This window comes from Rosa chinensis, chromosome 5 (genome assembly GCF_002994745.2).
Source record: "Rosa chinensis cultivar Old Blush chromosome 5, RchiOBHm-V2, whole genome shotgun sequence".
Lineage (NCBI taxonomy): Eukaryota > Viridiplantae > Streptophyta > Magnoliopsida > Rosales > Rosaceae > Rosa > Rosa chinensis.
In genome coordinates, this window is record NC_037092.1 from 29,413,327 (window position 1) to 29,484,507 (window position 71,181).

Here is a 71,181-nt window from a genome sequence, read left to right on the forward strand (position 1 = left end):
CGTGCTTCATAGATGGTCAAGTACTCGAAAAGAAGCTATTTACCTGGTCTGATTTATGACTTGTTTCTACAGGCATTGGACTTGTCTCCATATCCTTTGGAGGTTGTTCCTATTAGAAGCAATATATCACATATCACAGAGTAGTAGCTCGCTTGTTTAGTAAAAGCGTAAAATTGAAATATAATTATACAAATGAAATTATAGAGAAACATATGATTGCTACGAAGGTCAAGTAGTCGTAAAGAAGCTACTTACCTGGTCTGTTTTCAGACTTGTATCTACAGGTGTAAGGTGTTGGACCTGTTTCAATGTCCCTTAGAGATTGTTCCTATTAGAAGCAATGATGTCACATATCAAACTCGAGTACAGAGTGGTAGCTCACTTGTTTCATAAAAACTTAGAATCAAGTATAACTAGAAATCATAGAAACGTATGAATGTAATAAAGGTTGAGTCCCACAAAAAAAAAAAAAAAAAAAACCAATTTACCTGGTTCGTTTTCTGATTTGTTTCTATAGGCATTGAACTTGTTTCCATTACCAAGGAGATTGTTCCTATTTGAAGCAATGATAGAACATGTCACAACTCTATCACAGACTAGTAGCTGCTTGATTAGTAAAAGCTTAAATTTGAAATATAAGTGAAAATTATAGAAACATATGGTTGGAATGAAGGTCAAGTAGTCGAAAAGACGCTATTTACCTGGTCTGGTTTCAGAGTTGTATCTACACGCGTTGGACCTGTTTCAATGTCCCATGGAGATTGTTCCTATTAGAAGCAATGATGTCACATATCAAACTCAAGTACAGAGTAGTAGCTCACCTGCTTGGTGAAAACTTGAAATCAAAGTATAACTGGAAATCATAGAAACTTATGACTGTAATAAAGGTTGAATAATAAAAACCAAAAAAAAAAGACCATTTTTTTTTTCTATTTACCTGGTTTGTTTTCTGATTTGTTTCTATAGGCATTCGATTTGTTACCACATCCATTGGAGATTGTTCCTATTTGAAGCAATGATATTACATGTCACGACTCTAGTACAGAATAGTAGCTCGCTTGTTTAATAAAAGCTTAAATTGAAATATAAATGAAAATTATAGAAACCTTTGATTGCAATGAAGGTCAAGTAGTCGATAAGAAGCTGTTTACCTGGTCTGCTTTCAGACTTGTATATACATGCAGGTGTTGGACCTGTTTCAATGTCCCTTGGAGATTGTTCCTATTAGAAGCAATGTCGTCACATATCAAACTCAACTACAGAGAAGTAGCGCACTAGTTTGATAAAAGCTTAGAATCAAATTATAACTTGAAATTGTAAAAACATATAATTGTAATTAAGTCCTTAAATAAAGCTATCTACCTTGTCTGTTTTAGACTTGTTTCTATAGGTGTTGGAGTAATTAACTGAAGGTTGTTGCTTTTGAACTAAGGATCAATAAAGTTAATTAACTGAATGGCCAAAATGATTGTTCACCCTCAAAAATGAATTTAACAATTGGCTTAAAAAGAGATATAACTAAGGACTTATTTAGAATCCAGAAAAATGAATACTGACAACAATTATGAAAAGTAAAAGCAACTGCATCACCAACAAATATGGTTGAGAACATTGAAAATCAAACAACTCCCAATGTATGATATCAATACCTCTTCTCAGAAAAAAAAAAGAAAAAGAAAAAAAAAAGGAAGCATATGACAACAAAACGAAGTGATCATGATCATCTTTATTGTGCTTGTAAAAGTTAAAAGTTTATGTTCTGTACCGCTGAAACTCACCTCTGCATATTTCTTCGGTATCACAAGAAATCCTGTACTGTGATTAGCATCACTTACGGTTGATGACTTCTCAAACAGAGGTATAAGATCAGAGTTTAAGCTTAGATTGGTCAAGGAAACCTCAAAGTATATAGTATATAGAACCAACTTTTGCATTGCAGTAAGCGGAGCTTATTACTGAAACTGAAATGAACTTGGAAAAAAGAATAGGCAAAATAACTTCTAAGATATAACTAATGTTAGAACATGATGACTTACTTCTTCGAACATCTAAAACCTATGACACAAGATTAATGGATACTTTCCAGAGACTTTTTGGAGTTGCTCAGCCCTTGTCATCTTCGGCAGATTGTCAGGGAGTAAATGGTTTCCTATGGAGGCATCCACTTGAGGTGTTTCACTGCCTACTTTGAATTCACAAGCTGTATCTCCTTTAGATACATCCGTATTGGATTCTTCTCCAATCTGAGGTGCTGGAGCTTGTAAAGATTCAGGAAAAAGAGACTCGACAACTTTCTTAGTAGGATCAGATGAAACTTGAAAATACCAAATGGAACGATATTGCGATACAACTCAAAGAACAATTTTACTACAAATGTATTTTAACAATAGGGACACAGAATTTGCTAACGCAGTGTAAACCTCTCCACTGAGGAAACTTCACTGCGTGGCTTTTAATGTAGCCAACACGAAAGATCAATCCAATATGAATCAAAAGAGTTTACAGTACACAAGTTGTGTTGTTCATAACATACACAATCACTTAGCAACAGATGCTAACTTGATTTACAACTGATCTAACATTTACTTGATCTTCAATCTATCAACTCTAATCAAATCACTGATCTTTCTTGTTTTCAATGTCTCACTGATCTTTGAGAAAGATTTATGAAAGTGCCAGACAACACAAGATAAAGCATGAAACAAATAAAGAGAGTTTTCAGAAAAATGGTTTTGACGAAAAAAACATAGTTCAAGAATGAACAAAACGTTTTTATGCTGCAGATGAAAACCCTTAACAAAATGCATTAGTTTCGAAGCCTTTTATACAAGAGGCAAGACTCCCCCTCAAACAAATCTTTTTCTTTAAACACCAAATAAGATAGATATAGAAAGATATCAAAACTTATTTGTTTTGCATGCAAGAAGTCTTTAATGCAAAAATACACCAAATCAATTTAATAGATATGTAAATCAATTAAACATGTGCAGCATGATTTGGAGAATTAAACTCAAGATCAGTGAGTCAATTCTGCTTGACCACATCTTCCTCTTCGTTTCCTTGAAGCTCCGGTTTCCTTGTGACAATGGGAAATCATGTATTGAATGGTAATTGCCCAAAATACTTACAATCTCCCCCTTTGGGCATTCCCATTCAACACATGATTTTTCATCTTTTTGTCCTGCATGTTAGTTTTTCACAGAGAAACACTAATCACTAACAAGGATGGCTACTTGGATTAAGGAATCAGTTTCCATCCTTTTCCAAATCCAAGTAACTAAAACAATTATCACATAATAATAATATTCATCCAAAAATAAGCATCCCAAGTAGTTTGTGCTTATGCACTTACAAATTCAAACCAAAAAATAAATATTGTTCATGAAAAATTTAAAAACAGAAACAGAAAAGAAGAAGATGAAAAGATCGAAATTAATTCTCCCCCTTTGAATGGGAAGGCACGTCAAACTCTTCCAGCATTTTGGTCACAGTGTCCTGAAAGTCCTCGGTGTCCATGGAACCTTTGCTGTCTGCTTGATCATCGGCCTCTGGCACAGGCATGGACGGACCAGGAGGGTCAAACCCGAGAGGGTGGCGCTGCATGTTTCGGATTTCCTGAAGAACTTCCCTGAGAGCATGGTTGGTGCGAACGAGGAGAGAGTGCATGTCATCCATGTCGGTGGTGAGATTTGCAACCCGCCAGTCAGTGACCAGAATGAGGTCGCGAAGACTCTCAAGAGAAACAGCAGAAGGTGCACTAGAAGGAGATGGACGAAGAGGAGGACTTCTGCTTCGTTCACGGGGCATGCCTGGATGAAGAATACCGGCTCTGGCTGCGGCCTGGCGCCCCTCCTCTGGAGGAGGAAGGCGCCGATAGCCTCCGTGGTGAGGAGTAATCTTAGTGGGAACCATGGTGAGAGAAAAAGAAGTGAGAGAGTCTGCACACTAAGACAAGGCAGAGTGAAATCCGAAAGAGATATAGATATATATCGAACCAGTAGGTTAGGGAAAATCAAGAGACGCATCGGTCAGTGATAGCGTCCAAAGGAAGGAAAATTTATTGCAAGGTATAATTCTGAGAAACACGCATGCAAGTAAAATCTCCCCCTCACGTTATGCTGAACCAGTAAGGAAAGGGAATACAAACAGATGGCAATCCAGAATAGATATCGAGAGAACCATGGATTCCCACAATCTTCAATTATAGCACACAATATATCCGTCGGTATAGTATCCAAGTAATTAATGCAATTGTCATAATGAGAGGAGAAAATATAGCATAGTTGAAGCACAGAGAGCACAAATCATGCAGTGAAGAGAACATAGGTTAGAACAGCAGGCATGATGTATTCTATCAACAAAATGAATGGGTACTCATAGTTAGACCTTAGGAAGAAAACTTGTGATTAAAGTGAGTGTAACCAGTATATGGGGCTTCGAAACAAGTTTAGTGAAGAAGAGAAGTAGTGAAGTAAGAGAACTAAACATATGAACTACGCTAAAAAAAAAAAAAAAAAATTTCTTAAAAGGAGTGGAAAACATTGTTCCCAAGCACGTATTGGAGTCATAGACCCTTTTTATTTTTTGACACTTAGAACTCATGTAACAAGACTTTTCTCAGCAACTCCCAGAATAGATATTCTTAGGGTACTAAACATAACAAGGATGCTCCATGGAGAAAGTCTTGAGTAGTTGTCTGCTTTATTGATTTTTCGTGCACAGATCACTCACCAACTCGTTTCTTGCAAACCTTAGAAAGTTCACCACAACAAAGGCCTGATTACTAGGAGAGATGGGATAGAATAATCCATTCTCGTTTCTTACAAATCCTAGAAAGTTCACCACAACTAGGACCTGATTACTTTGAGAAGATGGAATGAGTTATTTGAGCAGTTTTAATTAGTTCGCCTAGTTCACTGAAACTCTTAGACAATAAACAAGGAGCATGCCACCACATAGGCTATAAGTGAAAGTGCATAACTGACTAAGATACGAACCATGAGTACACCATATTTGTCCAGAATAAGGCATGACAATAGTGTCCAGAGAAAAATGTACAAGTCACTAACAACAGTGGTCAAAGCACACTAAGATCATAATGTTCTCTCTCAACAGTGGACACACATTAGATTGTCTTAATACTTGGAGCATATTGCCAAAGCATTTCTTAACATTTCAAACCTAGCAGTGTCAAGAGGCTTAGTGAACAAATCAGCAAGTTGACTCTCAGTGGGCACAAAGCTTAACTCAAGCATATTTTGCTCAACCAAATCTCGAATAAAATGATAGCGCAGATCAATGTGTTTTGTTCGAGAGTGTTGAACAGGATTTTGGTAATATTGATAGTACTGGTATTATCACAAAAAATAGACAACTTACCTTGAGTGATGTCGTAATCATGAAGCATTTGCTTCATCCAAAGCATTTGTGTGCAGCAACTTCCAGCTGCGACATATTCAGCTTCAGCAGTAGACAGAGAAATACAATTTTGTTTCTTGTTGTGCCAAGCAACAAGATTATTCCCAATGAAGAAACAACCTCCAGAAGTGCTTTTTCTATCTTTTAGGTTTCCACCCCAATCAGCATCAGAATAGCCTGCAATTTCTACGTTAGTGTCAAAAGTATAGAAAATGCCGCAGTTAATTGTACCTGAGATATATCGGATGATCCTTTTGACCGCTTCCAAATGTGATTCTTTGGGATTTGCTTGAAATCGAGCACACACTCCCACACTGTATGAAATATCAGGTCGACTAGCAGTTAGATACAGTAAGCTGCCAATCATGCTTCTATAGAGAGTGGAGTCGATTGATTTTCCATTCAGATCCTCGCTCAGTTTTGTAGTGGTGCTCATGGGATTTGTAACCACTTTCTTGGATTCAAGTCCAAACTTCTTGACTAGATTCTCAGCATATTTGGTTTGAGTGAGAAAGATACCTACATCAAGTTGCTTCACTTGCAGTCCAAGGAAAAAGGTTAGCTCACCACACATGCTCATTTCAAATTCACTTTCCATGACCGATTGAAATTCACTGACAAGGTATTTAGATGTAGAACCAAAGATAATGTCATCAACATACACCTGAGCTATGATAAGATCATTTTTCACATGTTTTATAAAGAATGTTTTATCAATTGATCCTCTCGTGTACCCTTTTTCCACCAGATGGGTGGAGAGTCTTTCATACCAAGCTCGTGGTGCCTGCTTTAAACCATAAAGAGCTTTCTTGAGTCTATAAACATGATTTAGATTATGTGGATCTTGGAAACCTTGAGGTTGTTCCACATAGACTTCTTCCTGCAACACACCATTCAGAAAGGCAGTTTTGACATCCATTTGGAACAGTTTGATTCTTAGGTGACACGCAACAGACAAAACCAATCTCACTGATTCTAATCTTGCAACAGGGGCAAAAGTTTCATCAAAGTCGAGACCTTCAATCTGCGAATAACCTTGTGCTACTAGTCTAGCTTTGTTTCTGATTACATTGCCTTTCTCATCACTTTTGTTTTTGAAAATCCACTTAGTGCCTATTACATTACAGTCTCTAGGTCTTGGTACCAAGTACCACACATCATTCCTAGTGAATTGATTTAATTCTTCCTGCATGGCACTAATCCAATCATTATCTAGTAGGGCTTCCTTGATATTCTTTGGTTCAATTAGGGAAACAAACCCACACAGAGATATGACATTCATAGCTATTTGATTTTCTATAATGAAACAAAGTAAAGCATTACCTCGACTTACCTCATCTACACTTACCTGTGGAGCAATTTGGCTTCTGGTTTTGAGACCATCTGAGATTTATCCAAGAATGTCTTGATGTGAATGATCCTTTTGGACTTGCTTGAACCCTCTTTTTGCTTGAGGAACTGGCTCGAAGATGTTGTCAGCATTCTCTCTCTGTTCATTAGTAGTTGATGTGTCTTTTGGTTCTGGTTTGCATGTGGGTGATGTTTCTGCAAAGGTTTCCTCCTGTCTAATGTAGGAATCATCAATAGACACATTGATAGATTCCATGACAATCCTAGTTCTTTTGTTATAGACTCTATAAGCCCGACTATTTGTAGAATATCCGAGGAAGATACCATCATCGCTTCGAGCATCAAATTTTCCGAGTTGTTCTCGATCTCTTAATATGTAGCAGGGACTTCCAAACACACGAAGGTGGTGTATGTTTGGTTTCTTACCTTTCCACAACTCATAAGCTGTTTGGTCAGTTCCAGGTCTGAAGAAAACTCTATTGATGGTGTAGCATGCAGTACTAATAGCCTTAGCCCAAAAGTTCGAGCTTAGATCAGCAGAATGCAGCATTACCCTTGCCATGTCTAACAGCACTCTATTTTTTCGCTCGACTATTCCATTTTGTTGTGGAGTGATCGGGGCTGAAAACTCATGGGAAACACCTAACTCATGAAAGTAGTTAGCAAAAGCAGTATTTTTAAACTCAGTTCCATTATCTGACCTTACTCTTACTAAGCACATGTTCGTGGACTGTTTTTCAATTTTTATTCTTTGGTTTAATCCCCTGAATGATTCAAAGGTTTCAGCCTTGTCTCTTAGGAAATTAACCCAAGTGTACCTGGAGAAGTCATCAACGATCACAAGTATGTACTTCTTACCTCCAATGCTTTCTGTTTGAGCTGGTCCTATGAGATCCATATGCAACAGTTCCAAAACTCTTGTGGTAGTGGCAGCGTTTATTGTTTTATGAGGGGACCTGGTTTGCTTACCGATTTTGCATTCTCCACATATCTTGTCGATCCTACCACTTAGTGCTGGTAGACCTCTGACACACTGCTTAGTGGATAATTTGAGTAGATCCTGATAGTTTACATGCCCCAGTCTTCTGTGCCATATTTCAAATGTTTCTTCGGCAGATCTCACAGTCAAGCAATCCTGTAAATTTAGAGATTCATTAGATTGAATGTGATAACAGTTATCTGAAGATCTCTTACCTCTCATAATATTTTCTCCCTTGTTATCAAGAATTACACATCTTTGCTTATTGAACCACACATCCTCATAATCATCAGCCAAGTGACTGACACTTATTAGATTGGCAGTTAAACCCTCTACATACAAGACATTTTTTAGATTAGGAATTCCAGGAGTATTGACTGTTCCCCGAGCAAGTATTTTTGCTTTTCTCCCATCACCAAAAGTAACTGAACCCGTAGTGCTTTCATCTTCGAATGAGATAAACCAAGCTTTATCTCCAGTCATGTGTCTGGAGCAACCACTGTCCACATACCAAAAATCTTTTCGCTTATCTGCCAAGGCCGTGAGTGCTACCAGGCAAGTTGCTTCAGTGTATGCTGAAGAATTATCTGTACTTACACTTGTCATGAGGCAGACATCATTAATAGAGTCAGTAGAATCAGAGTGATTAGAATGAAGTTTATTTAAGTTCTTTCTAATCCAGACAGGTTTACTTCTATTTTGCATGTTTGCTTTAGTAATCAGACTAGCCAGTGTGTTGATAAGCTCTTTCTGCTCTTTAAGCTCACAATGTAAAGATTTTACAGATAGCTTTTCCTCACCAGATGGAATTGACTTAAGTCTCTCATTTCATCTTGGTCTAATGTGTCCTAACTTGCCACAATAATGACATGTAGGAATAAAGGACTTAAAATTCGCATACCTGTTATGACTAGTAGAAGGCATCTGATTCAACCTTACCTGAGTGACATTCTGAGAAGATTTTGGTTCTTTGTCAGCCCTTGTAATAGAGTCTTTGATGACTTGAGTGATGGGATCATCTTTCTCCAATTTCGAATTTGACTCTCTCACAAAGTGTGTGCCTTTGGAGCTTTCTCCAGAATATCCAAGTCCGAATGTATCATGGTGAGTTTTTCCGGAGTTGAATAACTTAGATGCTGTTGCAGAGCTTATCTCAAACTTTGTGAACTTCTCTTGAGTGGACTTCAACTCTTTCTGCAATGATTCATTTTCAGTTAGTAGGTTTGAGTTTAGAGCATGTTGTCCTTTTACCTCAAGTTCAAGCATCTTGATTGTGTTTTTCAATTCAGTGCATTGTATCTTCCAGGTCTGAGAACTCTCGTCGCTTTGTGAGTTCTGTAGCTCTTCTATGAGTTTGTTTCTTTCTTGTTCCCACGTGTTCTGAGAGGTCCTCCATGCAAGTTCCAACTTCTCATATTTAGCTTTTAGCCGCACAATTTCATCCTCCAAACCTGCATTTTTGATTAATGTGGCTTTTGACGCTTTATAGAGTTGTTTGCAGCGGACATTAGTCTCATCATCTGAGAATTCTTCATCACTTTCAGATTCAAGTGAAAGAGATGACACGAAAGCAACATTTTCGATCTCCTGAGGTTCATCATCACTCCATGTCGAGAGGAGGGATTTATTGTTGCTATTTCCATGCTTCCTGTTACCACAATCAGTAGAAATATGGCCATAGCCACCACATTCATAGCATTTTACTTTTCCAGATTTGTTTGCTCTAAAATTCCCTCTAACGTTGTTATCATTGTTAACAAAATTTTTCTTGGGAACATTTAAGCTTTGAGAGGAGGATTTATTTCTAAGAAACTTTTTGAACTCTTTGGTCAGAAGAGCAAGATCAAGTGATTCATCTTCCTCTTCTTTCCCTTTCACAGCCTTGAAAGCTACACCTTTGGATTTCTTTTCAGGTTTTAGTCTTAGTTCATAAGTCTTTAGATTTCCAATGAGTTCATCCAAAGGGTATTCATCAATGTCAAATGAGTCCTCAATACTAGTGACTTTAGAGTGAAACTTTTCTGGTAAGGCTCTAAGTATTTTCTTGACTACCTTGTCTTCATCAAAAGGGGCACCTAGACTACGACATTGACCAGTAATCTTTAGAATTCTACCATGAAAGTCATCCACGGTTTCCTCCTCTCCCATGATCATAGTTTCAAATTCATATATCAGACCTTGCAGTTTTTGAGCACGTACCTTTTTGTTTCCTTCATATGTAGTCTGCAGCAGATCCCAAGCTTGTTTTGCAGTGTTGCAGTGACTAATTCTCAGTTTTTCACGTTCTGAGAGAGCGGTGGAGATGCTATTTTTTGCTTTGAAATCGGCTTGAAGATCACGTACTTCTACATCAGTCCAATCCTTCCGTGGCTTGGGAATAGAGATTGATGAGCCCTCGCCTTTAGCTGGAATTATTGGTGTCTTCCAACCATTTTCCACAATGTTCCATACATGTTCATCTTGCGCATACAAGTATGACTTCATGTATATCTTCCATTGAGTGTACTTTTCACATCCTCCATCAAACCATGGAGGACTATTAACAGATCCACCAGCAGCCCTATCTCGATGTTGTTCCATCGTCCCTGCGATCTACTAGGATAATCTAGAACCCGCTCTGATGCCAAGTTAAATAGCGACAAGCGTGGCCCGTGGCCCACCATTGTACCGATATTGTCCCAACTTAACCACCCGATAGGTGTTGGGTTTTAATCATAAAATGCCTCGGTACAATTGGGTGAGATCCACCCACTTATAAGTTATATTTCATTTGTCACTTTTCCAATGTGGGATCTTTCCTCTCCAACACGCCCCCTCACGTGCAACCTAACTCTAGGTCTGCACGTGAAATTAATTAATCCAATTTCCACATTAGAAAATTGGGACACAAGTCTCATATCGGAGACTTAGTCGATACAATCCAAGGCCCACATTGGACACTTGGTAATTTCAATGGCAATACAGGGAACCCCAATTTGGGTTCATGATACGTGCCTACGTGGAGACGCAATTGGAGAAGGACCCGCTCTGATACCAAATGAAAATACCAAATGGAACGATATTGCGATACAACTCAAAGAACAATTTTACTACAAAAGTATTTTAACAATAGGGACACAGAATTTGCTAACGCAGTGTAAACCTCTCCACTGAGGAAACTTCACTGCGTGGCTTTTAACGTAGCCAACACGAAAGATCAATCCAATATGAATCAAAAGAGTTTACAGTACACAAGTTGTGTTGTTCATAACATACACAATCACTTAGCAACAGATGCTAACTTGATTTACAACTGATCTAACATTTACTTGATCTTCAATCTATCAACTCTAATCAAATCACTGATCTTTCTTGTTTTCAATGTCTCACTGATCTTTGAGAAAGATTTATGAAAGTGCCAGACAACACAAGATAAAGCATGAAACAAATAAAAAGAGTTTTCAGAAAAATGGTTTTGACGAAAAACACATAGTTCAAGAATGAACAAAACGTTTTTATGCTGCAGATGAAAACCCTTAACAAAATGCATTAGTTTCGAAGCCTTTTATACAAGAGGCAAGACTCCCCCTCAAACAAATCTTTTTCTTTAAACACCAAATAAGATAGATATAGAAAAATATCAAAACTTATTTGTTTTGCATGCAAGAAGTCTTTAATGCAAAAATACACCAAATCAATTTAATAGATATGTAAATCAATTAAAAATGTGCAGCATGATTTGGAGAATTAAACTCAAGATCAGTGAGTCAATTCTGCTTGAACACATCTTCCTCTTCGTTTCCTTGAAGCTCCGGTTTCCTTGTGACAATGGGAAATCATGTATTGAATGGTAATTGCCCAAAATACTTACAAAACTGTTGGGTCCGTCTTGTACTAGTAGAAAAGAATACTTTGATTTTAGGGTTTTCAATAATAATACTATTCATCCCACAAAGGGGTATATATACAAGGACAAGAGGAGTAGTCTAACCCTAATAGGAAACAATCATTCCTATAATTACATGATAACCTAAATAAATAAGAATCATAATTACATAAGATTTACAGCTATTCTACACTCCCCCTCAAGTTGGTGCATAGATGTCTATCATGCCCAACTTGTCAACTGAGCTGTCAAATATCTTCCTGGACACTCCTTTAGTAAGAACATCAGCTAACTGCTCTTCTGAGTTTACAAATGGAAAACGAATAACCTTTCTGTCAAGATTTTCTTTAATAAAATGACGGTCAACCTCCACATGCTTTGTCCTATCATGCTGAACTGGATTATGTGCAATCTCAATTGCAGCTTTATTATCACAATGCAAATCCATAGGTTGTCTAAGCTTGTAACCTAGATCTTTCAGGACATTACGAATCCATAACATTTCACAGACTCCATGTGCCATACCTCGAAATTCAGCTTCTGCACTTGATCTGGCCACAACTTTCTGTTTCTTGCTACGCCAAGTGACAAGGTTCCCTCCTACAAAAGTGAAGTACCCAGATGTAGAACGCCTGTCAGTTTTATCACCAGCCCAATCTGCATCTGTGTATCCCCCAACTTCCAATTCATCCTTATTCTCAAACAGTAATCCTTTACCTGGCGCCATCTTCAAATACCTCAAAATCTGAAAAACTGCATCCATATGATCTTCACTAGGACAATGCATAAACTGACTGACAACTCTCACAACATAAGCAATATCAGGTCTAGTATGTGAAAGATAAATCAACCTTCCTACAAGACGTTGATACCTTCCTTTATCAGTTGGAATTTGATCAGGATAAATGGCAAGTCTGTGATTCATCTCAATGGGTGTCTCAATTGGACTGCAGTCCAGCATCCCCGTTTCAGTAAGTAAGTCAAGAACATACTTCCTCTGTGACAGTGAAATTCCCTTCTTAGACCTCGCAACTTCAATACCCAGAAAATACTTCAGTTGCCCCAGATCCTTCATTTCAAACTCCTTTGACAGATACTTTTGTAACTCATTCATCTCTTTCGGATCATCCCCTGTAACAATCATGTCATCAACATACACAATAAGAGCTGTAATCTTACCATTCTTGCGCTTGATAAACAAGGTATGGTCAGCATTGCTCTGTCTGTACCCAAAGGCTCTCATGGACTTTGAAAATCTCCCAAACCAGGCTCTTGGAGATTGCTTCAGGCCATACAAAGACTTCTTCAATTTACACACCTTGCCAACTTCACTTGGGTAATTCTTAACACCTGGGGGCACATCCATGTACACTTCTTCTTCCAAATTCCCATTAAGAAACGCATTCTTCACATCAAACTGGTGTAAGGGCCAATCTTTGTTTGCTGCAAGTGAGATTAGAATCCGAACAGTATTGATCTTTGACACAGGTGCAAAAGTCTCCTCATAATCAATCCCATAACGTTGTGTGTATCCTTTGGCAACCAACCTCGCCTTGTATCTATTAATAGTTCCATCTGCATTAAGCTTCACAGTAAATACCCAACGACACCCTACAGTCTTCTTTCCAGCCGGCATAGGTACTAGTTCCCATGTTGCATTCTTTTGAAGAGCTTCCAATTCTTCATTCATCGCCTTTGTCCATTTTGGATCCGTCAATGCATCCTGCACGTTACTAGGAATAGATACAGTAGATAATTGATCAATAACAAGTGCATGTGACCCAGAAATCCTATGGTTAGACATAAAATTAGCTATAGGGTATTTAGCTTTGGCTTTGATATCTGGTTCATATTGTTTCTTAGGAATTCCCTTAGTAACCCTTTGTGATTTCCTAGGTTCGACACTTTCTAACCCAGAAGATTCATTAAAGTTTAGGGGTACCTGAGGAGGATCATTCTGATCGGGATCTTCAGTTGGTGATGTAGAAGGGGGAATATCTTGTGTGTGAGCTTCAAATACGTCTTGATTTTGATTCAAACTATCCAGAAAAGTCGTCTCTTCTGTCTCGGAATTCACAACACTCTGTTCGGCAGTTACATTTTCTGTTTCGGAATTCACAACACTCTGTTCGGCAGTCGCATTTTCTGTTTCGGAATTCGCAACACTTCGTTCGGCAGCGCATTGTCTATTTCGGAATTCACAATGCTCTGTTCGGCAACTGCATTTTCTGTTTCCAAATTTTTTTTACCCTCAAATGTATCCTCCAAATTTTCCAAGTCTTCAAAGACATCAAAATCAATAATAGAACTCCCTTCACAACCTCTCTCCCCCTGAAGGGAAGACTGAGAAGCTCCCCCTGAGTAATAAGGCTCGGATTCACGAAAAGCAACATCAAGAGAGACATGTAAAGTGCCAGTAAGGGGATCATAACATCGATAACCCTTCTGGAAGTCAGCATAACCAACAAAGATACACTTACGGGCACGGGGATCAAGCTTGTTGCGTTGAGGCTTGGGAATATGAACATAGGCTGTGCACCCAAACACCCGGGGCTCCAAATTAGGCATAGAAGGGATGGTCAAAAATGTATGAAGCTTCTGATGAGGATTCTGAAACTCAATCACCCGTGAAGGAGTACGGTTGATAAGATATGCTGCAGATTTTACGGCTTCTCCCCAATAGGACCGAGGTACATTCATGCCAAATAAGGAAGCACGAACAACTTCCATCAACTGCCTGTTCTTCCATTCTGCTAACCCATTCTGTTGAGGAGTATAAGAATTGGAGGTTTGATGACGAATTCCATGTGACCGGCAAAACTCAATCATAGGGCCATTCACAAACTCTCCACCATTGTCAGACTGAAACACTCTGATGGATTGTTGATACTGAGTTGCCACCATTTTGTGAAATTCGATAAACATTCCAAATACATCACTCTTATTCTTCAGTAATGACACCCATGTCATGCGAGTGCAATCATCAATAAACGTTACAAAATACAGAGCTCCAGAAAGAGAAGGAATCTTTGCAGGACCCCAGACATCAGAGTGAATTTTCATAAAAGGAACAGGACTTTTATTAAGACTTGGTGAATATGAAATACGGTGGCTCTTGGCCAGTTCACAAATGTCACAATGGAAATCCAAATCACTGACAACCGAAAACAAATGAGGTTGCAGCTTCTTAAGATAACTAAAAGATAGATGACCTAAACGGCGATGCCATAACCATACTGCTTCCTTTGCATTCTCTACCCGATTAATCTGATTAGCTTGCCCCAAAAGATGCTTCTGGTTTTCTCCAGTCTCTGTCAGATCCAGGTAGTATAATTTTCCCCTTCTAACACCATAACCAAGAATCCGCCGAGTCAGAATGTCCTGAAACACACAGAAAGATGGATAGAAGGTCACAATACATGCAAGTGCTAAAATAATCTGACCAACAGATAGGAGATTATAAGCTAGTGAGGGAACAACTAGGACAGATTCAAGGGTTAAGGTATCAGATACAACAATAGAACCTTCTCCGGTGACCGGAGTTGGAGTACCATCAGCAGTAGAGACAATATTTTGAGAGGAACGTCTAAGGTTTTTCACAAGACTAGGGTCATTGGTCATATGATCAGATGCACCTGTATCAATTATCCATGTATTATTCAAAGTAGCCTTACCCTTCATACCTGACTGCGCTACATTAGCGGAGGCATTGTCGAGATGCTCTTCCTCTGTAGTAGCAATAGCCGCCTTGCCCGGATTCTTTCGCGGTTTCCTGGTGAAGTCCCACCAATCAGGGTAGCCAATCACTTCATAGCACCGCTCCTTGGTATGACCTACTTCCCCACAGACAACACATTTTTTGTTTGCGTATGGGTTTGGTTTGTCATGAGGACGACGTGGAGAAGGACCTGGTCGGCGTTGAACGGCCATAACAGAAGATTCGGTAGGTACCGAACGCCCCATAGCTTGTTTCTCTGATTGCACCTTGCGAATGTAAGCATAGCTCTGCTCCAAGGAGAATTTAGGCTCCTTGCGTAGGATTTCTCCACGCACCTGATCATACTCTGGGTCAAGTCCACTCAAAAATAAGTGAACACGCATCCGGGACATTGCTGAAGTTTCTTGAACGACAGCTGCAACATTATCATGTTGAGAGGCCACCCTTTGATCAATCTCCTGGAACATTGCCACTAACTCATTGTAGTAGGTCGGAATGGGCCTTCCATTCTGCTTTGCTTCAAAACACTTTTTATTCAACTCAAAGATTCGGGTTTCATCAGAATCATCATAAAAGGTTTTCTCTACAGCTTCCTAAATATCTTTCGCAGTAGGGAGACGAATATACCGGTTCATGAGAGAGGATTCCATGGAGTCAATTAGCCAACTTTTCACCTTTTCATTGTCCGTGGCCCAAGCTTCATACTCTGCAGAATTCATGGCGGGTTCAGCCTTTACTTCGGTCAGATAACCAACCTTCCCTCGTGCTCTAATGCGCATTCTCATAAGAGGAGCCCATATGGTGTAGTTGGATTCATTCAAGACAACACTTGTGGGGAAAGCAGAGTTGTCTTGTTGGGTGGTGTAGTGGTGATGGATGATTGGTGAGGATGACACCATTGTCTTCTCGGGATTTGACTGTTCGCCTTCAATTGCAGGTCCGGCCATTGAGGAATTTGGGGTTTGTTTGTTTTTTTTCAGGTTTGGTTTTTCTAGGGTTTCAAAAATTCAGGGATGGCTTGATTTTAATGGTGGTGGTACGCAGCGGTTTGTGGTGTGCTTTGGGATTCAGGATTCAGGATTCATGATTCAGGATTTAGGATTCAAAGGATGCAGGCAAGTTCAAAGGATTGAACCTGCTCTGATACCAAGTAGAAAAGAATACTTTGATTTTAGGGTTTTCAATAATAATACTATTCATCTCACAAAGGGGTATATATACAAGGACAAGAGGAGTAGTCTAACCCTAATAGGAAACAATCATTCCTATAATTACATGATAACCTAAATAAATAAGAATCATAATTACATAAGATTTACAGCTATTCTACAGTACTTGGCAACTGCAATAGCAGAGACCTGGCTTTGGTCAGTGGTCAGTCCCTCATTCAGTCATATTACAATATTTTCTTACCAGTACAACAGCACAGAAGAACCATCCTATGTTTGGTTAAGGAAACAAATATGGACGATAAACTATTATGTAGAATTTTTTCATTACTCATTTAATTGTTTTGATTCCAAGTGATAAGAGAGAGAATAAAAAATTCAGTCTTGAAGAAGCCAACGGATAAGTTCGGTAAAATCTTCAGAACAAAACAAGCAGCTTGTAACCAATGTTTCTTCATTTCATTTATTGTCCAACTTTCCTTGTCTAATTCCTGAGAGATTTCTACTCAAAGCGTATGACCCAAGCACATAAACACTGACTGCTGTATTTATATGCAAATGAGGAATCTTCCAAAAAAAATCTGATAATCTAGAAAGACGTGTTTATATTTTGAGCCCCCCAAGGACTGGACGGCCAGAGGGAGCTCAAATTTACCGTGTTAGATATACATAATTGTATACATTCTCTCTGAAATGAGACTTCCAAATCAAAAGTAGCTCAGGTATTTTTATATAGCCACACATCAGCATCAGCTATGGGCAGATGTGAATGTTAGGCCCTCAAGCATCCAAGCAAACTATTTTCCAACAAAGGAATACCCACAAAAGCATAGACTAGACACTACAGCAGGCATCCACATATACTAAATCTCAAAAGGTATATACACTATATAAACAATTCACCATCATCACTGACCTGTATATGTCTTTCAGCATTCTGGTCATTTGACCTGAAGCAATAGATTGATCAACTTCTAGTATGCATTTTGTGCAACCTACAAATCCAGTGGTGCATACTTGTGGCGTGACATAATGCACCCACAATGGAGTGGCTGCATAAGGAAACCAATTATTAGTTTCTTTCAAAAAAATATTGATGATAGAATGAAAGACACAGAGTTTTGTGTTCTTATCTGAATCAACCTAATAGAATTTGTGTTGATTCACAAACAGATGTCCGAAACAAAATGAAAAAAATAAAATTATACTAAAAACAAAAAGAAGACTTACCTTCCCACAAACAGCACAGTCTCTCCAGCTTTCCGCTTCCATGTGAAAAGTTTCACAAAATATACCATTCACATAAGCAAAACTAAATTTGCAAAGGATATAGTCAGTTACCATTTACCAAAAACTATGAGGAATAAATGGATAATTGATCAGATTTGCACTTTCAAAGTTTACCATATTGAAAATTAAAACCACACTACAGTAATTTAAAAAGTTTACACTCGAGACCTAGCATTTGTCCCAAGAAGATCACAGGGGAAAATTTCTATGCATTAGATACTTTCTTAAGTATGGCCTCACATAATAAGGAATTGCGTTGGATGGGCTAGAGGTACAGTTTGGGAACTTCTTTACCAATGACCTACCTATGTCCCTTCTAAGGTAAGATATTTCTTTGACTACGGTTTCATCACTTCATGCAAGCAATTAATTAGCACCGATTTGAGCTAAGGATTTCTGTTAGAATTAACTTCCTTGTGCGGATTCAAGACATGCAGTAGGTCCCAATTATTGCTAAGATTGCAAGGGCCAAGTATAAGAGAATAAAAACCCAAGGATAAACCAAATTTGAACTTTAATCGTCAGTTACTTTTTTTTTCAATGCTCAGAGCTGTTTAACACAATGACATTGTGGCCGATATACGAGTCCCAATATGAAAGCTCGGCACTTAAATAAAATCAACCATAAGACTGAAAACCCTATGTCACAGCATACAAGTGCTCGGGAGCATATCACAATTTTCTTAACAGAACATGCTGAGAATTGGAAAATAAAAAGAACGGTAAAATCAAATTATTCAAACCAAGTTAAACATGCTGTATTTATTTAAACTTCTCTATGGCAACATTTAATACAAATAATAAGTTTCCTACTTTAATCATACTCCTCCCTTTTTTCCTATGTACATATTACAAATAAAACTGCTTAAAGTTCACTGGACCTGTCAACTACTAAATGTTGAGAATTAACTTGCTCTTATATTGCAGGACCCTACAAAGATACTTATCACTCTCGAGGCACGTAGATTTAGTCAATACACTTCAGGGTCTTCTTTACCCAGAAAGAGTGTGGGATTGTGGGAAATATCCTGGCAAATTCATCTTTTGCCAACAACTAGCATTCCCAAGAATGGTTCATGAAGTACGAGGTCAAAAACAAAGTGCTATGAGCAAGTTCTAGGGAGTTCTCCTGTAAGGAATTCACCTGTATGGTGTCCCAGAGATTCTTCTCAAAAATCCAAAATTTACCCTGCGCCTGCAAGGTAGACTGAGAATGTGTTTTCAGATTTAATTCATTCTTGTGAGACCAAGAATCTTGTCCCAATATGCTTAATTTTTTTGGGTTACAGAATATTCTAAAAGATGGTGAAAGACCAAAGAGGTATCTCAACAATGTTTCTGTTCCACGAAACACAAGTTATGTATTTCAACCCATTAAATCCTTATGAAAAGCGAGCAGTTGCTGCACTTAATTGTGACTTCCAGATAGTTACCTAAGTTCTTTACCGTTCTCTTAAATCTCTTTCGTATATCATGCAGATTCCAAGTTATACATAAAAGGGGGAGGGGTGGTCCTCAAATCATTTATTTACAGAGGCACTGTTGTTCAAGTTGTTAAGATGAAGACCACTTGCGTGTCAAGCATCCGGAGACTTGGTAAAATCTGTTGCGGTAGCTGTTTAGTATAAAAGCCTTGGTTTCTTCATTTGATACAAGTTAGCAATTGTACAATTACAGAGGAAAAATACCACAATACCAGTAGCCTCTCTTTTATCTCTCTGTTCTTCGTCTTCTTCCTCTAGCTTAGGGTTTCGTTCACCATTGTTGCTTTACCTTCAAGCTTTCATCATCATAACCTTGACTTTTAGCAGAAGTCTTCGACGGAGAAGACCTTTATACTTAGAGAGATCTACCATCAAATTATTTTGACCTTTCCCAATGAAACCTTACAGAACTTCTAGAGAGGGCATTTACTTTCAAGACAACTAAAACCATGTGGGTTGGTTTCTCTTTTGGATTGATTTGTGGTGATGATCACAAGACAAAACACAGTTGATTTTAGATAGTAGGTCATGATTTATGTAATCATGATCATATTATACCAGTAATCTTGTACTTTAATTGAAAAGGTAAAACTGTCTTCAAATCACCTTACTTGGCTTTACTAGTGTAGATCAGAAAAGAAAAAATTTACATAATACCACTAGGTGGCTTTGTGTTGTTAGTCATTACTAGTGAGTCATGCATCTCACCTTAAATTTGTTTAACACGAACTCAAGGAATGTGGGAGAACTAAGATATACTGTAATTTACGGGATTTATCAAAGCAACAAATTAAGAAAAGCACACATTATTTTGAATGTTTTGCAGAAAGTCATTCCATAATCTTCTACCTAACTCAAATATTCACATATAAGATTGTTTAGGTTGCACAGAGAGGAACCAACTCTTTGTTGAATCACTGGATTGCTTTCGGGGAAAGAATCCTCTGCTCCATTCAAAATAAGAAAACGAACTTCTAAGCCACCCTCTATGCCATGGAGCTTTGGATAGAAAAGGAATCCTCCTTGCATGTAGACCGTCTAGTATTTAGCCTTAAGGCTGTGAGCCTCGAAGCTAATAGCAGTTGTACCTTGAGTAGGATTTATAAAGAAACGTATAAACTTATCTCAAGTCAAATGGACTGAATCAAAGGCCCTCTTAACCATTACATGATAGTGTAAGCAACTATCCATATTTTAATTTGATCTCTTCATTTTTATACTAAATGTGTGAAGTCGTAACTAGAAATCTTCATACTTTGACTCGATCTCTACATTTTTATACACCAATCTCAACTAGAATCTTAACGGATTGCATTCTGTTTTCAGTCCCTCCATTAAAACCAATAGCATGAACAACCTTACCAAATTAAAACCAAAAGACAATGTGACAAATCAACTGCAGCATCAAATCATAATCAACCCAAAACCACACAAAGAACCACAATATCAATTCAATCAGAAAAACAAAACAAAACATTTACATACAGCAACACAATCCTTTAAAGCAAAAACGAAAACAAAAAAACCCAATTCAAATCAATCAAAACCGGGCGAAAGACCCATCCTTGAGCTCCCAGCCATTAACGAACTGATCACTCTCGGCCTTGCAGAAAAAGCACGAAGCTTTGGAAGCCATTGAAGCCGAGAAGCAAAGACAGTGACGGAGGCAGAGATTATAAATGCGTGTGGGTCAAAGCCATTTCGAGCTTTCCCAATTTGCGATGGCTCACAAATTGGGAATTAGGGTTTTGGGGTTTTGGTGAAACGAATTGGATTTGAACTGGGTTGACGTGGAATGAATGTGGGGGGATGAATCTGATGGGCGAGATTGAAAAAGTAGGAGAATTTTGATGGTTTCCAAAGCTCAGGAAGAACCAAAAGTGGGTCAGGTTCGTCGTTTTCAGAACAACCTGCCTTTTATACTCGCAACTTTCCCTCTTCTTTTTTTCTTTTTCCCGTCAAATTCAGATGGGGTCGCCACATTTGAACCCATTAGTTTTTGAATATTATATAATTTCAAAATTTAATCATATAAAAGATACAAAAACCCAAAATCACAAATCAAAAATTTACCAATTACATGAAAGGTTCTTTGATCCGAAATGAAAAATAACAAAGGAAAATAATATGTGTTACTTATTGATTATGCAATGTGCAATGTTCGGATCCAGCTTGAATGTGTATAAAACAAGATCAATTATATTAAGTCTCAAAAGCTTCACTAAGTCATTGATGATTGATAGTTTAAGAGGTAAATAAATTAAATTTAAACAAGAAACAAGTATTTAAGGTCTGAAGATGTAACTTACTCGGCTCGTATATAAAGTCAACAAGTAATAGTCTATAGAACGCGCTGCACGCGCTTGGTATCTGTGAGTGAGTTATGCTCCGTCCGGCGGTGCATCCTTGGGGCGTCGTCCTCGGACGGGCCTGTGACGATCCAATGACCCCCGCCGGGACTCCTTGGCGTAGGCGTGGCTGGAGATGGATGTTTGCGCGGTCAATTTCTGGCCTGACAGATCGGATGCGATATGCTTACTTGGAGTAGGCCTCATCATATGGCCCTTGGACCCGCCCTGAAACCTAGCCCGGCCCGGCCCTCAAAGCCCTACCCGGCCCTACCCTAAAATTTATAAATTATTTTTACAAGTTTCTTTTACATAGAAAAGGAAATATACAATCTGGGAGGTATTAGAAAAATGGCTATCTTCTGTCCAAAATCCAATTGATGTATGAGGCCCATTTTGCGTAGCCCAACTCCAAGTCAGTCCAAGTCCAAAGTGTAAAACCTAGCTGTCTAGGTCATCGAAGGCTCAACCTAACCTTCTAAGGTTCTAATATTAGCTTAGCGGCAGTGGCAGCAGCCATTTGGAGAGAGAAAGAGAGCAAGAGCAGACGACGAAGCCGCCGCTATGTTCTTCTCTATTCCACTTCCCCGCGATGAAAAAATGGGGTCGATTCGTATATAGTGATGAATCCAATGATGTATTTCGGCGGCTGTAACTATAAATTTCAGAATCACAGTGCGTATCCGAGGTAGGAAAGCTCATATTATTTGGCTCTTTGGCATCAATTTGATCCATTTACAAAGCTATTGCTGATAACTTGCATTTTGCTCTCGTTGGACTCCATTTTTTGACCAAACGTTTGCTCTCGGTGGTTTTCTAGTTGGGTTGAGAGAGACGGAAGAAGAAGACTTCCCAGATTGGTTAATATGTTTGCTGCGCATGTTTGATTATAGTTAGTTAATATGTTTCTGCAATATTGTTTAGCATATATTATCTCTTTTCTTTGCTTTTGGACTGATGTAACCATGGTAGGTTTATGTAATATTTTAATTGATGACATTCTCCAGATGGACCAGATCTGATATGATCACTTCATAATCATAGCATCACTATAGTTAAAGCTACTGCATAGCAAGCAATAATAACTGCTCCACCATAATTTGCAGAATGGTAAAAATATTGGTCCCTAGTTCATCATTCTCCGTAGATATTGCAAATATTGGCTAATAAAGTCTGGTCTTTAATTTGGCTTTCAACTCAGGAACCAACCAGGAGCTGATAATGAATCAAGGGGGACTAAGTTTGTTATCTATGAGAGGATATCAGGATGGTACTAAAAATGGCCAGAAGGCTAACTAACCTAGGCGATCTCCATTTTCCACATCCTCATTGGCTTTCCCTTCAACTCTTCAAGTAGCCATGTCTCTGGGTGAGTTTTAAACTTTCGATTTCATTCTATTTATTGTTCTTTCTTATATTATCATAATACAAGGCAGCAGTGTTGCAGAACAAAAAATTGCTTATGATACTATGACGTATATGCTATACAATGCCTTGGATTAAAATGTCTCGGTAATCAAAACCATGAACTCTGTTTGGATGATTCATATTCATATCCTTGTGTCTTTACCTTGTTTATGATTCAAATGGTGGGTAGCATTTTGCTTAAATTTTGGTACTTTTCTGTGATTTCAGAATCAATATGGACCAGGGCACTAGCGGATGCAGGTAAGGATGAGTGGGGGCAGTGGTGGTTTATCATATCATATACTTACGATCATATACTTGCATATTCTCATATAAATTGAATGAGTACTGATCAACTAGAAATCTTTATTCATAATTGCAGGAAATTCTGAGTACAATAGAGCATGGTGGAAGATTGACATAATTGCAGGAATCTTCAACTCCACAAGAATGATTTATTTTGTAATTTTTTGTTTTCAAAGAAGTAATTGATATCATTAGAGCATCAAACTGCTATTCATATCTTTGTTCTTCTCATTGTTTTTGAAGAAGTAATTGAAAGTTTCAGTTTCAGTTTCACTTGATGTAATTGATCATTAGACTTCAGACTACCTTCTTTAGTTTCAAGGGACTTCTATTTAATTGCATATATTGAAGAATTTTTTTTTCTAGATTTGAGTTTATTTAAGTAAAGCCCGGCCCGGCCCTTTTGGCCTGTGCGGAATGGGCCTTAAGGGCGGGTAAGGGCTTACGTATTGAAGCCCTGGCTCGGTCCGGCCCTAAATTTTGTTGACTCGGTCAAAGCCCAGCCTGACCCTACCCTAAGTCCTAAAATTTAGGGTAGGGCTGGCCCTAGCCCGGCCCATGATGAGGCCTAACCTGGAGGCTTGGCCAATCGCGACAGAGATCAGTCTCTGGGGGGCTGATGGTTGGCGGCGGGATTTGGGGTCACTGGAGCGGCCATGCGTGGTGGTTTTTTCCCTGGTGTTGGCAAGGGAGTATCAAAGATCTGACCAAAGGTGGAATTTCCGATCTGTGGGACAACACGGATCCAAAATGGATTTGGTTGGTCCGGTGGTCTCACCACTGATGTCAGCCGGAGGTAGTTGTTCACTGCTGCGCAATGATTCGTTGGTGGTGTTGCCACAGATCTGACGACGGTGGGATTGGTTCTCTGCGATCAGTCTGGAGGTTTGGGAGGATGGAGGTTTTTAGGTCGGGTCTATGGCTTTGGGCCCTGGCTGGTGGGCTTTTAGTCTTTATTTTTTAATTGTTTTGTTGCTGGTTCCTTTTGGTTGGTGGATGGTTGAGCACGCGATCCAGGTTTTACTTGGATGGCAACAGAGGGGTTAATAGGTGGAGATCGTGGTGGGTGGGGCGCCGCTCAACGGAGATTGTCAGTCAAGGGCGGTGGTGGGATGGTGGCGGTGCAACTGGATCGGGTTTGCCATGGTGGTGGGCTTGGCTGTTACTAGTGCTTTAGGGTTTGGTTTTTTTTTTTTTGGGTAATAAGACACTACAGGTTGTGATGGAGACAATCTTCTCCTCCGCCTTCTAGTGGGACATTCCTATCTGGTTTTGGGTCAGCGAAAATGTTTGGCTGTGCACAGACGAGCATTATTGGCCTTCTAGGGGGTCGTTCCTATTTGGTTTTGGGTCGGAGGCGATGGTGGCTTGGAGTAGTTGTGGGTCGACGGTGTTGACAATAGGGTGGTGACGATATTGGGTATACTTTAGTCCCAGGTCTGAATGTTCGGCAATCCTTTTGGTCGAGTTTAGGTCCAAACGATTGTTGGCTTGGTCGATCAAAGCTGGTCAGGTGAACTCTGGGTGGCGAGTTAGTGTCGACACAAGTGAGTTGTCTAGTTTCAGTGTTCTTCTTGGCTGGATGAGAGGTGAGATGTTAATGCTCCGACTCTTGTTGTCTTTGCCATTTAGTTGTAGTGAGGAAATGTTGGTTTTCAGCGAAAAACAAGTTCCTCGCTAATGAGGTTTTTTGTTGTAGTGATTCACCTTAATTAAAGTATTATAAGTCATTATGTCGTAATGTTGGTTTAACATTTTAATTTGAAATATGGTAGATAAATGATGAAATAAACATCTCTTAAAGTTTCATTTCAAAATTTCATGTTTTTCTCTAAATTTCCATCATTTTTCTCAAATATTTACCAACATCAATATTTCCTCGATATCCATTGAAATTTTCATTTTTCGGATCGTCGATATTTCCTCAATATTCGATATTTTGGTCATTGAGCATACTTATGAATCCCCTTTCTTTTTCCTTTCTTTCCACTATTCCAGTATTGTTGCTGCCACGTGGCATCATATCTTCCTATTCTCTCTCTCAACCAATGACTGAAAAATCAATAATTTCGCCGAAATATCGGCGAAATTTTCATTTTTTTGGGACTCTGATATTTTGGATGCCTACCAACATTATTTCGTGCGATATTTTTAGAGTTTCGAGATATATCCCGATATTTTAGGAAATGTGTGATATTTACGAAATTTTAGGGAATATTCGAGAATATTCCTCAACTAAAATAAAGGAAAAACTTGACAAAGGCAAACCTGTCCCTTCCGATATCAAGTCAAAAAACACCCCAACCAATTCGTCTGGGGTTGATTTTAGTTCTTGTGTACTTTTTTTATATTAGTACTTTTTTCGATGGAATAGATTACTAATTCCTTTGGACAATTAATTTAAACCTCTAACTTCTAAGATATAATTTCTAGCAATTATAGATTTTTAGTTTTTTGACTCTAACATTCCTAAATACTTTTGGCACGTTGTAGTAATATTAATTCAATTGTATTTAGTGATTGAATAGTTTTACAACTTTATAAAATTTCTTATTAGACTTATTTATTCTAAAAGTACCAAATATAATACGGGCGACATCAAACATTTACTCTAAATTACTATAATTCACTATGAAATGAAGAAGCTTCACCATTTTTTTTCCAATATAATAGATAATTGATCAAGTAAGTAGTTCACAAAGTTTCACTTAAAATTTCAATGATTTTCTCCGAATTTCCGTCAATTCTTTGAACATTTATCGATATCGAAATTTTCATTTTCCAGACCATTGATATTTCCTCGATACTCAATATTTAGTCATTGCTCTCAACCACACAGTGTTGCACCCATTTGTCTTCTTACTTTTCTCTTTCACCACAAGACCATATAATCCATTCCGTTCCATTCTCTCTAGAATATATACCAGCTGACCCACCCATGTATTCATTCTCTCTTCTCATTCCTCTAGACCAAAAACACGGCAGCCTCTCATCCTTTCTTCCCCTTACCACCAAGACCACCATCTCTCTCTCACCTCTCATCTATTCTTCACTATAGCTCAATCAAATTCCATCATTTCATCAAGCATTCGAGTTTAGGTCCAAGAGAGAGTATAATTCCATTCTTGTCATGCTCACTTTTTAGTGTTGTTGTGATTAGTGTTGATCGATCTCTCCCTCTTTTCTTAACTCTCCTTACTTTAATTTCTTGTAATTGATGAATTTCATTGTGGGTAGGTTGGTGGATTGTGAGTAGTTTCTTATTTGGGTCTAGGGCTTGAAGCCCTAGCAATTTTTACCATGTAATGACATTAATTTTTGGTGCTTAATGAAAGTGTGTTGTGGTTTTCTGTTCATGACTTTGCGTAATTTTCGATGAAATTAAATTTGTTATAGAAATTAGCCAATTTTATGACTAGTTTCTTGTCTTTATCATGAAATTCATTTAATTAATGGCTTAATTTTATGAATGAGCATGTTGTATTGAGCAAATTGTTAATCTTTAAAATTGAACTTAATGCCATTATATGCATATTAGGAGCCCTAGTCCGGTCTTAATGTGTATGTTGATGAGAATGTGAATGCCCTAGCCTGGATTTACATTATTTTTGTACTATGAGAATGTGAATGCCCTAGTCCGGATTTGCATTATCACTCTAAGGCTCTAGTCCAGCTTAGAGTTAGGGATTGTGCCATTTCCCTTTTGCTATGTGCCAAAATTGTTTTGTTACGGTAAATGATTGCTGGAGTGGATGCCTTAGTGCCCAATTCCTTCCATTGTCTTCCAACCTTTAAATTTCAAGCACTTTACTTTTTGCAATTTTTAATTTCCTAGTTTTTAATTTACAAAACCGAAAGTCGATTCCCCCAAATATTTGCTCACATTTTTCATTGTAAATACCATAAGGCCTTGAGCCTACCAATTTATTTTGGTGTGTTCTTGGCTACTTTTTAAGCCTAGTGAGACCTAAGCCTTGTATGCGTGAGACTTGGTGTCTCACTTGGCCATTTTCCAATTTTAGTTTAGTTTAACAAGTGACTTTTGTGATCCATAAATCATTGGATTTGAGTTGGCTCAAGATCCCCTAGGTATGATATTTCCAGGTTTAAATATTTCCCAATTCTTTGATAACCGTGTCCTTATTGTGCGTAAGATGCATTTAAGCACAAAATCACATCATATCAGACTTGTTTTTCTCTCTGTAGGGAAAGAATAAGTCCCATATCTATCGTATCCTTTAGGTATCAAAAGATATTCTTTGCACCAGTCCAATGGAGTCACGTTGGTGCAAACCTATATCCATCTAATAAGTTCACAATCAAAGAGATATCCAGTCTTGTGCATTATGATAAGTACAACAATGCGCCTATTGCACTTAGATAGGATACTTCAATCTCTAACACGTCTTCATCATCATCCTTAGGATGAAACGGATCCTATTTACGGTCAAGACTTCGAACGACCATGGGAGTGCTAGCAGGTTTGACTTTATCTTCATTAAAATGCCTAAGCATCTTTTGTGTGCAAGCCAATTAATCAAAATTCCATCAACACGGTGTGCAAGTTCTAAACCACAGAAAAACTGAGTTTTCTCAAGATCTTTCATCTCAAATTTGAGATTTCAGGTGCTCTGCGGTTTCCTTTAACTCATCTAAAGTTCTAATTAGGTTCATTTCAACTAAATATACCACAACTTCTCTTATTAATGAAAACACATGGGCATAATTCATTGTTGACATATCTCTTCCCAATCAAGTAATCGCTTAGACTGTTACATCTTTCCACATTGCTTTAATCTGACGTTGAGGCTTACAAAACAAAAACAAGGCAAAATATCATCAAAGCTTATTGAAGTGCTGTGGCATTTATGAATAAACAAATTGAGTTGCCATTCAACAAATTATGAATTATCTTGGGGGTACAATGTATAGTGGTTCGTCTCCAGCTTTGTGGGAGACACTTGAACTTTTTACTATATGTTTGGGCCTTGAGGCCCAAGCTCATTACAAGATGTAATGGGATGCCTATTATGAAGCATCCTGGATATTGGTCTTGGCCACCTTCGACCACCATGGGGTAGCTTGGATATTGGTCTACGAGATCCATGTTGTGGTCGGGTCGCACCTTGGCTCGTGCACTAAAAGGGTGTTACTTATTCTTGGTGACATAGTTATATTATAGGCATCAAAACTCACAATCAAATATATTAGGGTGCAACGGGGTAGAAACTAACAATCAATATTCATTTGGATAGAGATCACCTTTATCTCTATATGCTTCAAGATAACACCCTAATTACATTCTTTATAACTCAGAAGCCCAATTGGAAGATAATAGAATCTTCCATACGTTGCTCAATTAGATTATCGTTGCACTTGACATACAATAAACCTTTAGCGAGCTTCTACGATTGTACATGTGACATCATTTACTGAACAACCTCCTTTGTTGCTGGATGAGTCTCCACTAGGACTCATTGTCTTCAGTAAAAATGCGGGTCGTCTCGGTGAAGGAAGAGCTGCATCATTACTTAACATTGAAACAACTGCCGACATGGTTGGCCGGTCAGTCGCAAATTCTTGCACACACAGGAGTGCGATTTGAATGCATCTTATTATTTCACTAACAAGGTAAGATTCACCTATAGATGAATCAATGATTTTCACAGCTCTGCCTTCTTTCCACAGCTCCCAAACCTGAAAATAGTTAGGTCATTATCAAGTTAGCATTATAAGTAGGGTGTATATTATAACAGTCATTGTTTGAAAATAGACAGACTTGCACGCTTACATGTCCAATCAAATTTGAATATGGATACTTCTCATAGGAACCAGCATTCTTTTTGCCAGTAATGATTTCTAGCAATAAAACACCAAAACTATACACATCAGACTTTATTGAAAACAGTCCCTCCATTGCATATTCCGGTGACATATAACCACTGTAGAACACAAAAAGGAATGTTAAGCTTCATTCAATAACATTTATATTGGGTACGCTTGCCACAAGCTATTTGTACTTCTTTAGTGTTTGTTAAGAGTTTGATAACACATAGACCAAAAAGTTATTATGAGATTTTCTACTTTAAGGGGAAACTTACTATGTTCCAACCACACGTTTTGTATTTGCTTCAGTTTGCTCCCCTCTGAATATTCTAGCCATACCAAAATCTGCAATCTTTGGGTTCAAAGAATTATCCAATAGAACATTGCTGGCCTTTAGATCTCTATGGATAATTCTTAGTCTTGAATCTTCATGAAGATATAATAAGCCTCTAGCAATCCCCAAGATAATCTCGAAGCGTCTTGTCCAACTTAAAATTGCTCTCCTTGTTTCATCTGGATAGAGTAAGAAATATAGAGTAACTAATTAATCTTGCTTGCTTGAAGAAACTTACAAATAATAATTGTAGATATATATAACAAAGAAAGACTTACTAAAGATGAAAGAGTCCAAACTTTTGTTTGGCAAGTATTCATAGATTAGAATCTTCTCTTCACCTTCAAAACAACAACCTAAAATCTTAACAAGGTTTCTATGTTGGAGTTTTGCAATCAGAAGAACTTCATTCTTAAACTCTTCAACTCCTTGGCCAGAAAACTTGGATAGTCTTTTTACTGCTATTTCTTTTCCATCATAAAGTATCCCCTGAAATTTGAATTTGAGAAATCAAAGAGAGTAGCTGACGCAACGTATGAACCAATTTTTTTATTTTATTTTATTTCATATATACATTATAACAAGGGGAGCTACCTTATAAACGGGGCCAAACCCTCCTTCTCCAAGCTTGTTTTCAATGGAGAAATTGTTTGTGGCAGTGGCTATGGTGTTTAGATGAAATAATAGTAACTCCAAGTTTATTCTACTATCATCAAGAACTAATCCACCAGCAGCTTCTTCGAAGTAGGTTGACCGAGCAGTAAGTTCAAATGAATATTTATTTTGCCTACGCTTACCTATTATCAAACACAAAAAAGTAAGTTCAAATGAATATTCATTTTGCCTACGCTATCCATATTCATAGCTTGAGATATTCAAGCTTAGTTAGCCACATGAGATGATATTTCATAATGCAAAACTGGGGAGTTTACATAAAAGTGAGGTGAAAAATGTTGATAAATGAATAGAAGGCAAGATCAAGTTTATTTACCTTTCATCTTCATCCTTACCAACCAATAAAGGGTAAGTAAGAGAATAAAAATTGTGACAACTCCAAGTGAAATTTCCAGCCTTGCCTTCTTGCTAAGAGAACCACCTGACTTTGCATATTGAGCTACGAAGGTTTGAAATAAGTAAACACCCAAAATCCAAAGTACAGGAAAAAAAAAAAATCCAAAGACCTGAAAATTGGGAAATCATCAGATTTGGTGATTATTGAAATTTTATGGTTTAGAGGTAGAGAGGAACATTACAATAATGGTCACAATGGTTTTGATGGCAACTTGGATGTCGGCGATAATGGCTGTTGGAGGATAGAGTTGGCTAGGTTCCTTGTTGGGTCTGGTTTAGTTATTGACTTCTTGGGTTGATGTTGTTGATGTTAGGCCTGCAAGTTCTTCTCTTTATCTATCTATCTATCTGAGTCATGTTCTGGTGCTCAATTAATTAGTAGTCAGTTATGTACAACTACCTTACTGACGTTTGATGTAGATCCAAGAATGGAAAATAATTAATATATAAGCACTTGAACTGTCTTATTATTTTTCATCACTATTGAGCACGACTGAGCATGGAAATCAACTGACCAATTGAGCAGGTCGCTATCTATAGTTCTATAATATAAAGGGGACCAGTTGAGCAGGACTGCTATCTATAGTTTATAATATAAATGGAAGTGCTCAGACTTCTCCAAAATATAGATTGAGCAAAACACCCTTTAGTCTAGAAAATAGAATCTCATAATCAAAGCATATTAATAGTTATTCTAATAAAACTAAAAATGCACAAAAAGCATAAATACAATTTTTTTTTTTTGGATTAATTTCAGTTTACCCCCCTGAGGTTTGGGGGTGAAATCATTTCACCCCTCAACTTTCAATTTTGAATTTTTACCCCCTAAACTTTTCAATTTCAATAAGCCGTGTCCAATTTTTACTGTTCCGTCCAAATTGGATGTTAAGTTTGACTTTTGAGGGTTAAAATGGTCATTTCAACATAAAAAAAAAAAATTCTGTTTTTTTATTTTTATTTTTTTATTTTATTTTTTTTATAATTTTGTCTCCAACCTATATACCACAAGTTATAATAGGTTTATAAAAACAAAAAAAATACTCTAGGTAGTTGAAAGCCGCTTGCTGGTCTACGATATTTGTGACATATTTCCGATAAAGTGAAGAAATATTTATAAAAAATAATTTTACACTTTATCTGTAAATAAATATCTGTATATTCCCAATAAAGTGAAGAAATATCTGTGTAAAATCATTTTTGGTCTGCGATATTTGTGATATATATCCAATATTTATCTGTAAATAAATATTTGTAAAAAATGATTTTACACAGATATTTCTTCACTTTATTGGGGATATACAGATATTTACAGATAAAGTGTAAAATCATTTTTTACAGATATTTCTTCACTTTATTGGGGATATATCCTAAAATTCTTCAATTTATTGGACATATATCACAAATATCGTAGACCAAAAATGATTTTACACAGATATTTCTTCACTTTATTGGGAATATACAGATATTTATTTACAGATAAAGTGTAAAATTATTTTTTACAAATATTTCTTCACTTTATTTGGGATATATCCTAAATTCTTCACTTTATCGGAGATATGTCACAAATATCGTAGACCAGCGAGCGGCTTTCAACTACCTAGAGTATTTTTTTGTTTTTATAAACCTATTATAACTTGTGGTATATAGGTTGGAGACAAAATAAAAAAAAAAAAAAAAAGAAGAAACAGAAAAAAAAAAAAAAAAAAAAACTAAAAAGCAGAAAAAAAAAAAAAAACAGAAATTTTTTTTTATTTTTTATTTTTTTATGTTGAAATGACCATTTTAACCCTCAAAAGTCAAACTTAACGTCTAATTTAGATGGAACAGTAAAAATTGGACACGGCTGATTGAAATTGAAAAGTATAGGGGGTAAAAATTCAAAATTGAAAGTTGAGGGGGTGAAACTTCAGGGGGTAAACTGAAATTAATCATTTTTTTTTTAAAGACCTACACCAAATCGCGCGCACATGCATTTCATGAGTATGAAGGTAGTGTAAATGAAAATGACCCCTCCTATTCCTAAGTATGTGGTTTGAAGAATTACGATATTACCACAATTAAATTGAGTATGGATTGTTAAATTGGAGCTACTCAAATAAGGAATAATTTTTGAGAGAATGTGAGGTACAAATGCATCTGACGGCTAAGGGTAAATACAAGTTTTAAGTTATTATAATTTCAGTATTTAAATTTAATACATGTGGTTGAGATCCACTTGTCTCTCACATTCTCTTAAAACTGACCCTTAAGTGAGCAAACCTAAATGTTAAATACTCCGAATTCACTATTTTTCTATGTTTGTTTAGACGACCACATTTAGCTCTAGCTAGTGTAGTATTATAAACATAAAGAACATACCTAAAGAAGTTACATCGACTCGAACATATAAATCTTGACCAAAATCGGAGAAAGTCCTCATGTCCATCAAGTCCCCGTGCCATGTCACACACCCAATCCCACCTCCCCGGTCATCCGCACTCGTGTAAGCTGAGCAAGAACAATCCATCAAGCACTTTTGTTTGCACTCTTCCAAACTCATACTCATGTTCACATGTGCCGTAGACGAGTCCGGTAATTTTACACGCGCCACCTTCACGAACCCTTCTCCATTTTGACATGTGGATGCTCCCGCTTTCCTAATGCATCCAGTCTTACCAACACTCAAACTAGGTGATTTGGATTCGAAGCCAGGTAGGCACGTGCAAGCCAACTTATAGTCCTTCTCTGAGTCACAGTTAGTATTTGGACCACACTGTCCATAGTAATCACACCACTCAGTCGGGTGGGAGGAGAATTTGATCCATTGATCATTCCACACGAACACTTGTAATATTCCTGATTCATCTATCACCACCCTTGTGATCAATGAGTCCTTAGCAACAGCAAACACTAAGGTTATCTCGTCTTCATTGTTGACAAAACTTGTATTGTAGATGGTAGCCGTCATTACAGGTAGAGCGCTCAATCTGTCCCCGATCCAAGGGCCGGCCCGCCACGATGCTTCTCTACCTTTGTGCAGAAACAGCTGCGGAAACCCCATGGGGTCTATCCCATATGTATAACTCCCGGTTCCGGGGTCATCTTTTGACTTCCATGATGTTAGGTGGCACTCCAACCCAGACCGCCGGTTCAGCCCCATCTTCATAAAGTAAAGCATTGTATCTGAGGGGTAATCGAAGCCTTCCCACACAACTCTTTGGCTACCATTCTCAAGTAAAACAAGATTTCCTGTATCCAAAAGTTTGGCTGTAAAATTGTATGGTGAAGATAGAGTAACGTTTGCAGACCAAAGAGGGGTACTTGGGTCCTTTCCATGTATGACAAGGCCTCCATCACCATTGATCGATAGCACTCCATAGGAATCATTGACTGGGTTATCTCTGTTCGCAACCCAGACAATGGTTTGCTCTGGAACTTTGTTATACCAAACTCCAACATAGCGGTGCTGAGGATTTCCAGGGCTGAAAAACCCTAGTGCAAAGATTTGCGTGCTAGAGACTAAAACGTCACCGTCTCTGATTGGATGGTCTGGCTTAAGGGCGTCAAGGGAAAGCTGGCAAATGCTAGAGGGGAGAAGAAGGAAGAGAAGTAATATCTTGATAAACGCTTCGATAATGGAACTCATGGTTAGTTTTTCTCAGTGAAACTTTTTTCTTTGGCTATTTCTATTTGCGCATCACTTATTTCCAGTGGACTGAATTTATGTAGCCTATCCAATTGACTAGTGATTGGAGAGCCCTTAACCACAAGTTTGAGTACAATAATTCTGACATATCGCCCCCCAGATTAGAATTCTAGGGACAAGACTAGGTAGACATTTATTAAGTGTTGGGTCTGCAGGAAGAAAAATGCGCACAAACCTTATTTGAAAAATTACAAGTGTTTATTTGACAAGTCTACTAGGTCAACATCTTGTAGTATGTGTCAAATCTAGTAATGTATTTTTGTATATTCAAGCACGTTCTTACATGTTTACAATTCTTCTCTTATAGAGCTGCTACCATAACTATCCTAACCTTCCATAACTATCGTACTAATATTACAGGTGGAAGTTTACTGATACATCATCAAGGTACATACAAATAAGTCAAGGCATTAATGTAGTATTGACAACTTTGTCAATTGTGGAGATATGCTGATACAGATCGAGCTGATCTCTTTGTCAAGGTTAGTGTGCTGAGCAGCCCACGTAACACTCCCCGGCCCCTCAAGTTGGGGAATAAATGCCTCGTATACACAACTTGTGTAGTGAGCTGTGGAACACTTTTCCAAAAACAGTTTTGGTCAGAATATCTACAAGTTGATCTTCAATAGTTACATGCGGCATGTTAATGATTTATGACTCCAACATCTTGTTGGATCATTATTCATATATATATATATATATATATATATTTGTGCCATCAAACATAGAAATTACTTGTTCTAAAAGTTTAATTTAGTGTTGACTAATCTAATTCCATGTTTTGTAGAAAATCTTGACAAGAGGAGAAAAAAGTAATATTCCGGCAAATTTTCCATGCAGCACCACTTTTGGTAGCACAAGTACTTCGTGAAGTAATCCCAAAAAAATAGGAGTTTTAATGGAGAAATAAAGAGATGGACCATGAAGTATTGATTAAAATGACTAAGTTTGATCACTCCTTTGGCCAAAAATTACAAGGGAAGTCCATAGAAATCATTATGCAAAAATAGTTGCTGCAAAGCGGGAAACTGCAGTTTCAAAATCAGCTTTTCGGGAACAGTATTACAGAGATTTTCTTGCAACCTTCCAAGTGGACTCTTTCATAAAGGGCTTGCATTCCTTGAATACATGATGTTGTTGTACAACATGAGCCGAAGATCTGGTTAGAAACATCATCAAGGTAGCAGGAATTAATGCTCAAAATAGGCTTCTTGGGAAGGTAGAAACTGTCAGCTTTTCACGAAGCTTTTTGGGAGATTTTTCTGGAAACTTACTTGGAGTTTTTCTTGAAGGTTGTTGATCATTATAGAAGACATGATGTCATAGAGTATGTAGGACTCGAGAAGTTTCAGAAACATGGCAATAGCAAGTAAAACCTAGTCCAAGAAAGAAGTTTCAGAAGCAGAAAATGAATTCTAGTCAAATAAGGGTAAATTGGCCTAGAATCCTTTTTGGACGGTTTTTCTGTACATCTTTGGAAGGTTTATGATGATAAGATTATCAAGTAAAGTTCTAGAAGAATCCTACAACATTATGGCAAGATTAATCCATCATATTATCTTTTGGATAATAGGCATCCCTTGCACACTTTCTCTTCCATGCTTGTCACCTAGCCTTGACTTTGGTGACCCAAAACTACTCTAACACTCTTCATTTTCATGCTTCCCAATCTCATGCACAATAAAGAGAGCTAGCTGCTCCACTTTTCTCCCTTAGCTATATTTTTCTACTCTACTCTCCTTAATAGCTCATCATTTCCTACTTTAACATTCACCATCACTCCCATACTCTTTTTCCTTATTTTTAGGATCTATTAACACTCTCATGCTCTACCTCTATGGTTCTTACAAGGCTATGGCTGTTTTCTTTGATTTCTAATCACTATTTCACACATCTCTGTGCATCTATTTAAGCATCTCATCTTCCTACAAGTTTCCCAACACTCCATTACCCATAACACCCATTACATCTTCTTTCTCTCTATCTCCACCACAAAACCTCCATCTCCACCTCCTAAAACCTAAATCCATAATACTCATAATCCATACTACCTCCATCACCACAACCATTTCTTATCCTCTATCTCCATTAACACCACCACCACTACATCAATTCTCCACTCTCTTTTCTATCATCACTTTCTCCATCTACTCCACCTATTCACACAATGCATAATTCAAGCTTCACTCTCTTTTATCATTAACAATAAATTCTCTATAAACAACATTGTTCTACTTGGTAAAAAATTGGAGCAATGATCGTTATAACTAATATGTGTTTATCAAATCCAAGCAAGCTTAAGCTCAAGCTTGTCAAGCCAAGCGAAGCTCAATCAAGGACTTATCTGGAAATCTGGAATGAACCAAAACTATTTTAGACCAACAGATGCTGTCAATTTAGCCGTGACATTGACCAGGTCCAACGCGCATAAGACAGGGAAGATGAAACTGTAAGGCAAAACTTTTTGGTGAGGGTGGAATCAGGAATGGCGTCGAGTGTGGTGAAATTCCTAATCAACTCATCGTCTGCCTCGTTAGAAGTCACACCGCCAAATGGGTGCAGGTTTCTTTTCTCAGCTTTACCCAATTGTTTTTTTCTTTTTTCTTTTAAGTATTGCAATGATTTACAATCATCTATATTTCGCTTTCCGAATTCAATTCTGCCAAAAAGGGCATAGCTTGTGGGTGTTGTCATCTTAGCTTTACAATAATGAGTGTTCTGCATAAGAGAATAGGTTCCCCCTTCTTCTTCTTCTTCTTCTTTCACGCTTTTGCACCTTTTTGTTTGCTTCTGATTTTGTCTTATTTTCTGATACCTTGTTTGGTTGCCGATGAGGAAAATTGAAACGGGGAGTTTTTGTGTTTAGAGTGCTTGTAGTATGAGGCTGGCAGGGATGGAGGACACGGCGGAGCTGCTGGAGAAGAAGCTAGCGTCGGAAATTTTGAAGATGAGCTTAGAGGAGGCACTCACTCTCGCTCGTGCTTTCAGCCATTACCTCAATTTGATGGGCATTGCTAAAGCTCATCACAGGTCACTCAACAACTTGATCTCTCTGTTTTATTTTTTTTTTAATATTAAATTTTTTGTTTTTTGAAAAAAAAGAAAAAGAAAAAGAAAAAGAAAAAAGGTTAAATTTCATATATGTGCCTGTGTGTATTTATACTTGTTTGGAAATGAAATAGGAAGCACCAGAGCTTGAGGAAATGGCAGTGTCTATCAAGGATTGACTTCTAACTTTGGTTCTACAGTTAAAATTGTGACATTATTAGCTTCTGAAAAGATAACATGAAAAAACAAAAATTGGTTGAAATTCTTTCAGCTGTGAATTTTATAAGCATTTTGGTGAATATAGATAAAGTTGATTTGTGCAGGGTTCGCAGACAAAAGAATGTGGCATCCCTATCAAAATCTTGTGATGATATTTTTAATCAGCTTCTGCAGCGTGGTGTTTCCCCAGACCAGCTTTACGATACCATTTGCAAGCAGGTTGGTTCTTTTCCTTCTATCTTTTGTCTTGATTTGTATGCCTAGACAGAAAATAGTGGGGAAAAGTTTAGGTTTCTGTAAAAGATAAAACTGAACCAATTAAATGATCTTGTTTTAATGAGCTCAAGTTGTTACTTCATTGATGTTGCCTCGTTTTATCAGCACATTGTTGAACATAAGATGTGTGTGTGTGTATTTCTACTGTTGTTGAGTCATTTAGATGTCTTGTTCTCAACCTTAAATTCTTCTTGCTGCAGGAGGTCGAAATTGTTCTTACTGCACATCCTAGTGTGCTTTCATGCTTTAACGTACATTCATTTTTACCAAGCTCTAAACATTGTATCATGACATAGCAAACACACATACTCAAAGTGGTAAAGTCTAAGCATATGCATTCAACTCTTGAACTAGCATGTAGGCATATTAAAGAAAATTGCATCACATAATATTATAACATCAATTCATACAAGATTGGCTAGAGCTTTCAACCCTAGCCCCAACAAAGTACTACTCACTCATAATTACATATACTAACTTCATAATAAAATTAAACACTAAAATATAATCCAGAGTAAAAGGGATAGAGTTGGCTTAGTGGTGTGTTGGATGGTCCCCATGCTCACATCTTGGTGGTGACGGTGGTGGTGGTGATTCCCTCTCCTTCTTGCTCTTGAAGATTTGATGATAAAAGATAGTGAAGTTTATATTATGTATTGTGTGAATAGGTGGAGTAGATGGAGAAAATGATGATAGAAAAGAGAGTAGAGAAATAATGCAGTAGTGGTGTTAATGGAGGTAGAGGATAAGAAATGGTGGTGGTGATGGAGAAGATAGATTAGTATGGATAGTATAGGTTTGGATTTTGGGAGGTAAAGATGTAGATTTTGTGGCGGAGATAGAGAGAAAGAAGATGCAATGGGGTGGTATGGGTGATGGCTCTTCCTTGTGAGAAGAGATGCTCAAATAGATGAAGATAGAAGTGTGAAAATGATGATGAGAAGCTAAGATAGCAGCTCAAGCATTGTAAGAAGCATGGAGGTGGAGTATGAGAGTGGTAATAGATCCTAAAAATAAAGGGAAATGGTATGGAAGAGATTGAGTAAAAAAAGGGAAGTAATGATGAGCTATTAAAAAGAGTAGAGTAGAAATATATGGCTAAGAGAGAATAAAGGAGTAGCTAGCTCTCTTTATTGTGCATGGAAGCATAAAAATGAAGAGTGTTAGAGTAGTTTTGGGTCACCAAAGTAAAGGTGACAAGCATGGGAGTGAAAGTGTGCAAGGGATGCCTATTATCCAAAATATAATATGATGGATTAATCTTGCATAATCTTGTAAGATTCTTCTAGGACTTTCCTTGATAATCTCAGCATTATAAACCTTCCAAAAATGCACAGAAAAACTGTCCAAAAAGGATTATCGTACAAGTTACCCTTATTTGACTAGGATTAGTTTTCTGCTTCTGAAGCTTCTTTCTTGGACTAGGTTTGACTTGCTATTACCATGTTTCTGGATGGTTCTCAACTTATCCATGATCTATGACATCATATCTTTAAGAATGATCAATAACCTTCTAGAAAAATTCCAAGTAAGTGGCCGTAAAAGATCTCCCAAAAAGCTTCGTGAAAAGCTGATAGTTTCTGCCTTATCGGGAGGCCTATTTTGCACTTGATTTACTGCTGCCTTGTTAATCATTCTGACCAGTTATTTGGCTCATGTTTAAGTACAACATCATATCTTTAAGAAATACTAGCACTTTATGTAAAGGTACAGTTGGCAGAATGCAAGAAACGCTCTCCAAAAATGTTCCTGAAAAGCTGATCCTGAAACTGCAGTTTTCTGCTTTGCAACAACTATTTTGCATAACGATTTCTGTGGACTTCCCTTGTAATTTACGGCCAAAAAATTTATCAAACTTAGTCCTTGGCATCAGTACTTCATGATCCATGGCTTAATTTTTGTATTTAAGCTCCTATTTTTCTGGGATTGCTTCACGAAGAACTTGTACAGCCAAAAGTGTTGGTGCATGGAAAATTCGCCGGAATTTCACTTTTTCTCCTCTTGTCAAGATTTTATACAAAATATGGAATTAGATTAGTCAACACTAAATTGGACTTACTGTTATCAACTAGCACTCTAGCACAATATTAAGAGTCTTTCAAAACCTAGCCGCTCCTTTGCTCTGCTAGGGTTTACGAAGACTGTCTTCGAAAAACCTTGTTCCTTCAATCGTGACGGATCTAATCTCCAGCCTTGCAGCTGCATTTACTCTTAATGATAATGCTCATGTCGATCTTGGCTTAGCCGAGGAAGCGGCACTGCAGGACTCTCACCATTACATGGTGGGACAATTGCTTACTCAGAGGCCAAATCTGGCAGGATTCATTGGATCGATGCCCACCATATGGCGCATGAAGGGGGGGGGGGGTCTTTCCATCAAAGTGGTGGGGACTCGGTTTGTTTTCCAATTTGATTGGGAAGAAGATCGAAATCGTTATTTGCACGGAGGCCCATGGTTTTACTGTAACACTATGCTGCTCTTAGCCCCGTATGGTGGGATTGCTAATGTGGATTCAATCCTTCTTCATTCTCTGGAGTTGTGGATTACTGTTCGAGGGCTTCCTCCGACACTTCAGAACAAGCTGTCCCTTTCCATGATCGGATCTACTATTGGTAGGGTTTTGAGGCTTGACACGGTAGCCTTGAAGCGAAAGGATGTGGAACAGAGGATTAGGATGGTTATTGACACCAGGAGAAGGTTTAGGGTTTTCAAAAAATTTTCTTTCTCCTCCTCGGTTGAAGTGGATGTCACAATCCAATATGAGAAAGTCCGGGGGCTTTGTCGTGACTGTGGGTTGTTTGATCACCTAATGGAGGGTTGTGATCGTCTATTCATCAAGGAGGAGCAAGCCCGCAAATCTGCTACAGTTGTGGAGGCTATGGCGGGGCTGACTCTCTTCAATTCTGCTGGGACTTCTAGGGGTCGGACTGGTATGGTGCAAAGAGATACGGATGTTAGGGCTGGGTTCCTATTTCCGAAAGTGGCTGAACATGTGGCAGAGCATCGTGGTCAAGTAGTTTTCTTCTCAGAACACCTCAATTCTGGACTCAAGGCTGCCGGTCTGCTTCAAACTTTGGTGTAATCGGGACCAACGGTGGAACCGAAACGTAGTCTGGTTAGCTGTATGCTTAATGGATCACCTGGGGATTGGTTCTTATAAGCATGCAAACAAGGAGGCCTTCAGCTGCCAGCGTTTGAGACTATCAAGACACAGGAAGCTTCTGTTGTTATCAGTGGCCAAAAGCGTGGTGATAATCTTTCTCTTGTGCGGCCTGGCAAGAAGTTACTAGCCCTACCTTCTCCTACTATGGATGGAATTGGGAATCTATCCCTGGCTCTACCTCAGAAGGATGATCGCCAGATCATTTCGCTACAAAAGAAGAAGGTAGGTCGCCCCAAGGGGTCAAAGAATAAGATTAAAGGGTCTACGGAGAAGGATGCTCGAGTCAAAGTGAAAGGACGGAAGCGTTTTCTGAAGCTTCTTGAGGAGGAGGAAGGGACTGATTCCTCTCCGGGGAAGGAAAAAACTACTCAAGCTGATGAGGTGATGACTACAGTTGTGGGGAAAGCTTCAAGTGAAGAGGTGATTACTTCAATTGCTGTGATGGGGAAGCCTGAAGGTGAGCAGGTTTCGATGGAGGATATGGAGGTGAATACGACAATTAGAGAGGGCTAACTTCCAATTGGGGAGGTGAAAACCTCAACTATGGGAAGTGTGGCTTTATCTTCTGCTTGAGTGGAAGGAACCGGCAAACAACAAGTGATTTCGTAGGTAGTTTTATTTAAATTCGGAGTTTATTTGTTGTTTGTTTTGGTGCTTCATGGTTAAAAGGTGGGTGTGCTAGGGTTGTACTTAGAGTTATACCTGTTTTTGGGTGTGCTTGTTAGGTGTACTCTGTGTAATGACTTTTTCTGACGGCCGTATGGGCAGGCCATTATTGTACTACTTGTTGAAATGAGTAATGAGATTGACCTCTTCAACTCAAAAATAAAAAAATAAAAAACACTAAATTGGACTTTTAGAACGAGTAATTTTCATGTTTTAGGGCACACACACACACACACACACACATATATATAAATTATGATCCAACAATCATTGTTTCTTTGACCAAAAGAAAATTGAATCTGAATAGCTAATGCAAAACAATGGTAGTCATTTGACTTCTTTCGGTAACTCCAAAATAAATATGACCAGATGAGTACAGAGATGTCAGTAGAGCAAAGCTCGCTTAAGTACCACTTATCTCAAAACCTTCATAGACATCATACTTACTTTGGATGAGCCTAGTTGAAGAAAAATTAAACCATTGGCATTTACTACAAATAATATATGGCAAGTGCATATTACATCTCTTGGAAAAATAAAGACTTTATTCAAAATCGCCAATCTCTTGATCTTGGCTTGATTTGAAGTCTTCAACCCTTAGTTTGAGATCACCTTCTTGATCTTCTTGTTCTACCTTCTCTTGCTTCACAATATGCTTTGTAGGTAGTGGCAATACTCTTACGAGCTCTACAAATGTGTGCCCAATGACCGGATACTCCACATCGAGAACATGCATCTTTGTGCTTAGGCTCCCTTGAGTTAGGTGCTTTAAAAGCATTATTAGGATGGCTCTTAGTGTTGGTGGCGCCACCAACATGGCCATAGGCGTTGCCTCCCTCTCTATTTCCACGTTGACCTCTTCAGTTCTGTGTCCATCTATTTTGGTGGTTACCTTCCTCATTAGAGCGAGAATATGTACTAGAATGTCCAGAATTGTCCCTAAATTTAGGGTTTCGCTCTTGGCGCCCTCCCTTAGGGGCACAACTATAATTGGACTCTGGAATAGGCTCTGTTCCCACGGGTCTTGAATTATAGTTCTTCACAAGGATGTTGTCATGCTTTTCAGTGACATTCATAGCTCCAATGAGCTCATGAAACCTTGTGATCTGTCCGATAGTAACATCAATTTGATAATTCTTAGCAACCATTAAAGCATGGACGGGGGAGGTAGAGAAAGTCCTCTTAATCAACATCGCATCTGTGAAATTTTTTCCACATAATTTCATTAAGAATTTAATGCGAAGTGCAACCAAGTTGTAGCCAAGAACTGACTTGAAATCACAGAAGCAGAGATTATGCCATCCCACTTCTAGGTCAGGAAGCAGAGAATCACAGACATTGCCAAAGCGTTCTTGAGTGAGATTCACAGCCTTCTGGGGTCTTCTTCATTCATATACTTGTACTGGAGCGAATCATCCATATGACGAGTCATTAGGATGACGGCTTTTGCCTTATTTGCTACCAAGGCTACTTCATTTGCTTCCGAAGTTTGAGCTTACTCAACAGTTAGCACGTCCTGGCTAGGCTCAAGAATCGTATCCAGGATTTCTTGGGCCTTGAGATGCTAGTAAACATCACAATCTCACTTGCGATATCCAGAGCCAGTTGTCCCTAATGGAGCAAAGTCCAGTTTGTTCAGGTTATTCATCCTGAAAAGGAACAAGAAAAGGGTTAGTTTCGGACCAAAAATGCTACCACGAAAACAAAAGAAATTTCTGAACATAATCGCTCCCAAGAAATTATGAATTTCTTAGAGTAATTGCTCCCAAGAAATTCAATTCCAAGAGATCATGGATTAGATCGAAATAATGATGTAAATGGTTGATCATAAATTCTCTAGAAACTCTAAGTTTGGAGATCTCAACAAACTCTAAGTTTGGAGATAGCACGAACCCCCACAGTTTAGCTTAGTCTTCCCACAAAAGAAGAAATGGGAGATAGCTAGAAGAAGGAATGTTGGAAGTCTCCGAGAAAAGGAAGAGAAATTGAAAAAAACTCAAAAAGGAGGAATTTTTAGAAAAATTTACCTCAAAATAGGGATGCCTGAAAAGTCGCCGGAAAAAGCCATCGGAGATTGCTGGTGGCTGGCGGTGGCTGGTAGTGAGGTTAACTTGCTTGCAGGCGCTAGTGAGCATGCTTACATGCTGGTGTGTGCTCGAAGGGCTGGTAGAGTGTGCTGATGCGTGCATGAGGGGCTGTTGGCATGCATTGATGTGCTGCAGTGAGGGGGTATGCGTGGAGCTGATGTGCAGGAGCGCCAAGGGTGCTGGGCGTGCGTGGTTGAGGCTAGCAGGCGCGAGGGTGTTATGCTGCTGAGGCGAAGCAAGGCTAACAACACTGGGGTGAGGTGAGGCTAGCAAGGGCAGAGGCTCACGCAGGTACCGGTATAAAGATGAAGCGAGGCAAACCAGACCGGTTCGGAACTTCCGGTGGCCGGTTTAGGGCTTTGTCAGCCTATTCTAGATGTCTAGGATCAAGAGCTTCAAGGTATGCGGTGGAGACAGCTAGGATTTCAAGTTTACGAATTTAGGGTTTCAGGGTTAGGGCTTCGTGCTGATAACGTGTTTTCGGGAATCAGAAATTGGGATAGAATGAGTTGTGCTTTCATTGATAATAGGGGCCTCTTTATATAGAGAATTACAACCAGAGAATATGAGTCTTACATGTAAACTGAATCATACAATAAATAAGATATCTCCGAGAATATTTGTAAGACTAACCCTATTACAACTTGGAAAGTCAGTAGAGTTTGGGCCAGACACATAAATTAGATGTCCTTAAACATAATTAAGGTTACTCCAAGAATTTAACATTAGGGTATTGAGCAGATTCTGTTACTAAAAAGTAAAAGGAGATGCAAAAGTGTAGGAGATCAAATAAGAAGAATTTGAGATATGAATAGAAAAACTCATATATAGTATAAAAGGATTAAATACTTGTTATTCCCGGTACGTAATTTTCTCCGTAAAATAGTTCAGTTCCTCACCTTTCAAATTAAACAGTTTAGTCCTTATTCTCTCTAATTCTCACACTATATGTCCAAAGTGTCTACCATACTGTGAGCCCCGGAAAAATGTGTCCCGCCTAGTGGGGATTGTACGGTAAATTATTTAACGATCTCGATAAACGTTAAGGTGTTCGAGAAATTTTTCACAAAATTTCATGAAGTGAAATCCGTGATTTAAGAGTTGGATAATAAAGTATACGACACGACAAGTTCGTGGAAATTTTCGAGAGATTTTTCGGACACCCGAAGTGTTTATAATGAATTTCCGAAGTTTGGAAATTATGGAAATTCATTTAAATAACAAGAAATTTCAGCGGTGCAATCTTGGCCATCCATCCACCCACCGCTTGATCATGGCCGTTCATTGTTAATTGGACAAATCTATATATATAGGTGTTGGATCAGATGGAAGATCCAAATTGATCGAGAATTGATCAAGTAAGTAGTTCACAAAGTTTCACTTAAATTTCAATGATTTTCTCCCAATTTCCGTCAAATCTTTGAAAATTTATCGATATCGAAATTTTCATTTTCCGGACCATCGATATTTCCTCGATACTCAATATTTTGGTCATTTCTCTCAACCACACAGCATTGCACCCATTTGTCTTCTTACTTTTCTCTTTCACCACAAGACCATATAATCCATTCTGTTCCATTCTCTCTAGAATATATACCAGCTGACCCACCCATGTATTCATTCTCTCTTCTCATTCCTCTAGACCAAAAACACGACAGCCTCTCATCCTTTCTTCCCCTTACCACCAAGACCACCATCTCTCTCTCACCTCTCATCTATTCTTCACTATATATAGCTCAATCAAATTCCATCTTTTCGTCAAACATTCGGGTTTAGGTCCAAGAGAGAGTATAATTCCAATCTTTATGTCATGCTCACTTTTTAGTGTTGGTCTCTCCCTCTTTTCTTAATTTTCCTTACTTTAATTTCTTGTAATTGATGAATTTCATTGTGGGTATGTTGGTGGATTGTGAGTAGTTTCTTATTTGGGTCTAGGGCTTGTGCCCTAGGAATTTTTACCATGTAATGACATTAATTTTTGGTGCTTAGTAATGAAAGTGTGTTGTGGTTTTTTGTTCATGACTTTGTGTAATTTTCGATGAAATTATATTTCTTATAGAAATTAGCCAATTTTATGACTAGTTTCTTGTCTTTATCATGAAATTCATTTAATTAATGGCTTAATTTTATGAATGAGCATGTTGTCATGAGCAAATTGTTAATCTTTAAAATTGAACTTAATGCCATTATATGCATATTAGGAGCCCTAGTCCGGTCTTAATGTGTATGTTGATCAGAATGTGAATGCCCTAGCCCGGATTTACATTATTTTTGTACTATGAGAATGTGAATGCTCTAGTCCGGATTTGCATTATCACTCTATGGCTCTAGTCTAGCTTAGAGTTAGGGATTGTGCCATTTCCCTTTTGCTATGTGCCAAAATTGTTTTGTTACGGTAAATGATTGCTAGAGTAGATGCCTTAGTGCCCAATTCCTTCCATTGTCTTCCAAACCTTTAAATTTCAAGCACTTTACTTTTTGCAATTTTTGATTTCCTAGTTTTTAATTTACAAAACCAAAAGTCGATTCCCCCAAATATTTGCTCACATTTTTCATTGTAAGTACCATAAGGCCTTGAGCTTACCAATTTATTTTGGTGTGTTCTTGGCTACTTTTTAAGCCTAGTGAGAGCTAAGCCTTGTATGCGTGAGACTTGGTGTCTCACTTAGCTATTTTCCAATTTTACTTTAGTTTAACAAATAACTTTTGTGACCCATAAATCATTGGATTTGAGTTAGCTCAAGATCCCCTAGGTATGATATTTCCAGGTTTAAATATTTCCCAATTCTTTGATGACCGTGTCCTTGTTGCGCGTAAGATGCATTTAAGCACAAAATCACATCATATCTGTGGTGACCCGAGAGAGAGGTCCCACAGCACCGCGACCCTGAGCCAATGAGAAACTGACATGTCACTAATGACATCCCAATAACTCATCAACCCGAAATCACAAGGCCTATTGGGTTTAGATTGTTGGTTTACAAAACACTTTCCTGGACAAACATTCTAGCAACCGAACAACATATTTTCAAAAGCGGAATTTAAAGTGGGCTAAAGGATTTGGGCTTACAATAGGAGCCCAATTTGGAAAATAACAAATCACTAAGTAAATACAAGTATGAGAGACGCGCCCCTGGGTTACGGGCCTCTCACCACACGCTCGAAACCTACACACTGTTGTAGTGGTGAGTTTTCTTCCTTGCATGCCCAGTAAGGGCGGACCCAACCGTGCTAGGTTTGAAAAATAATATACTTGAAAATATTTACTACATAATATTATGCACGTTTATCAAAAATACATTAAAAAGAGATAACCACAAACATTTGTTCTCTTTATAAAACATATGCAGCATGCTTCACACAACTTGGAGCTTCGAGATACTTACCTACCGACTAATCTAAATCAATCGGTGACCGACCTGGTTCGTCATCCTTCGAGAACCAGCGAACTACTCTGTAGTGCTTATGACTACAAGTAGCAAAAGTGTCCATTTCCTGGCCCTGAGTGTCTTATGACTGGTTCACTATCGGTACTCACCTTTCCTCGACAAACATAGGAGCACAGCCCCCTCAGGAGGTTCATGGTTATCGACACCGTGGGATCCCTAGGAATCAACACGTCTAGGTCCCATTCACTTTCAGGTCATAAGTACAAACATATATTGGGTACCGTATCTCAACATGCAAATCTAGCCTCGGTTTTCGCAATAAGCAATTATCAGTTATGGAAACACGGATATCACAAGGCATCGACTAAAGAACAACCAAAAATGTACTTGCAGGCAATATACTATTATACTAGAGCATTCCATGCATATTGAAAAGCCTCTAATAAGGAAGGGACAGCTCACCCTACCTGGAATTGGAGTGCTCGTCCACATTCGGGTTCGTTCCCGACTTTCGATTATTTGTCCAAATCCAAGTGCACATGCTCGAGTCCTTTATAATAAAAATCAAAACAATGAGTAACTTAACGTCATTATAACTCAACTAACCGAGCAACCAAAACATTTACTTAATTTCCTTAAAGTCCATCGGACTATCCTTTAATTGAACAATGATCTAAAACTTTTACTTGTAGGAATTGCTTTTAGTAAATCAAGTCCATTACCCATTCCCAAACAATCCAAATGATTGATGTAGTATTTGAATCATTCTGGATATGGCAATATACTTGGCACTTTCACCTTCATTTGTTTAGCATTTTTACTTTAAGAAAACAAATCATGCTTACCATTCCCGATGGATTATGATTTTTTGGGATATGGTAGCTTTGAAGTACTTCATTTGTAATTTACTTCATTTATCCAAATCGAATTTCACTTAATCGCATAAAGGTCACCAAATTAACCATTCTTTGTCTACCTTGCATTTACGACAAATCCACAATTATAACAATGTCAACTCCTTAATTAAACACAAACAGATCACAAGCATCTTCAGTAATCACATAGTCACCACAAATGCCATACCAAACGTTTAAACCACCATATCACCGTTTTTACTCTTTTCCACTCCTGAGGCAACAAACAATTTTCTGCGATTTTTAACAACTTCACTTCCTAAAATAACTCCAACAAACCCATTTACAACAATCAGAAACCGAACACCATCAATTTCACAATTCAGAGTAATCGGGCCCTTACCACTCTTCTTTTCCAAACATGGATTCGATTCAAGCCAGCTGCTTTCCCACCACCATCAACCCATTCAGACCTCTAGCAAAAAACAATACAATTAATATTCAACACTCAACCAATTTCGCATCCAGAATAGAGTTTGAGGTCCTTACCTTAATCTATTTTTATCGAAACTGACCCAGTAGCTCACTACTAATCTGAAGCTTCAAAATGCGGGAATCCACATACCTCACACAATCCAAATTAAACTATAGGGTTAGGACTTCGATTCGTAACAGCCAAAAGGCTTCATACAAACAGAGGTGACAAAATTACCTAATAGAGAAGGTCTGGAAGTTCGACGGTGGTGCAAGGCACCTCTATGTCGGCTCAGGTCGGAGGTAGAGGTCGGGGGTCTAGGGCTTTGATAGATTGTGATGCCCTGATTCCATCCTTGGAGGCGGTGTAGCTCAATTTCGATCGGAGGAGATAAATCGATCTTAGCAGAAGCTAAGACTTCGGCATAAGATGTGTACGGCGCTCTTTGGCATCGGCAGTCAACATGGATTCAAGGTTTAGACGTCTAGCGAGTTCTGAGTCGAGAAGTGATGGCAGTGTAGCGTGGTGATGGCCAAAAATCAAAGAAAGCCAACGAGCAGTGACGTGGTTGCTTCGAGGAACCTGTGCGGAGGCTGGAGGTGATGCATTTCGAGGTGAGACTCAGGCTTGGGTCAGATTTGGGTGCCGGATCGATTGATGGTGGTGGTGACAAGAGCGAGTGGTCGGAGATGGAGTTTCCGGCGCTGGCAGAGAGAGAAGGTGAGAAAGAGAGAGGTCAGGGAGGGAGAGAGAGAGAGAGTGATGCGGCCGGGTGAGAGGAAGAGGGAGTTTTGGGTTCTAGGGTTTTCTAACCCCTTTTATTTATATCTCGTGTGAAATGTCTGTTACGCCCTTGTGACAAATTACTCAATTCGGTTAGCTGATTACTTTCGAGTTTGGGCTAGTAACCTTCGATTATTTTTCGTCGACAATCCTTTTTTTATATCCTCGACTTCAAGCTAGCGTCAAAACTCAATCTCGTAAAAAATCAAAGTCCAAAACTTTGTTACAATTCAATTTATCATCTTCGAAACTTCAACAAACAGTCACCTTACTAAACTTCTGTAACCTTCTAGGCCCAAATTAAAGAATCTCAACCCAAACTTAAATCATAAGACCCAATAGGTAGTCACGACACCAAAACAATCTCCAAAATCGATTTCTTCACTTAAATTACTTTGCAAAAATCTTATTGGCAAAAAATTACCTTCTAAAAATTAAACAAAATTTTCAAGGGCTCACAATATCAGACTTGTTTCTCTCTATAGGGAAAGAATAAGTCCATATCTATCGTATCCTTTAGGTATCGAAAGATATTCTTTGCACCAGTCTAATGACGTCACGTTGGCGCAAAGCTATATACAGCTAATAAGTTCACAGTCAAGGAGATATCCAGTCTTGTGCATTGTGCTAAATACAACAATGCACTTATTGCACTTAGATAGGATACTTCAACCTCTAACACATCTTCGTCATCATCCTTAGGATGAAATGGATACTATTTAGGGTCAAGACTTCAAACGACCCTGGGAGTGCTAACAGGCTTGACTTTATCTTCATTAAAATGCCTAAGCATCTTTTGTGTGCAAGCCAATTAATCAAAATTCCATCAACACGGTGTGCAAGTTCTAAACCATAGAAAAACTAAGTTTTCCCAAGATCTTTCATCTCGAATTTGAGATTTCAGGTGCTCTGCGGTTTCCTTTAACTCATCTAAAGTTCTAATTAGGTTCATGTCAACGAAATATACCGCAACTTCTCTTATTAATGAAAACGCATGGGCATAATTCATTGTTGACATATCTCTTCCCAATCAAGTAATCGCTTAGACAGTTACATCTTTCCACATTGCTTTAATCTGACGTTGATGCTTACAAAACAAAAACAAGGTAAAATATCATCAAATCTTATTGAAGTACTGTGGCATTTATGAATAAACAGATTGAGTTGCCATTCAACAAATTATGAATTATCTTGGGGGTACAATGTATAGTGGTTCATCTCACGCTTTGTGGGAGACACTTGAACTTTTTACTAGGTGTTTGGGCCTTGAGGCCCAAGCGCATTAAAAGATGTAATGGGATGCCTATCTATGTGAGAGGGGGTCCCTTTATAAGTAAGCGAGCTCTCCTCCATTAACTTATTTTCCAATGTGGGATGTAAGAGAGTCTAGAAATGCCTATTATGAAGCATCTAGGATATTGGTCTTGGTCACCCTCGACCACCACGGGGTAGCTTGGATATTGGTCTACGAGATCCATGTTGTGGTCAGGTCGCACCTTGGCTCGTGCACTAAAAGGGTGTTACTTATTCTTGGTGACATAGTTATACTATAGGTATCAAAACTCACAAACAAATATATTAGGGTGCAACAGGGTAGAAACTAACAATCAATATTCATTTGGATAGAGATCACATTGATCTCTATATGCTTCAAGATAACATCCTAATTACATTCTTTATAACTCAGAAGCCCAATTGGAAGATAATAGAATCTTCCATACATTGCTCAATTAGATTATCGTTGCACTAGACATACAATAAACCTTTAGCGAGCTTCTACAATTGTACATGTGACATCATTTACTGAACTACCTCCTTTGTTGCTGGATGAGTCTCCACTAGGACTCATTGTCTTCAGTAAAAATGCGGGTTGTCTCGGTCAAGGAAGAGCTGCATCATTACTTAACATTGAAATAACTACCGACATGGTTGGTCGGTCAGTCGCAAATTCTTGCAGACACAGGAGTGCGATTTGAATGCATCTTATTATTTCACTAATAAGGTAATATTCACCTATAGATGACTCAATGATTTCCACGGCTCTGCCTTCTTTCCACAACTCCCAAACCTGGGTATGCTTGCCACAAGCTATTTGTACTGCTTTAGTGTTTGTTAAGAGTTTGATAACACATAGACCAAAAAGTTATTCTGAGATTTTCTAATTTTAGGGGAAACTAACTATGTTCCAACCACACGTTTTGTATTTGCTTCAGTTTGCTCCCGTCTATATATTCTAGCCATACCAAAATCTGCAATCTTTGGGTTTAAAGAATTATCCAATAGAACATTGCTGGCCTTTAGATCTCTATGGATAATTCTTAGTCTTGAATCTTCATGAAGATATAACATGAAGATATAATAAGCCTCTAGCAATCCCCAAGATAATCTCGAAGCGTCTTGTCCAACTTAAAATTGCTCTCCTTGTTTCATCTAGATAGAGTAAGAAATATAGAGTAACTAATTACTGTTGCTTGCTTGAAGAAACTTACAAATAATAATTGTAGATATATATAACAAAGAAAGACTTACTAAAGATGAAAGAGTCCAAACTTTTGTTTGGCAAGTATTCATAGATTAGAATCTTCTCTTCATCTTCAAATCAACAACCTAAAATCTTAACAAGGTTTCTGTGTTGGAGTTTTGCAATCAGAAGAACTTCGTTCTTAAACTCTTCAACTCCTTGGCCAGAAAACTTGGATATTATTTTTACAGCTATTTCTTTTCCATCGTAAAGTATCCCCTGAAATTTGAATTTGAGAAATCAAAGAGAGTAGCTGATGCGACACGTGCACCAATTTTTTTATTTATTTCATACATTATAACAAGGGAGCTACCTTATAAACGGAGCCAAACCCTCCTTCTCCAAGCTTGTTTTCAATGGAGAAATTGTTTGTGGCGGTGGATACGGTGTTTAGATGAAATAATAGTAACTCCGAGTTTATTCTACTATCATCAAGAACTAATCCACCAATAGCTTCTTCGAAGTAGGTTGACCCAGCAGTAAGTTCAAATGAATCTTTATTTTGCCTACGCTTACCTATTATCAAACACAAAAAAGTAATTTTTTATAAGCTTGTTTCCATATTCATAGCTTGAGATAGTCAAGCTTAGTTAGCCACATGAGATGATATTTCATAATGCAAAACAGGGGAGTTTACATAAAAGTAAGGTGAAAAATGTTGATAAATTAACAGAAGGCAAGATCAAGTTTATTTACCTTTCATCTTCATCCTCACCAACCAACAAAAGGTAAGTAAGAGAATAAAAACTGTAACAGATCCAAGTGAAATTGCCAGCCTTGCCCTCTTGCTAAGAGAACCACCTGACTTTGCATATTGAGCTACGAAGGTATGAAATAAGTAAACACCCAAAATCCAATGTACTGGAAAAAAAAAATAATCCAAAGACCTGAAAATTAGGAAATCATCAGATTTGGTGATTATTGAAATTTTATGGTTTAGAGGCAAAGTGGAACATTACAATAACGGTCGCAGTGGTTTTGATGGCAGCTTGGATGTCGGCGATAATGGCTATTGGAGGATAGAGTTGGCTAGGTTCCTTGTTGGGTCTAGTTTAGTTTTTGACTTTTTTGGTTGATGTTGTTGATGTTAGGCCTACAAGTTCTTCTCTTTATCTATCTATCTATCTATCTGAGTCATGTTCTGGTGCTCAATTAATTAGTAGTCAGTTGTGTACAACTACCCAACTGACATTTGATGTAGAGCCAAGAATGGAAAATAATGAATAAGCACTTGAGCTGCCTTATTATTTTTCATCACTATTCAGTACAACTGAGCACGGAAATCAACTGACCAATTGAGCAGGCCGCTATCTATAGTTCTATAATATAAAGGGGACCAGTTGAGCAGGACTACTATCTATAGTTTATAATATAAAAGGAAGTGCTCAGACTTCTCCAAAATATAGATTGAGCGAAACACCCTTTAGTCTAGAAAATAGAATCTCATGATCAAAGCATATTAATAGTTATTCTAATAAAACTAAAAATGCACAAAAAGCATAAATACAATTTTTTTTTTTTAAAGACCTACACCAAATCGCACATGTATTTCATGAGTATGAAGGTAGTGTAAATGAAAATGGCCCCTCCTATTCCTAAGTATGTGGTTTGAGAATTATGGTATTACCATCATTAAATTGAGTATGTATTGTTAAATTAGAGCTACTCAAATCAGGAATAATTTTTTAGAGAATGTGAGGTAGAAATGAATCTGACGGCTAAGGGTAAATAAAGATTTAAGTTATTGCAATTTCAGTATTTAAATTTAATACATGTGGTTGAGATCCACTTGTCTCTCACATTCCCTTAAAACTGACCCTTAAGTGAGCAAACCTAAATGTTAAATAATCCGAATTCACTATTTTTCTATGTTTGTTTAGACGACCACATTTAGCTCTAGCTAGTGTAGTATTATAAACATAAAGAACATACCTAAAGAAGTTGCATCGACTCGAACATATAAATCTTGACCAACATCGGAGAAAGTCCTCGTGTCCATCAAGTCCCCATGCCATGTCACACACCCGATCCCACCTCCCCGGTCATCCGCACTCGTGTAAGCTGTGCAAGAACAATCCATCAAGCACTTTTGTTTGCACTCTTCCAAACTCATACTCATGTTCACATGTGCCATACACGAGTCTGGTATTTTTACACGCGCCACCTTCACGAACCCTTCTCCATTTTGACATATGGACGTTCCCGCTTTCCTAATGCACCCACTCTCACCAACACTCAAACTAGATGATTTGGATTCGAACCCAGGTAGGCATGTGCAAGCTAACTTATAGTCCTTCTCTGACTCACAGTTAGTATTTGGACCGCACTGTCCATAGTAATCACACCACTCAGTCGGGTGGGAGTCGAATTTGATCCATTGATCGTTCCACACGAACACTTGAAATATTCCTGATTCATCTATCACCACCCTTGTGATCAATGAGTCCTTAGCAACAGCAAACACTAAGGATATCTCGTCTTCATTGTTGACAAAACTTGCATTGTAGACGGTAACGGTCATTACAGGTAGACCGCTCAATCTGTCCCCGATCCAAGGGCCGGCCCGCCACGATACTTCTCTACCTTTGAGCAGAAGCAACTGCGGAAACCCCATGGGGTCTATCCCATATGTACAACTCCCGGTTCCCGGGTCATCTTTTGACTTCCAAGATGTTAGGTGCCACTCCAACCCGGACCGCCGATTCAGCCCCATCTTCATAGAGGAAAGCATTGTATCTGAGGGGTAATCAAAGCCTTCCCACACAACTCTTTGGCTACCATTCTTAAGTAAAACAAGATTTCCTGTATCCAAAAGCTTGGCTGTGAAATTGTTTGGTGAAGAGAAAGTAACGTTTGCGGACCAAAGAGGGGTACTTGGGTCCTTTCCATGTATGACAAGGCCTCCATCACCATTGATCGATAGCACTCCATAGGAATCATTGACTGGGTTGTCTCTGTTCGCAACCCAGACAATGGTTTGCTCTGGAACTTTGTTTTACCAAACTCCAACATAGCGGTGCTGAGGATTTCCAAGGCTGAAGAACCCTAGTGCAAAGATTTGAGTGCTAGAGACTAAAACGTTACCCTCTCTGATGTGACTGTTTGGCGTAAGGGCGTCAAGGGAAAGCTGGCAAATGCTAGAGGGGAGAAGAAGGAAGAGAAGCAATATCTTGATAAATGCTTCGATACTGGAACTCATGGTTAGTTTTTCTCAATGAAACATTTTGCTTTGTCTATTTCTATTTGCGCATCACTTATTTCCATTGGATTGAATTTATGTAGTCTATCCAATTGACTAGTGATTAGAGAGCCCTTAACCACAAGTTTGAGTTCAATAATTCTGACATATCGCCCCCCAGATTAGAATTCTAGGGACGAGACTAGGTAGACATTTATTAAGTGTTGGGTCTGCAAGAAGAAAAATGCGCACAAACCTTATTTGAAAAATTACAAGTGTTTGTTTGACAAGTCTACTAGGTCAACATCTTGTTGTATGTGTCAAATCTGGTAATGTATTTTTGTATATTCAAGCACATTCTTACGTGTTTACAATTAGGAATTATGCTCTTATAGAGCTGCTACCATAACTATCCTACCCTACCATAACTAATATTACAGTTGGAAGTTCACTGATACATCATCAGGGTACAGACAAAAAAGTCAAGGCATTAATGTAGTATATATGGACAACTTTGTCAATTGTGGAGATATGCGGATGTAGAGCAGATCTGTTTGTCAAGGTTAGTGTGCTGAGCAGCTCACGCAACCATAAGTTGAGGAATAAATGCCTCGCATACACAACCTGTCTTGTGAGCTGTGGAACACTTTTCCAAAAACAGTTTTGGTCAGAATATCTGCAAGTTGATCTTAAACTACGAACGTGTGTTCAACAACTGTTTATACGTAGCAAATTCAAAGAGAAATGTAGATTTGAAAATAGAATTTGTAAAGTACTTGCTCTAAAAATATGGAATTATAGTTCTGCCGAACCCAAATCCATTTTTCATGGATGGCTAAATTTTGGAATTTACTCCTAAAATGGATAATAGGTCAACTTTAAGGTGTTATTTTCAAGAATCAAACTAAGGTCTTTCAAATTGAAGATGTCTCTGTTTGACTTGATCCACCCAAGGGGGCAAGAAATAGGGAGGAAAAGAAACTATAGAAATGAGAGAATTACTAATGTGGGTTTTAAAAATGCAACACTACTACAAAAAGGTCATCAGACGATGGTGGATTTGTGTTGTGTGATGACCAAGCTCACCGTGGTCTAAGTGAGTGTTGTGTGATTGAAAAATCAGACAACGGTGATTTCACCGTTGTGTGATAATAGTTTGCTCAACAGAAATACCTATTTCCGTTGTGTGAGTTCTGCGCAGCATGTGCCTGGCATGGCATGCACGGCGATGCCTCGGCACATTCAGACAACAGAAGATGAAATTTTGCCGTTGTCTGAGATTCATAACACACAACAGGTATGACTTATTCTTTGTTGTCTGAGATTCATAACACACAACGGATATAACTCATTCTTTGTTGTCTGAGATTCATAACACACAACGGATATAACTCATTATTTGTTGTCTGAGACTACTAACAGACAACGGATATAATTTAATATTTGTTGTCTGAGGTAAGTAACACACAACTGAAGTAAAATTATCTCCCTTGTCTGTTGATTACTCAGACAACAGTGATCATTTTATTTCTGTTGTGTGTTATGAATCTCACACAACAGAATTTTGTTTTCTTTTGTTGTTGGTTGTTAGTTCACACAACAACTATATTTGGTTATCCGTTGTGCATGTGAATACTGTAATCAATTGGGTACCAACTAGTGACTGTTGTAGGAGAAGCCTCAATTTTGAACTCTTTTACATTCATACAACACATTGTTTTGTATTGTGTTGTATGACTAAACCTTGAACAACAAGAAGAATATCAATATAAATGTTTGTCCAGAATAATGCTCAATATATTACCATATAAACAATACTCTAATCCATATATATCATTCAAGAACCATTATTCAAACATCAATACATTCAAGTAACAAGATAATGCACCAAACAAGAGCATTCTTAGCTAGCTACACATGAATAAAAAACATTCCTATTCTCGATGGTTCTTAACCTTCAGCTGCCATTCGCTTCTACAAAACCTCGAATGTCTCACTCACAATTGGCCTGCAAGATGCAAACTTGTTTAGTGATTTGAAAAAATTTGACAATGTCTGCATTAGGCACAAATGATTTAACAGTTGCAGAAGAAAAGTATATATACAAAGATGCATATACTAATATTACCTTCTTTTTAAGAGAGAGAGCACTTTGCATTCGCACTTTTGGCAAAGTTTGGTCTTGATTGGCCAAGAAGCTATTGATTGGAAAGACCTCCTGTAGAGATTAAAACACATGATATACACCAAAAGCTCTATGATCAAAATGTTGTATCAAAGAACAAGAGCATGTAACCCAAGTTCAAGTGCCTTCTCCCCACTCACTATCAAGAGAAAAGCAGAACCCATTATGCACTGTTAAAAATTAGAGACCAATATGAGGAAGAAAATCTTTGGGAAGAAGAATGTACAATCTGTCCCTTCATGCATGCTATATATGGTGATGCATATATACGTCATTGATGCAGCATTTGAAAGAAATGAAGGATCCTATAATTGACCCTCCCATAAAGTCTAAGTATATCCAAAGCTAAATAAAGCACCATCTCACGCAATTGCAAATTTACAAGTTGCAACATTTTGCAATCCATGAAATCTTAAATAAAGTGGCATGGTTCTGCAATAACTAATTACCACAGAGTAAGCAAATGCAAAATTTAGGCAATTTTCAAGAACAAAAAATAAAAAGCCTGCATATCAGAATAACAACAAATTAAGGGCGATCTGATTATAACCATATGAAATAGAATATCCAAAACCTATAGGAAAAATGAAGCACTGTGATACTAAACTGTACCAACTCTCCATGTCTGGAAGTATATAATAGGTTTCAAAGGAAGTTTTCCATTTGTTCCATCACCTTCTAGCATTGAATGCCTATCTTAGCTTTAAATTTTGCAGCTTCTTGTTTGTACTGTTTAGACCTGGAGATAGTGCCAGAAATGAGCAATCAATTAAGATATGAGAGTATCAATCCGTCTTGATCTACAAGGGAACTCATCACCTGTCAACATACAAGGGAAAACGTACAATTGAAAAATTTACAAATGGACACATAGATATAGAATTGTCGAATACTAAATGAAAAAATTTATCTAATAGTTGATGTACCTGCTATGGTGCAGAGTATTGAACAAAAGCTTCAGAAATTTCCTCAGCATTACTCTGAGCAATGGCTCGATGACCAGCTGCTACACCAATGGAACCATGAGGTACTCTGTGCTCCTGGTCAAGACCAATTGGATTTGTTGATGCTACATCGTGAGCATGTCCTGTTTGTGATGAGTCAACAACATACCCTAGGACTGATTGTTGCTCTGGAGTTTGATCATAAAACTCAATACTTAGTGATGGATCAGGGGATGGAGCAAACCTGATCAGATGAAATTTATATCCTCAGTCACTGGACAGTATGACAATGAATGATCCAAAATCCATCAACAAAAGGTAATTAAATGTCAACAGAACCCAGAGCAAACAACCTACAATTTAACACATTGCATCCCATAAAGAATCGAGAGATTAAAGCTATACTTTCAAAGGAAGAGAAAAGGGCGGAAAATGAGCTCATGTAAATAATACTTTCAAACTATTTTACACATTTTTGCATACAACTCAGGAAAAAACTGGACATAAACTCACAATGCCGAGATTTTAAACTAAGGGAAAACGAAGAAAGTAGTGATTTTTCGTACAATGAATAAAAAACAATGAAAAAGATAGACATTACCCAAATGGCAAATACATCTGTTCCTTACAATCCATACTCAAAGAAATTGAAAACCCATGTAATAAAGAAACAAATTCAGTTGAAAAAGTATCAGACTCAACATCTTTGGTTAATTTAAAATTACGAGCTGTCAAATAGCTCTAAGTGCTCGAAACTTGGTCCAAAATAATTGATCAAAACAATGGAATACACCATGTGATACCCAAATGTGCAAGCTTTGATAACTAGAGAAAAGTTGGAGGAAGAGTAAAGGCATAGTGTTTTACTGATGTCCAACAATTTATCATTAAGTGAACTAAGAGGGAAGCAGAAGAAGAAATCTTTTCGGTGTGGGATTGGTAAAAAGAGTCAACTTTGGACTGGGGAGTGATGCCTTTAATGATAGGAAACCTCTTCTCCTTCACTAGCTACTCTCCCTTTTACGACTGCTTTAGCTTTGCTCTCTACTTCAAACTTCAGGCTCTAGGCTCCAGTTCTGAGCGCATCACTACTACAAAAATTGAATCAGACGACACCTCTCAGACGACGCATCATAGTTTTTCATCGTCTGGTTGATTTTTATTTTTTTGTACGTCGTTTTTATAAAATCCGTCGTCTGATATGGAATTATGAACTAGTTCAGAAGACGTTTAAGGATAAAACTGTTGTATGACCCTAAAATAATTGAGCGGAAAATTTCCCACCATCTTTGTGGTGCCAAACCCCATCTCAGACTCCAAATCTCCCCCAACATGTATTGATCATACGACAAAAAATAAAAAAACTGTGGTCTGATCAATATGTTTGATAAGAAGGAGGGAGATTTCCCACCATCATCTTTCTCCAACTCCCCAATGAGGAAAATCAAATTGATAGGAGACAAACCCCAAATTTAAAATGACTGCATTCAAACCACATTTTTATAAAATTCTGTTGTGTGAGACCTTGTCTAAATTGATAGGGCTTGTCTAAATTGATATAGACCCAGCTTGAAACCCTAACACTCAGGCAAAAAACATAACAAAAAACTCAAAGCTCCTCACTCTCTATCGACACAGACCCAAAACCAAAACCCAATGCTCCTCGGTCTCTCGACAGCGTCTCCCAGAACCAAAACCTACGGCCAAAGCCTCACTCTCCCAAACCATCACTCTTTTCCTCAGCTTTCCAAGTCTGGATCCCCAAATTTCAAATCTTTCCCTCAGCTTTCTAGGGTTTCAATTTTCAAATCTCCACCACACTCCGTCTGGATCCCCAAATTTCAAATCCTCGATTTTTCAATTTTCAAATCCCCAAGATGTCGCTCAAGGTTTTGGTTTGGGATCGGAGAAACGAAGTGCAGTAACATAAACACGGAGGCCATCCGAGACTTCTTCGAGCAGTCAACCAAAGATGCTTTCTCCGGCGACAATCTCTCTCCGATCCATTACCACCTTCAGCGACCCGATTATGATTTTAGGTTTCACTTCTTTCTCACTAATTGATCCAATTTCCGACGCTTCTGCCGCCTTACGATTGCGAGAAGCGCGTTCGCGAACTCGAAATCGAAAACAAAGCCTATATGGTCACTATTTCAATCTTTCCAGTTTCGAAAACCAAATACTATAAAATGGCATTTCTGAGGTCCGTGGCTAGTGCCATAGCTGCCTCTTCGATCTATTACCGGCCGCCAATGCCTTTTCTTCCTCTTCTTCCTCTCAATCTTTCCGATTCCCTAAACTCCAAAGCTTTCCTTTCTCTCCTCCCCCTCCCCAAACCCAAATCTTCTGTTCCTCGCTACAAGCCTTACCCACTCTCCCTCAGCTCTCCACATGAAAGCTCCCACATCGGAACGGAAGCCCTCCTTTCAGGTCTTACTGCAATTCTCACACCCTTCTTTGTTTTTTGTTCATTCTTTGATGGGTTTAATCTGATTCGTCGATTTACTTAAATTTCATTGATGGTTTCTATTGTAAATCTTCAAGTACTTAACTTTTTTTTACTGATTCTGCAAATTTTATTGTTTTTCAATTGCAGAATGATGTTGTATTGCCAGAGCTATTGGTAACTTCCAACCTTCAAGAATTTACTTTCTTTTGGTTTAAGTATATCGATTTCATCTGTTTCTATTGCTTTCGGCTTTGAGTGATTGGGGCTCTTTTGTAGATGATGATTGTTAGTTTTGTTGTGGATACAGGTGCTACTTTGGGATCTATTGGATGAAAATGTTATTCCTGTTGTTGAAGAGCTTCAAAGACGGTTGCCTCCTGTAAATTCCAATCGTGAAAAGCAAACAGATGGAAGAGAGTTCCCTGCTGGGCACAATGATGTTGACGCGGGTGAACAAGATGGTATGATATCATAACTTTAAAGTTTAGCACTTGAGGAGCGGTGTCTGTCTTTAGTGCCCGTAGTTGTATGCATATCTTTTAGCACCTGTCACTTATATCATCAGTCTGAATTCTTTTTTGAGCTTACATTCCACTTATCTAAATTATCAATGAAGAGTCTCCATTTGAATTCTGGGCCTTGGAGGTAGCTTTGTAAGCAATTTGTAGTTTTCTTGCTACACATGCGACAGAACTGGAGACTGCTGCTTATCCAGCTCTAGATGCGCTTACCTGTAAGGTGGGGAATAACTTGTTTCTCTGTTTCTTTTCTACTCTGTGCGTGTCTGTATCCCTTGGGGGCTAAGTGGGGAGAAAAAAATGGCAAATAAACAAAAGAGTGCAAGGAACAAAATTATAGTACTTCCTGCACTTGTTTGGTTACTTCAGGAAAATAACTAATTATAGCTCATAGATTTAGGCATGTCAGTTATCAGATAGGGTATACCAGTAAGTTTTTGTTGAAAACACAAGATGGCTAGTTCAAGGGACTATTGTCTGCAGTTTTGTGTAAATTGTGTTAAAAAAATAAAAATAAAAATAATCCAAATATCATGCTTGATTTTTTGTTGAATTTTGGTAACCCTCTGGCTTTTCATTCTTATGGTTGCCCTGTTTGGCCTCAGAGAATTTTTGGCTAGCATACTTGGCTACATAGTCTTGTAAACTTACTATTGTAGTGAGAGAACGTTTATCTCACATGATCTTCTATAAAGAAAAAGTAGTTGCTCAGTTTTCTTTCTTCTTTTTGTTTTGAGTTGACAAAATTATTTATTTATTCGTTCATTTTGATTATCTATTTTTGCAGTTTTCATTTGTTCTATGAAATTTACTTCTTCTGCATGATTCTTTTAGACATTCTTGCAATCCATTTGAATCTGCAGATTAGTAGCCGCAATTTGGATAGGGTTTGTAAATTGAAAAGTGCAATGACAAGGTTGACTGTACGGGTCCAAAAGGTATACAATCTTCCTCTGGTCTGTGAATGATTGTTTGGTAGTTTATCTCTAATCTGTGTGTGACTGAATTTAAATGCAACTTATAGCTTCAAATATTAGCTTTTCCAAAATCCCATTTTTCAGCTTCTGTGGGGACATTAAAGATATTTCAAGTGTATAGCTAATGGACTTTTTGAAATACGCTGATAAACACTTTTGCTTCAAAAAGCCCTCTAGGGGCACCCCAGGATTTGTGCTTCATGACCACTGAAGCTTGCAGTCTAAGTTAGTTGCCGTAGAAATGCAGGCTCCTGTTTCCACTTATATCTGTAAGCCACACTCTTTTTGGTGGTGTATCTTATATTAGATTTGCGCGCAATGATATCAAAATGAATTTTTGGTATGGAGTAGAGACCAACTTTCTTGATTAGATTACGAATAAAGACAACATACCAGTGCCCTCTTTACTCCTGCAAATCAAGGCAAGAGGTAATCCTGTAGTATTTATTTGCAAGTGAGGGATCAGCTCGAGCAACTGCTGGATGATGATGATGATATGGCCGACCTTTACTTGTCAAGAAAGTTGGCAGGTGCATGTTTACCAGTTAGTGCCTTTGGTCCTCCCAGATAAAATTGTCATCAAAAGTTGGGTGTGCTGAGCAATCTTTATTTTATTTTTTTTAATACATGAATGTGTGAGCTTTGTCCCATTTTTGTGCTTGCTTTTGAAATATGTCAGGAACATATAATTGCATTAGTTTTGATATCTATCAACGCCTGTCAAATTTCAGGTACAGGGAAAACTTCTTCTGCTCGTGTCATTGCTAACCAAGCGGTGAGTTGCTATGCATTTCCTTTTTTCATCCAATACTTTACCTTACATCCATCCTAATCTCACCAGCTTTTTTCTATCAAAGACTTCCCATCTTACTCGTAACTTGTGATCTTATGTTAAAGAAGCTTTCTTTGGTCTATTATGCTATCATAACTGACTACATACTATCATAATTGTTCTAGAAACATGGTTTCCACTTGTATTTTCTAGGCGAGCCTAAATGTTCCAGTACTCAAATATGACTATTTACAGCTATGTTCCATGTTATGTCTTTTTCTCTTATTGTTGTCCGGATACTATATGTTATGAAAGAAGCTGTTACAGTACTGAGGTTCATCCTTGAGGAATTGGCCTTTTCTGTTGTCTTTTATGAATGATGTGTTATCCTTAGATTCATGATTTCAATGTTTTTTAGCCCTTGATCGGGCAAGGGTGGGCTTATATTTTAATCTAAGATGTATAATTGTCAATGCCTAAATGCTAGTAAGTTCATGAAATAAACATTCCATACCAGTAGCATAATCTTTGCTTCTTGTGTACATCTGATTTGACTTGCAAATGGTCAAGGGCTTGCTTAGTTTGATGATCTTTCAGGTAAATACTTGGACTACATGCAAGATAAGTAGCTGATCTTCAGGACCTTCAGACCTTCCAATACCAAAGTTTTTGGTCATTTTGTCAGCATGGGATTTTCTCAAAAAATGGTTGCCAAAGCTATTTAGGAACATTATTCTGAGTGATATGTTTTTAAGTACTATGATGTTATCTAGCACATTAGATTCTGAAATGACCTTCCTTTGTAGGGTTATTAGTGTTTTTGTCCACTTTGCAAATTACCAATACCTACACTTTTAGTCTATAAATTACCATTAGCAGACCTGTTTTTTTAAATTCCCATGCGGTACTGTTCATGGCCCATGCGGTATTGTTCATGACCCATGCGGTCAGATTCCTTCACTTTTTGAATTATTTCTATTGGTAAGTAATTTACGAATCTGTCCTTGTGAATTTGATAATGTGAATTAACATTGCTGAATGTCAGTAATATTGTGAATAAATAATATTTCTATATTTCATCTTTGTTTTTCTTAGAAACAACTCATTTATTTAATAATTCCAAAAACTATTTATAAATATTACAATATGAAACTTGAACAATATATCATTTATTTCTGGCTTTGCTGCTTGCACATACAAGTTGCATTGTATTTCACCTCTTCTTATAGTGAAGAAGTTTCTGTACTGACCCTCAGTAGTATATTGACCCCCAGTAGTATACTAGCCCCAGTAGTATACTGACCCTCAGTAGTGTACTGATCCCTAGTAGTATACTAGCCTGGCCTTCTTGCATTTGCTCACTTCAGTATTGCTTTCATTAGCTCCATCCTGCAAGTCAATCGGCAATACAGAGCATAAGGGATGACAAATGTGCCTAAAAATCCTTTGGCGATTACAACTCTAATCCTTTCTCTTCAAAAATCATAGCATTCAAACACATAAAAACTGTCACTAAACTTAGACCCTAATCTCTATAGTTTCTTCTATTTCTTTCCAAGATAAAAATTGGAAAAGAAAAAAATGAAAGGAAGTAGAAGATACAAGCAGCAAAATTTGCAACTAATCCATGAACTTGCAAGAACAAAAAACCATAAGAAACTAACATAAACACAAACTAAAGCTACTAACCCTCAATACAAAACTAACAATCATACTATAGCTACTGACCTACAAACAAAGTGTTGCTGAGCCCTGCAGAAATAACAAACAAATTAGGATCAGTACAGCTCCACAAAATTGCAAAACAAATAAACAACACAAGGTCATTATAGCTTACCCATGCCAAAACCTGTGACAACATGAAGCTAAAAGTACTGACCCTCAGAATTTCTCTACCAAATCCGGATTCCCAGCCTGGATTCACCGGATTCGCAGCCTCCCTTCTCCGGCTTCGCAGCCTCGTGTTCGCTGGTTGCTTTGCAGCCTTGCTTTGCCGGATTCGCCGCCTCACTTAGCCTGCTTTGCAGCCTCGCTTTGCCGGATTCGCAGCCTCCCTTTGCCGGTTGCTTGGCCGGATTCGCAGCCTCCCTTCGCCGGTTGCTTCGCTTGATTCGCAGCCTCCCTTCTCCCGTTGCTTCGCTTGATTCGCAGCCTCCCTTCGCCGGTCGCTTCGCCGGATTCGCAGCCTCCCTTCTTCTGCTTCGTAGCCTCCGTTCGCTGGTTGCTTTGCAGCCTTGCTTCGCCGGATTCACAGCCTTGCTTCGCCGGATTCGCAGCCTCCCTTCTCCTGCTTCGTAGCCTCGGTTCGCTGGTTGCTTTGCAGCCTTGCTTCTCCAGATTCACAGCCTTGCTTCGCTGGATTCGCAGCCTCCCTTCGTCGGATTCGCAGCCTCCCTTCGCCGGATTCGCAGCCTCCCTTCGCCGGATTCGCAGCCTCCCTTCGCCGGTTGCTTCACCGCCTCGATCCACTAGCTGCTTCGTCTCTTACCTTCGTCGGAGCCCTAGATCGATTTAGGGAGGATTTGAATTTTGGGATGGTTTCGATTTGGAATCGATCTGATTTTGGGAGAAATGGGTTATGTGAGTCTCAGTGGCATGTTTTGTAATTTTCTTAATATTTGAGTGTTTTTTCTATAAAATGGGCTGATAGCCTGTTTCAATTATTGACCGCATGGGCTATTGGTTTTGGAGTCTACTATTGGTAAATAGTAGTGTCATTTTGTAGTTATTGGTAAAAAGCTCTAGTTGAAACTAGATCTCCTGACCACTGAACACTGGTCAGATGCTTACTGATGTTGAAATTAAAACTAGAGCCCTTAATTATATACTTTCTCATTTTTCTCCTTTTTTTTTTCTCTCTTGCCCCTTACAGGCTTTGGATAAAGCAAAGTATATGGATGGCCTTTGAGCAGTAAGGAAGCACATTCAGAAGCTGGAACAAGACCTTGAGTTGCTTAAAGCACATGCTAAAAGAAAAGTTGAATTTAGTTCTGATGCTATTGAAGAAACTCCAGAAGATAGAGTGTGTAGAGTGTGGGAGCTCCTCAGACCCCAATGTGGCCATGAGAACAGCAAAGCTAGACACTTAAGTAAATTTCTGGATGTAGTTTGCTAGGAGAGTACTATTAGATGTACTCCTTTTGTGGATAAAAGATTATCTTTGCACAATCCATTTTAGTGCATGATGTGGATTATAACAAATTCTTCTATATATATATATTGATCAATTACTGTTAATTTGGTCATTTTTGATTCCACATCCAGCAAATATAATGCATTGAATCATTCTATTATGACAACAATAACGACAAAAAAAACTGTCGTATGTACACAATATTCACAACAATCTCAAAATAAAAAATGTCGTCTGAACTCAAAACAGATGACGGATGCTATGAAAAAACAGTTGTGTGAATAAAACTCACACAACGGCCATAAAATAAAGCGACGTCTGAATCGCAATCACACAACAGTTTCTAAAGTCATCCGTTGTCTGAAGAACAGTCGCACAACAGCTAATGCTGCTGACAGGCCGCTGGCATGCTGTCGACATGCTGCCGAGCCCTTCACACGACGGTTCCCTACAATCGATCTTCATCAGACGGCGCCTCGATATACGACGGTTTACCTCTATATCAGACGACGGTTTTTAGCCGTCGTCTGATTCAATTTTTGGCGTAGTGCATGTCACAGCAAAAGCGGAAGATATATATGAGTATGTATAGGTTATAATTCCCTGCAGATATAACAAGTATGTATAGGTTATAAGAATGTCATTATCTTCTCTCAGATTATAAGTATGATTTAAAGTAACAGTGACAATAAGATAACAACAATTTCTTATGAAACAATAACAACAGAAGGAGTACCAATGAGACTACCACAGTTAACAACCAACAGTAACCAGCCCTTAAGAACCCCCAAACTTAAGTGACTATAAAAATGCATACATGCAACTCTGCAAAAACTAAACCTGAACTCAGAAGGCACAGATTACTTTAAGTAGTTTTATTCAGTAGGGCATCAAAAGCCAATTGAGATGATTAGGAATTAGGAAAAAGATAAACCTTTCAGCGTTAGATTGTAAAGATAAACCCTTTCACAACTACAGCTTGGAATAGAGATTACCCAGATGGAAAATACAACTATTCCCTCAATCTATACTCAAAAGAACTGAAAACCCATGTAATGAAAAAACAAACTTCAGTTAAGATAGTATCAAAGACTCAACATCTTTGCTTAATATGAAATTGCAGACACTCAAACACCCTCAATATAGGACAAGTGCTACATTCCTTAATTTTCCACAATTCTAAGAGCAATTCTACGAGTTCACAGATTACCCATCTATCTCTGTTCACTCATTAGACCGAAATTTTCAAATAAAATTAACATCTTGAAGTCTTAAAAAAGCAACCTGAACCTGAATCCCAATATGTGCAAACCCAATCAAAATCCTACATTCAATTAGTTTAAGCTAATTGCAGAAACTGGAAACCAATATTGAAAATCGATGTCATACATAAACCCTAACCCTAAAGCTAAATTTATCATCCATTAGATCAAAGCAAAGAGAATACATGACCCAAAAATTCGATTCCTATGCATATCAAAGCCCAGAATTTGACCAAAAAGTTGATTGTGCTTGTGTGAAAAAGTTGGAACAAAATCAATACGGGCTTCATTCTATCATAGCTATTACCATAATTTAACATCCAAATCAAATTTGGAGAGTAAGATAGTACTATAATGTAAGCAACCTTTGTCACACCATAATACCAGATGCAATTTTGAACACAAAATAGAAGTGTAATTTTGCCTTACCCCTGTGAAGAGCTTCCTTCCATGTGCCAGCGAAGCTACTGGGCTATGGGCAGTACTGCAATCTAGAAACATATTTCTTGCTCACCATATTTTTTTCGACTAATCCAGCCTTCTTCATTCTCTTAGAAGCAGAAATGATTAAGCATTTACCAAGCAATACAATCCACCCACACAAGCAAGGCGGCCATTGACTGCTTTGCCCGGCATTCTGAAATTCACAACACACAATTCAATAGCAATCCAAACAATATATAACCATCTAAAAAAAATCAATCCAAACACTAAATGTAGAAACATTTGATAACCCCCAATTCCAAATAAAAGTTGGGACAAATCCTAAATCTTAAGTCGAGACAACCCTGGTAACCCCCAATCATAGAGATGTAGGTGCAGAACCCAATGATAAACCAAGAACACTAAACCCAATGACAAACCCAGAACCCAGAACCTTTCAATTTCTATAAACAAACCTTTTGTCTGTGAGAGAGAGGTCCAAATCGGCTGCTTTGGGGTTTGTGAGAGAGAATTGAGAGAGGGAGCACTAAGAGTGTCGAGAGAGGACTGAGAGGACAACTTTTCTTAGAAAATCACCATTTCTTAATCTGCAATTTGAACAAAATTCATCATTGACCTCGACTCTCCTAAAGTCGATACCATCTCCATGGCCATCCTACATCCGTCGAATAAATCGGAGAATTAGGATGAAATGACGAGAGAGTTCGGGGATTTCTTGTGTGACAGCTGAAACGACGAAGGCCATGGTTTTATGCAATGGATTGAGACGAAGGTCATGGTTTCAGATCGAGAGATTGAGAGAGCTTTCACGAGAGAGAGGGATTTCGCGGAGGAGAGAAGGAGGGGGGTGGTTTCACGATTGAGAGAGCTCGACGACTTAGAGAATCGCAGAGAGCGAGGAGTGAATTGAGATGGGGGGGGGGGGGGGGGCACAGCGAGAGAGAGGGGCTAGGGTCTGATTTCGAGTATATGGGTTGCTGGTTGGAGGGAGTAAACGAGGCTGTTTTGCAAGGAGTAAGAGCACTTATCGGGTTTGGTGGGAGTAAAGGTTTCAATTAAGATGTTTGGTGGGAGACTTCAATTTGTCTCATGTTTCTCTAACAACAGATAAATAAAGCACCGTTGTGTGAGTGTACGATGAAAAGCACGTTGGGAGGGAAAATTTGCCGCCTGTGCCTACATAGATTTCATCAAATTGAAACTTTGCCGCGCTGTGTAAGTTGTTTTCATGCTCAGACAACAGAACCATGACAATCTGTTGTACAAATTTGTACATCTTGCACTAGGTGCACCTAGTAAGATTTCTCAAAGTTCATACAACACTTTGTTATACAACAGATAACAAAAAGCTGTTGTGTGATGGTTCAAATTTGATTTTGGTGAGCTCGTTCTGGGAGGGAAAATATGCCGCTAAATTTTGTAAGACTCAAACGACAGACATTACTTCATTTCCGTTGTCCAATGTTGTTCTGATAAAAAAGTTTTCACTTTGTTGACATTCACACAACAGAATATAACAAGTACCGTTGTGGAATAAAGCTTACTTAAACACACAACGGATGATTTATGTTCCGTTGTGTGATTAGTGTTGTGTGATTAACTTTTTGTAGTAGTGCAACTTCCTGTTATTACTGTGATGATGTGAGAGTCATGCATCTCCTCATCAACTTCTGATGTTAAAGAAGTACTGGATACCTTCTGCATTGCTGCTGAGCTAGGGAGTGATTCGCTTGGAGCATATGTGATTTCTATGGCTTCTCACGTATAGCATACGACTTTCATTACTGATTTGTATTCCAGCTCTCCATTTACAAGGCTAAGGAACTTGATTTTCCAACTGCAAAGTTTCTATACATGAATTGTTCGTTAAAATTGATAAAATACTACCATCTACATTGTAATTGGCAGGCAAGTGACATCCTTGCTGTGGAGCTTTTGCAAAAAGATGCACGACTTGCCATTAGTGGACAGATAGGAAGCCATGTCCTGGTGGAACGTAAGTATTGCCTCTATGTTGATACTGCTAGATTAAATGGACCTTCTTTAATTAGTTACATTCTTCCTGTATGTTTGTTTATGTTTTACATGGCTCTGATATTTGCACTTCATTTATTCATTGGATTACTTCTCTGGATTTACAGAAAATGATGGTAATTTTCACAATACTATAATTTTGTTAATTCATGTGCACATCAAATGGAGCTGTAGTTGTTAAGCACCTTTATGATCCAATTCCCCATTGCACAGAAAATAGATAGGGTTTGTATTAAAAGGTGGTTTCTTCTCCAATTAAATTTCTATTACTTGCTATGGATCACCTCATACTTATGTAGTCCATGGTTACTTATCATCTTTGACTTTTTTGGTAAGATATTAAAGTAGGAAGGGGAAGACTGAAATTCCGGGAATTAAATTAAAGGCTGTAAGTTTTTCATTACTGATGTTAAAATTGCAATTACACTATATACAAACTGAGTTTTCATACATCTTGGAACAGGCTGAGTGTGGTTCCTTTGTTTGAAACTATAAAGGACTTGAGAGGAGATGGCTCAATGATCAGGAAATTATTGTCCATTGACTGGTACAGGGAGCACATCATCAAGAACCATAATGGGCATCAAGAGGTATCTATAGAAGCACATTTTGAATTCCACTGAATCTCATGAGCTTACAAAGTTATATTGAACAGGTGATGGTTTGATACTCTGATTCTGGAAAAGATGCAGAGCGTTTTACTGCTTCCTGGGAACTTTACAAAGCTCAAGAGGATGTTGTAGCTACATGCAATGGCCAATGAGTATGATATCAAAGTTACCCTGTTTCATGGGAGAGGAGGAAGTATTGGTCATGGAGGGGGCCCTACATATCTTGCCATTCAGTCCCAGCTGCCTGGCTCGGTGATGGTAACCTTTTTGTTTTGCACTCACCAATCTGTTCCATCTTAATTTGATTGTCTTCATGGTTTTGAAATGTTTGAAAAGGAGAAGTATTCAGCAATTCGCAAGTTGACAGCTCCTTATGTCTTGAACTTGGACGTTATTGATATGCTAGTGTAGTGAAATCACGTATCTCTTGGTTGAATTATGTAATATTCTTTCTGTAGGTTCTGAATTTGTTTAGCCTTATCTTACATGGCAAAACAAAAAAGGCAGGTTTTCTGCTCAACGACCTAAATCTATAGTGCTTGTAAAATCTTTCAGGGTACTCTATGATCAACTGAGCAAGGAGAAATGGTACAGGCAAAAATTTGGGATGCCGGAGATTACTGTAGACAGCTAGCTAGAGATATACACAACAGCTGTGCTGCTTGCAACGTTGCGTCCACCACACCCTCCTCGAGAACAAAAGTGAGGTAACCTCATGGAGGAGATCTCAAAGATCAGTTGTCAGAATTACAGTAGTGGTCTACAAAAATCCAGAAGTCCTTACTTCCAGGAGGCTACGTACACCCCAGGCTGAGCTTGGCTTCCTCAACATAGGAAGCCGCCCCTCAAGAAGAAAGAGCTCTACTGGAATTGGACATCTTCGGGCAATTTCATGGGTGTTTGCATGGACTCAAACCAGATTTGTTCTTCCAGCTTTGCTTG

General features: G+C 38.3%; 5 protein-coding genes and 1 long non-coding RNA gene across 10 annotated transcripts; 2 read left to right on the plus strand and 4 right to left on the minus strand.

Annotated features, from left to right (window-relative positions):
- Positions 1–6,808: 6,808 nt before the first annotated feature.
- On the minus strand, positions 6,809–10,327 carry LOC112203592. Its single transcript, XM_024344535.1, has 3 exons — positions 8,649–10,327; positions 8,000–8,345; positions 6,809–7,903 (listed from the first exon to the last, which is right to left on the minus strand). The coding sequence occupies exons 1-3, from the start codon at positions 10,325–10,327 to the stop codon at positions 6,809–6,811; spliced, it is 3,120 nt and encodes a 1,039-aa protein (XP_024200303.1).
- An 11,779-nt stretch (positions 10,328–22,106) lies between these two features.
- On the plus strand, positions 22,107–23,675 carry LOC112164908. Of its 3 annotated transcripts, XR_005799800.1 has the most exons (6): positions 22,107–22,309; positions 22,442–22,513; positions 22,629–22,731; positions 22,823–22,990; positions 23,257–23,289; positions 23,411–23,675. It is a non-coding gene; the product is annotated as an uncharacterized LOC112164908 (long non-coding RNA). The 3 variants fall into 3 exon arrangements; XR_002922547.1 differs by lacking the exon at positions 22,442–22,513; XR_005799799.1 differs by lacking the exons at positions 22,442–22,513; positions 22,629–22,731.
- Positions 23,676–28,645: 4,970 nt separating this feature from the next.
- On the minus strand, positions 28,646–30,850 carry LOC112164907 (G-type lectin S-receptor-like serine/threonine-protein kinase At1g11410). Of its 2 annotated transcripts, XM_024301265.2 has the most exons (7): positions 30,748–30,850; positions 30,486–30,608; positions 30,089–30,291; positions 29,773–29,983; positions 29,436–29,673; positions 29,126–29,276; positions 28,646–29,031 (listed from the first exon to the last, which is right to left on the minus strand). In XM_024301265.2, the coding sequence occupies exons 2-7, from the start codon at positions 30,496–30,498 to the stop codon at positions 28,729–28,731; spliced, it is 1,119 nt and encodes a 372-aa protein (XP_024157033.1). In that variant the 5' UTR covers positions 30,499–30,608; positions 30,748–30,850; the 3' UTR covers positions 28,646–28,728. The 2 variants fall into 2 exon arrangements, with proteins under 2 accessions (XP_024157033.1, XP_024157032.1); XM_024301264.2 differs by having other exon boundaries at positions 30,486–30,841.
- A 2,041-nt stretch (positions 30,851–32,891) lies between these two features.
- LOC112203594 (G-type lectin S-receptor-like serine/threonine-protein kinase RKS1) lies at positions 32,892–34,190 on the minus strand. The gene has a single exon (XM_024344536.1). It carries the CDS (start codon positions 34,188–34,190, stop codon positions 32,892–32,894), a length of 1,299 nt encoding a protein of 432 aa, XP_024200304.1.
- A 2,068-nt stretch (positions 34,191–36,258) lies between these two features.
- Positions 36,259–38,104, plus strand: LOC121049382 (phosphoenolpyruvate carboxylase 4-like). The gene is made up of 4 exons (XM_040506359.1): positions 36,259–36,812; positions 37,117–37,280; positions 37,622–37,736; positions 37,994–38,104. Exons 2-4 carry the CDS (start codon positions 37,129–37,131, stop codon positions 38,087–38,089), a joined length of 363 nt encoding a protein of 120 aa, XP_040362293.1. The 5' UTR covers positions 36,259–36,812; positions 37,117–37,128; the 3' UTR covers positions 38,090–38,104.
- A 12,775-nt stretch (positions 38,105–50,879) lies between these two features.
- Positions 50,880–54,958, minus strand: LOC112203595 (G-type lectin S-receptor-like serine/threonine-protein kinase At1g11410). Of its 2 annotated transcripts, XR_005799775.1 has the most exons (5): positions 53,665–54,958; positions 52,429–52,551; positions 52,046–52,248; positions 51,741–51,951; positions 50,880–51,641 (listed from the first exon to the last, which is right to left on the minus strand). XR_005799775.1 is itself a non-coding variant. In XM_024344537.2 (4 exons), exons 1-4 carry the CDS (start codon positions 54,461–54,463, stop codon positions 51,811–51,813), a joined length of 1,266 nt encoding a protein of 421 aa, XP_024200305.2. In that variant the 5' UTR covers positions 54,464–54,958; the 3' UTR covers positions 51,648–51,810. The 2 variants fall into 2 exon arrangements, 1 of the variants encoding a protein (XP_024200305.2); XM_024344537.2 differs by lacking the exon at positions 50,880–51,641 and having other exon boundaries at positions 51,648–51,951.
- Between the last annotated feature and the right edge of the window lie 16,223 nt (positions 54,959–71,181).

What these genes read in the sequence shown, in the direction of transcription:
- LOC112203592 (XM_024344535.1), bottom strand. Translation starts at nt 10,327, where the DNA reads ATGGAACAACATCGAGATAGGGCTGCTGGTGGATCTGTTAATAGTCCT. An exon ending in CCTTCTACTAGTCATAACAG is followed by an intron (nt 8,346 to 8,648) that starts GTATGCGAATTT and finishes CCTCATGACAAG; the next exon opens with TGTAAGTACAGATAATTCTT. An exon ending in GGTTCAATAAGCAAAGATGT is followed by an intron (nt 7,904 to 7,999) that starts GTAATTCTTGAT and finishes CTAAATTTACAG; the next exon opens with GATTGCTTGACTGTGAGATC.
- LOC112164907 (XM_024301265.2), bottom strand. An exon ending in TTTGGACTCTTTCATCTTTA is followed by an intron (nt 29,674 to 29,772) that starts GTAAGTCTTTCT and finishes TACTCTATCCAG; the next exon opens with ATGAAACAAGGAGAGCAATT. An exon ending in AAACGTGTGGTTGGAACATA is followed by an intron (nt 29,277 to 29,435) that starts GTAAGTTTCCCC and finishes TGTGTTCTACAG; the next exon opens with TGGTTATATGTCACCGGAAT.
- LOC112203594 (XM_024344536.1), bottom strand. Translation starts at nt 34,190, where the DNA reads ATGAGTTCCATTATCGAAGCGTTTATCAAGATATTACTTCTCTTCCTT.
- LOC121049382 (XM_040506359.1), top strand. Translation starts at nt 37,129, where the DNA reads ATGAGGCTGGCAGGGATGGAGGACACGGCGGAGCTGCTGGAGAAGAAG. An exon ending in ATTGCTAAAGCTCATCACAG is followed by an intron (nt 37,281 to 37,621) that starts GTCACTCAACAA and finishes TGATTTGTGCAG; the next exon opens with GGTTCGCAGACAAAAGAATG. An exon ending in ACGATACCATTTGCAAGCAG is followed by an intron (nt 37,737 to 37,993) that starts GTTGGTTCTTTT and finishes TTCTTGCTGCAG; the next exon opens with GAGGTCGAAATTGTTCTTAC.
- LOC112203595 (XM_024344537.2), bottom strand. Translation starts at nt 54,463, where the DNA reads ATGCTTTCCTCTATGAAGATGGGGCTGAATCGGCGGTCCGGGTTGGAG. An exon ending in GGTGAGGATGAAGATGAAAG is followed by an intron (nt 52,249 to 52,428) that starts GTAAATAAACTT and finishes GTTTGATAATAG; the next exon opens with GTAAGCGTAGGCAAAATAAA. An exon ending in GGTTTGGCTCCGTTTATAAG is followed by an intron (nt 51,952 to 52,045) that starts GTAGCTCCCTTG and finishes TTCAAATTTCAG; the next exon opens with GGGATACTTTACGATGGAAA.